This window comes from Fulmarus glacialis, unplaced genomic scaffold, assembly GCF_000690835.1.
Source record: "Fulmarus glacialis isolate BGI_N327 unplaced genomic scaffold, ASM69083v1 scaffold25678, whole genome shotgun sequence".
Classification (NCBI taxonomy): Eukaryota; Metazoa; Chordata; class Aves; order Procellariiformes; family Procellariidae; genus Fulmarus; species Fulmarus glacialis.
The window spans coordinates 5,345-66,865 of record NW_009230509.1 but is presented as its reverse complement, the minus strand read 5'-3'; the positions used below and the strand labels follow the sequence as shown (position 1 = coordinate 66,865).

At 38.7% G+C, this 61,521-nt stretch overlaps 2 protein-coding genes across 3 annotated transcripts; both read left to right on the top strand.

Annotated features, from left to right (window-relative positions):
- Positions 1 to 10,964: 10,964 nt before the first annotated feature.
- Positions 10,965 to 45,442, top strand: ATP13A3 (ATPase type 13A3). 2 transcript variants are annotated; one of them, XM_009584267.1, is made up of 32 exons: positions 10,965 to 10,975; positions 11,701 to 11,794; positions 13,566 to 13,739; positions 14,543 to 14,713; positions 15,025 to 15,095; positions 18,769 to 18,849; positions 20,662 to 20,731; positions 21,603 to 21,737; positions 22,534 to 22,606; positions 23,362 to 23,493; positions 24,521 to 24,700; positions 27,197 to 27,354; positions 28,005 to 28,193; positions 29,051 to 29,112; positions 29,698 to 29,848; positions 30,322 to 30,438; positions 31,471 to 31,488; positions 31,580 to 31,733; positions 31,820 to 31,940; positions 33,122 to 33,246; positions 34,178 to 34,356; positions 34,826 to 34,948; positions 35,032 to 35,111; positions 35,769 to 35,811; positions 35,909 to 36,018; positions 36,860 to 36,956; positions 37,871 to 37,943; positions 38,770 to 38,947; positions 39,621 to 39,808; positions 40,259 to 40,347; positions 40,541 to 40,621; positions 45,245 to 45,442. In XM_009584267.1, the coding sequence occupies exons 1-32, from the start codon at positions 10,965 to 10,967 to the stop codon at positions 45,440 to 45,442; spliced, it is 3,726 nt and encodes a 1,241-aa protein (XP_009582562.1). The 2 variants fall into 2 exon arrangements, with proteins under 2 accessions (XP_009582562.1, XP_009582563.1); XM_009584268.1 differs by lacking the exon at positions 10,965 to 10,975 and having other exon boundaries at positions 11,744 to 11,794; positions 14,974 to 15,095.
- Positions 45,443 to 50,398: 4,956 nt separating this feature from the next.
- On the top strand, positions 50,399 to 55,554 carry GP5 (glycoprotein V (platelet)). The gene is made up of 2 exons (XM_009584266.1): positions 50,399 to 50,408; positions 53,603 to 55,554. Exon 2 carries the CDS (start codon positions 53,629 to 53,631, stop codon positions 55,552 to 55,554), a length of 1,926 nt encoding a protein of 641 aa, XP_009582561.1. The 5' UTR covers positions 50,399 to 50,408; positions 53,603 to 53,628.
- Positions 55,555 to 61,521: the final 5,967 nt, after the last annotated feature.

Here is a 61,521-nt window from a genome sequence, read left to right as displayed (position 1 = left end):
GAGTGCTCCTTTATACATTTGACGTACTTACTTACAACATTTCAGTCTTGGTTTTAAGAAAACTAATTTTCTCCTTACAGCAGAGAAGACGGATACAGTTACATCTCTTAGTACTGTTATAAAAAAGTTTATAGGCTAGGAAAGAAAAAAAAAATTTAAAAAAGGTAGCTCTGATGCGGATGTAAATATTGCTCTAGACACGATACCTAAAAGGAGACATTCTGCTTTAATGTAAGTTTGCAGGATAAACGTTAACTATAAATGGAGTGATAATCAAAAGCTATTGCATACTGGAAGAAGCAAGTCTGAAGACCTTTACTGACTGTCATCATTAGTGCTGAGAAGATTGCAGCAGTTGAAGGGAGATCATGTGTCAGATTTTTGCAGAGTCTGTTTCCATTCTACAAAAGATGTCTCCCACTGCTGATGCTGTGGAAATCACTCCCAAGAGGTACATGAGTGCTGCAAGGTATCATTTAGACTGAGCTATTTAAGGCAATGATGAAATGTATTGTAGTAGGCTGCTGTGAGTTCATTTAATTTCATGGATTGTAGAAGTTGTCTCTGTTTACTAAATTACCTACAATTTACTAAATTGTAGGACTGTTCTGAATGACTGGGACATAGTAGCTAGATGGACTTGGACCAAAGTTTACACTACAGGCATGGAGGAATTGGGTTAAAAGTTAGTCCTGTACTCTCTTGTTAGTCTGTTCTCTTCTTGTCTTTATCAAACTTCAGTTCATGGAGATAGAGAGTGTAACTTTTCCCCCTCGGTTTTCTCATCTTACCTCATATGGTAATTCTGAGAGTAAATTAATAATTTTCAGGAGCTAAGCTGTCAGGTTGTATAAATTCCTGTGCGTAAGAAAATCGTCTTCTACAGCAGTCTAATCTCTGAATGGACTTGTTTGCAGATTTTTCTGTTACTTATTTCAGCTATTAAAATTTGATCAAGGCAAATAAATTGTCCTGCTTGACATCTTAAGTTGTGTTAAATTCTTTGATACAACCTTTTAACTTTAATTTTTAGTGTTGTTATATGATATTTAGAGTTTTAGCGATTTCTGTCATGGATAGCATTTCTATTGATTGGCGGGTTGGTTGCACGCAAGAAGAGCTCTTTCCTTGAAGTGTTTTTGATCTAAGTAAATGAATGTGCTACATACTTAAGGCTTTGTAGCAATTTATTGTGACTGTTTAAAAAAATTATACTTTCAGTAAACGTTAGAAATCCCAGGTTTAAGTGCTGAAGTTCAACCTGTTTGCATGTATAGATCTTACAGAATAAATTTTTAGAAGTGAGTACAATTTGATGCTATTTCTGTTAATCTGGAAGATACTCTGTGTGCATTTAGCGGTCACATAGTTGAACTTCAAGAATCTTTAAGGTTTACATCACGACTTCAGGGAAGTGTGAAGAAATACTGCTTTGTCTCAGAATGCTCGGCTGAAAGCAGTGAAAGGTACTAAGTCATACTTACGATGGGAAAGAAAAGACGCTAAAGCAGATTGCTTGCTTATGATGAGTATGACTGGTTCTCAAACTATGCTGTAGTCATAGCTGTATGCCAACTATATGTGCTTTTGAGGAAACAAAAGTTAAATGTCTAAACTTCAGAGGAAAGTTCATCTCTTGTGATTAGTCTGGTTGTGCTTGACGATCTCCTTGTAGGCAAACAGAAATTTGGTTCAAATGTTCTTATGCTAACCTCAAAAATATTTTCCAAGAATTTAGAGGAAGAGGAAAAAAAGTCATTGCCTCCTTTTACTGAGCATCCATACCACAAAAGCAAATATATCCCAGGAAGCAGATACTCTACATCGCACAATAAGGCGGCAGCCACACAGGAAAGGTTGGGCTCTTGGCACAGCCCCTGAGGGGAAATGCTTCCTTGAAAGGACCCATTGTTGCTGGATCTGGTTCTTCAGACTCCCAATTCTCCGCTAGAATACTTGCGGTTCTCTTGATGCTGGGATGGGGCATCTTTGCCATCTCTGTTATCTGACCATAATAATCTTGGTTATTTAATCAAATAGAAGGACTGAGTAAAGTTTACGCCCCATGCGAGAAAGGAACGTCTTTTTGGAAACAGCTTCAGTGCTCAGCTATTGAAAACTCATGGTGATTATAATGGCGCCATGCCTTACCCAAGGTATTTGAAACAGTTTAACTTTCTCTTCCAAGAATAAGTAAAACATTTCATTGTCCCTGTTGTCAAAGTCTCTGAATTCTAACCCAAATGTCTGATATGCTCTTCCAAGAGACGAAAGAAATAGTAAGTATCTAAAATAAATGGATGCTTTATTGGATTCCCTGACTGTGGAACAGACCTTCTTTCCCTCATGGCAGCCAGGTAGGAGATCCAGAAATCAAAAAAGTAAACAAGGAAAGACTGTACTTCTGTGTGTCTGAGAGTGGGAACAAGCTTTGGGCAATTTTGACTTTTGGTGCTTGATTTATCAGTTGAAAATTTTCATTAATGTAGATAGGTGCTGCTTGAAGTAAGATAAGTGAGATGCCGGGGAGGTTAGGTGGTGAAGTGCTTGACTAGTTGTCGTTGATATGAATGACTGCTTTCCAAATTCTTTTCTAACATGTCTTCAACTTGTGCATGTGCTGTTGCATTAATAGCAAATTTTTAAGTGGTCTGAAAATAATGACCTGAAGACCAGTTAGAAAGTAAGTTTTGAGTATAGTATTGGCTATAGTACTTTGTTATTGTGATGAATTGCAATACTGAGTTTATTGTTAGATGTAGAATTATCTTTCCTTAATGTAGCATGTATTCTATTATAAACATTGCAATTGCTATTGCAGCCTGCAAAAAGTATACTTTACAAAGAATACACTCCACAAATGTAAATACAATTTTGGTTTGGTGATTGTTGGATACAATGGTATTCCTTAAGCCTAAACACAGAAACAAAAGCTTGTATTATAACAGAAAGCCCAAGATGGGAAGTGATAAAATAGGTATTGAGTGGAGGGCTTTGTTAAAATTTAGCTCGTGTACTTGTAAAATTTCCATGTATTCATTAAACTATTATGTCATTCTTATTGTTAGAACTTGGTTAGTTGACTAAAGTGTTAAGCTTTGTTTGTAGTACAAATTATAACATTAACTTCCTTCAAAATATAGCTGGAGGGTTTTTCATTTTCCATAGTCCTTTTAGCGTGTAGGTCTTATCCAGGTATGTATTGTACATTATGTGGATAACTTCGTCTTTAAGGGTTCAGCTGCAAGCTACTGGAGAACTGTAAATTGCAACGACTTCCATTCATGTTAGGTGTATTTCTCAGATTGAAGGTGCCTCTCAAGGAGAGTATCTTTTACATTTGTAGTCTGGACTACAAACTTACAAAAAATATTAATATGTTGAAATAATACTGAAAGCGTTACAAATAAATTTAAATTAACGCATGTAAGCTCATCCTAGTGTATGTTGAAGTAAAATGTGATAACCTTTGTTCTTTATGGTTGTAAAAATGTGATATCCCCAGACTATTGGCTAAGTTGTATAGCCAATATATAGGTGTAGTGATCTGTTCCAGTTTTGAAGTGATCTTTGAGTGATGTGGCTTTTATGTTTTGGGGGCAGGCAAAGACAGGATCTCACGCGTGGTGTCAGGCTTGCCAGGTGGCACGAGAAGTCTCTAGCATTGTGCTGCAGCTCAGATACATGGATCCCTCCGAGTCCAGGGTGTAGCGTAATCCCATCTGCCCCAAATCACGGCTGTGGTCCTGGATGCTAAGTGGAAGTTGTCACTGCGACAGTGGTGCACATCAGAGATGTAAAAATGCTGAGTGCAGGTGCATCTGTGTTCAGAAGTTCCTTGGAGACTGTAAGAATCCATAAAAAGGAACTTTGGAAACTGTTTCCTATGAGGAGGTACCAAGACTGATGAGTGAAGGATGATGAATCCTGATAACAGACTATTTGCAGACAAGATGTCATAATGTGGATTTTAGCAGGGCATTCTTACAGCCTTTAAAATCAACTCCTAGTTTTTGTAATTGCAAATCTGTTTAAAAATGGTCTTTTTTTCATTTTCAGTGGCTGCAGGTTCTGCCAATCTCTTCAAAAGCAGCCAGTGGAGAAATTTTAGGAAATAGTACATTATTTTTATAGAAGTTGAAATAGGATCCCTTATGTAAAGGAGGAGGACTGCAAAGTAAATATGGGACTTATGTCCAAGACACTGTGGGCAGAAGCTTTGGTTTCAGCTCTTGAAAGCTTGAAATGTTCTGTTCAAGTTTGCTTTTTTTTGGTGATTGATTTTTAAAGTGTGCAGCATGTTATGTGATACAGTTTGAGAAGAATGTGCTCCTAAATGTTTTTTTTATCTTTATTTTTTCTGATCCTTACATCTTCTTAGCCTTGTGTCCTTGTCCATTTACTTATTGGTACAGCACACTTTAAATGAAGTCAGTGTTTTAGATTCAGCTTTTCAGGTATTGTATGCGGAATTCATTGGCAGTTGGCATGGGCAGGAGCTGCAAGCCCAAGTAGTAATAGCTGATAAGACTTTTCCTTCTATTTTTATAGCTCCATTTAACAGTGTGGTTTTTCTAGAGTATGGTCTTTTAAGCAATACCTAGAACTTCTTTCCTCAGCTGCTGGCAATTCTGACATCAGATTAAATATTACACGTACATCGAAAGCAATGAATTGACTGCAACTTTGCATGGTCAGTGCTGCCAAGTGTTGTGTAGGCCAGGAGGTCTCCTTAGCAGGATGGCAAAGGAGATCTTGGGTCAAGAACAGGGTTTTTTTTTGTGTTTTTTTGTTGTTGTTGTTGTTTTCTTTCCCGGCTAAGAAATGTTTCCGTGGTCCAGGGGAAAGAGTTCTTAATCTTTTTGGAATAATTTTGAAGAAGCATTTTCATTGGTTTTTTTACTGGATAAGAGGTACTTTTTTTTTATATGTGTATGGACGTATTATAAGGTTCAAATTCTGAAATACACTTCAATATTCAGAGCAACTTTTGGCATTTGGCCTGAGGTACGAGTGCAGAACTGTCTTGCAAAGCTCCATCTCCTTGGTTGTGCCAAGTGCTCCCGTGCAGTGCCTGATAAGCAGCCCTTGGAGGCTGATGTGTAAAGCTGGCTTCCTTGGAAGGGCAAAAGCACGCACTTTTCCTCTTTGTAAAATTAACTGCCATCCTCTTCTGCTAATGGTCAGCTATAGCCCAGGCTGCCTTTCCATCTTTCCTAAGAAATTGAATGTATTTTGAAACTGAATGTGTTCTCAGACGATACATTCAAACTTCTTCCTGGCCTGTTATTGCTGTTCTAGTTTGAGTACTTCTTCAATTTTTAATTCCATAACTGCCAGTATGACAGAGACTGAGCATTAGTTGGTGTTTTGTATCTGTAAAGCAGTGATTTACCTCCTGTAGGTCCGTTGCATGAATGCCAAAAACCTTTACCATAACGTGTGGAAAAAATGGGCTCCGTTTGGTAACTGCTCTGTGTGGGAATCGCGTGTTTCTGGAACAAGAATAAGCCCTGATGGTAAACATTGCCTTTGTAAGGTCTGTTACCTTGCTAGCTTGATTCCTTCTCGTGGTAAAGGGTTGGAAATATGGCTCTAAAGTGCAGAAATGCTTAATTTCTGAAATAATGTTTGGTTTTCTAGTTTCAAGGAAACAGGGTTTTTCTGTGTTTTGACAGCGAGTCAGGATACAGTTGAAGGTGATGTCTGTCTGCTATGCAACAGGCACTGTCCGCAGTTAAGAATGACTGTTCAAGGTATTTTTTTTAATTCACAAATCTGAAAGACTTGTAATGACATCAGACCATTTAGAAAATTAATTTTCAACTCCAGAGCTGTAAGGTGTCTCTTAATGGAGGATATATTTGTCGTGAATAGTTCTTGAAAAGGACTTGAAAAGTCTTTCAGTAGCCCTTAAAGTTACCATAATGGATCCTTTTGGACCCAGGAGAGCCAGGCGGGTCACTTAGTAAGATGCTAGATCAGATTTCAGGAATATGATTCATGTTTGATCTATATCGTGATCTTTTTCTAGACAGGTGAATTGTTCTGTGTTTTTTTTTTTTCGTTTTGTGTTTTTTTTTGTGTGTGTCTTAATTCTCTTCCTGTAGAAATTTATGGTGCTTGGTTTATTTAATGACAGTGATTATGCAGGGAGCTGAGGAAGATTGACATGTATTAATGTCTGCACATAGGTAGTTTTTAAATTTGGCCTCTTTCATGCATGTCTCACTCTTCCTGTCTGCTTTGCTAGATCTTTTCATTTGCCCTTTGTGTTCTTACCAAAGCAGTGCTGGTTGATCCTTGTGTTGTACAGAAAAGTAACTTATTTCTGCAACGTTTGGGTAGTGACCAAGTTACCTGTTTCAGCTTTGTAGCACTTGATCTCTAAAGGTCGTCTGATTTGGTGTATGTGATTCCTTCATTAAGCTCTGTGATAAACTGTAAAATGCTGAGAGTGAGAAATGTGTGTATTTCTTAACTGCCGCCTTTAACATCGATTAGCTCCTCAAAATGAATGTTGTTGTCTTCACTCACAACAGCTGTAAATACAAGGAAGGGTTTGGTCAGAAGCGCATATGCTTTTAGCTGGGCAGATAATATCAGGACTCGTGCATAGACCTGAAGCTGTCTGCGGGCTCCTGGTGAGGCATTTCTGGTTTGAATAGAAGGAGCTGGACCAGGCGGCTGATGCCTGGAAGCGCAGCCTCCGCGCCAGCCCGGCCACAGTCTTGCAATTGTTCAGCCACACTGGAGGGAAGAGGAAAAAAAAAAGGCATTCCAAGCAGTGCCAAATTTTCTTTGATATGTTAATCTTTTGATAACAGTTTGAAAAGCCCTTGGAGACTTTTTTTAGATTTTAGACAAAATAGTTCATTTGTCAGGACTTCCCTTGTAGATAGGGTCTCAGTTATTAAGAACTGCCTCACTAACTCATGATAACAAAAGCAAGTGCAGAGGACAGCTGCTGGACTGCTTGTTGGTAAGAGAAACTCTGGATTTTTACGAATTTCTGAAAAGAATAAAATAGGGAATGTTTAAGATACAAGTTTGTAAGTTTATTTACTTGCATATTTTAAGCAGCCGAATGATGACAGAGCATAAGCATATGTAACAACTTGATAATTTTTTATGCATATCCATACATGGATTTTACTAAAGACTTGAGCTGTCAAAATTCTATTTTCATCTGAGAAACTTGGTTTTTAAATTACCCAGTGACTGCAGGAGATCTCAAAAGTTTCTTCTTTTGTAGCTGTAGTCTTTCCAGACCTTGGAATTTTTCTCTTGAAATTATGAAACTTCCGGTTAAACTGGAAGAATAAACTGATGGCAACGATGTATGTATCCTAAAGCAGAATTAGATTTTAAGGATTATGGATTTGGGACAAATGTTGACGAAGATCTCTTTGCTTCCCATCCCCCAAATCAAACTTGAAGGGTAAAATTTGCACTGAGGTAGTTTGTTAATTATGCCAACTATTAGAAAACTGACTTCAGATAAGCTAGTAGTCCTTTGAAAGTGTGGCTTGCAGAACTTTTTAGGCATACTGATTGAGACTTACTATAGTTCTTTAACAACATTTTCCTTAATAAATGTGCCATGAGTTCACTTGCACCTTTTATACTGTTGCTGCAAATGTTTATTGCCTATAAATATTTTGGTAGAACTGCTTGGTATCCTGGTTGTTTAGTCAGGATAGATCAACAAATAGGTATTGGTGTAGTGATTCAGAAAAGGTGCAACATTTCTTCACTGTGGGGGATGCATGTAGTTTTAAGGTCTGTACACTGCTGTAATTTCTCCGGTGATCCAATTTGTGATCTACTTTAGCTCCAAAATAATACCGACTTAAATCTGAAACTGCAGGTGCTGTCCTACTCATAGGTACATACTCTTCAGGACAGAGACAAATAGCAATTGCAGTTTAACTTTGATATACTTTTTTTTTTTTTACAATGTTGCAGATTTACTGTTTAAGCTTGTGATTCAAATGTATGCTCTTAGAAGTATTTACAGTTCAGACACTGTTCAGCTGATCGTTATACTATTTCTTAATGTTCTAAAATATTGTAAGTGATTTCATTCTCGTAGTCTCAGTGGCAAACAGCGGTTTTTTTACAGACCTTTTTGATACCTCCTACTTTTCTGACTCCAGAATATGCTTAGCTGTACAATAGTAGCTCAAGTGGAGTGACAGTAACTTTCACCATTTCCATTGGTTTTGGCCCCTGTCTTTAAAAGGAATAAATAGTGCTTTTTGGTTGCTATTTGTTAAAGGGGGAAAGGACTTCTCTAGCTATTCACTCCAGGGAACTTGTGCCGGAGAGAGGCTGAGTGGCAGCCCTTGCATCAGAGGCACTTTATATTTGAATATTCCTGAGTCCATGTTGCTTCTTGTGAGTGGATTTCAACCTCACCTCAATTTGAGTACTAGTAAAATGTCGTACTCCCTTGTAGTCTGAAAAGTCCAAGGCTTATATTTAAATATTTAATTAAATATTTGAAGTATTGAAATGTTTAATTTCCCACCATATTATAGAAGGAAGTAAAGATCAAATGCAAACTGCTGAAGTCTCTTTTGAATTGGTGAGATGCTGCTACTTCTTTCTTCAGTCTGACCCAGCAGCCTGAAGTCACCACCGCCTGTGGAGCCCATGGTGGTGGTGGTGAACCCCAACTTTCAGCACGGCAGTGAGAAACAAACCCAAAGCAATTATGCCTTTGAACTCTTGATGATGAGCTTGGACTGATGATGTGCCAAAAGAGATAAGATTGGAGAAAGAGTGCTGTTCTTCATTGCTGTATAGTATGATTTTCATGACCCATCAACTAAGAAAAGATCTAAGTTTAGAGATTTGAATTTGAGTTTAATATGGAAAATTATAGGCAGTATGTGAAATATTGAGAATGTGTGTGTTAGTTCAAGGTTGCTCAGTAAATGAGTCTGTATAAAATAATGCAGATGGAGCTAATGATGTGAGGCAAAAATAGCCTCTTAATGCTCCTCATGTATTCCCAGTGTGATTCCACCCAGCTGTTCAAAGAACTCATTGAATCACAGGAATTATTGCTGGTGCTCTCAGTGCTGAGATTTCCCTTTGTGCTTCTTCAGACCGATGACTTGATGCTCCCTCCTTGCTGTGGAATAGCCCTAAATTAAAGCAATTGCACTTCTCTCTCATGCTGCTGCGGCATCCCATAAAGCGCCTGTTCTGACGTGTTGGCCATATGGAAATCTCAGTTGAGATTTATTGATCTTAAAGCTGTTTGCATTTATTTTGCCGCCTGGTCCTTTCCTGTATCAAGTATAGTTGTTGCTAGATATGTTCATCAAGATTGGAGTATTGCCTGCAGGCACTGCTTTTCACGTTGCAGAACACTATAGTGAGGAAATGCTTGTTTGTTTAAGAGCAAACTAGTTCAAGTATGATAAATCCAATAATTCTCTCATGGAGCTGTGAACTTTATTAGAAATATAATTCTGTAAATACACAAAACTTTTTCTGGCTGCATGACTTCCTGATTGAAAATGTGATTTGTATGGTGTACATAAAGTTGTTTGACGTTATTAATTCAAAGATTGTTCTCGGGAGCTTTCTCAGCAATCCTGTGTAGGTTAGGACAGATTTTAACTCGTTTCATATACATATATCTTTCCCAGAATAAAAAACTGTTTAGTGAAGAAAAGTGGCAATTTAAACAAAAATGAGTTTTAGAACTTGCATGACTTGTGTAACAGATAAGGAAGTATCAGTAGTGCACATCTTTTGGCTTAATTTCCAAATTAATTTGCAGTAAGAAAGGTATTCGTAGTTCAGTATTGGATAGTAATAGAAAATTTTCAGCTTAAAGCAAGGAGCGTGAGCTGTTGTTTCTATCAAAGGAGACAGTTGTTACCAAATTAGCTTCCTTCCATACAGAACAAAATACAAACTGTATCAAGCACTCAATTTATGAAGTGCTGAGTTGTTTTTCACCTGTGACTGAGCTGTGTGTTGTGATGCAGTTCTTTGCTTCGAGTGTGTGTTTCTTCCACTAGGACCTTATTCAGCAGTAGGAATAGATTCCTGAGGAGATCCAGATTGGGGCAGCAAAAGAAACCTTTTCTGTTGGGTTTGTGCTTCATTTGTTGGCTTAATTGGAAAGGAGGTGGTAGCTTGCAGAAAACATGTGAGGGTGTGATGATGTTGATAAACTGCAGGAGTTGGGAGGAAGGACCTTTTGAAGTTGGCATTGCTGCTGAATGTAAGTGCGTGGATCCAGGGGCTGGCTTTGAAGGGGATCTGACTTGGAGTCTGGTGATTTGAAATGTTGGGGAGTTAATGACAGCAAAGAACTTGGTAATGGTTGTGCTTTTATCATAATGCTACCTAATACTAAGTATTTTAAATAGTGGCATCCTAGTCTTCAATGGACAGCTGAGATGAAGTTAAGTAGATGGCTTTCACCTTGATTTCTTTTTTTTTTTGTAACAGCCTTCTGTCTGAAAAATGGCAATTACAATAACTACTTGTGCTATGACAGTGAATCCTTAATACTTGAGGACTCCTTACATGCTGTGGTAGTAAGTGCTGTCTTCTGAGAGATTTATATATGTGCAGTAAATAAAATCAAAGGCTGTATAATGTCAGTGCAGAGAATGATAGTTAATCCATGTCCTGGCAGATGAGCACTGGCTATGCAGTGGTTTTAGCTATGGTAAGTGGTCCTGTGGAAATGCGATATGGGTGCATTAATGATAAACTGTATACAATTAACATGTACAGGGGTGCCCAAGATGCAGTTTTAATTAGATGCAGTTTAGGTTAGATGCAGTTTTAATTTCAAAAATTTAGCTTTTTGACTTGGTATCTTTGATTTTCTTTGTTTATGCGATGTTAAAACTTCTGATGAGCCTCATAGTATGTTGTAGCCTTTTGTTTGTAGTTCTTCCCTATTGGAATAGGGATCTGTGTGCACTATGTTAATCTTGTAGACAGCTTCATATTTTTTTCATGCCTTTCCCTATTCATGAAACTTGTGATCATGATCTATCCTCAAAGCACCCCTCAAGATTTGCAGCTATGAGAGATTTACAATAAGAAGTGAACCCATTGATACAAACTGAATGGTAAAAGAATTGGAAAGAAGGGAAAAGACTAACTGACCATTAAGCATGTCTTGATTTAGAAATATTAAACTGGGGACTAAACTTTTTCTAGCACATATTTATTTTTCTGCTCAGATGAGAAATGCACATCTCGGGGGTACAATGCCTTTCATCTTGAAGGATAGCCTGGCTTCTGAAACCATCTGATTGGAACTGTTACATGTAGAATGGTAGAAATGTGTAATCTTGAGCTACTTTTAAGCTTTTTTTACAGGTTTAATTTACGTCTCCATTGTGAAGTTTGTAGAATGTACCAAAAACTGCTTGCTGCATGTAGAATGTAACCAAGTTAAATTGATAGAAGCTCTTTTCCCTCCTTCAGAGCCTGCTGTTTCTGCAATATTTCACTTTTGTTCATCCAGTTTTACTAGAGCTCCTTGGGTCGTTACTACTGGAAACTAGTAATAGTGCAAATTTAAGATCTATATTAATATGTTGTCAGTGTGTTTTATGTGCATGCACTTGTAGAAAATAACTCAAAACAACCTAATACTTAGGTATAAAATCAGTAATGTTGCTTCAATTTTTAATTCTTTTGTTGTTAAAGGTCTTCCATATCTCAAGTCGAGAAGTTCCATATCATACTAAACATGGAGAAAGAAGAAAAGAAATTTGTCAATAAAGCAGAGGAAGATGAGATGGTAATGAATTCTGTTAGTCCATTTTTATACAGTTGAAAGCCTTTGCAAAGGTGCTAGGTTGGCTACATTGGGGTCAGTAGTCCAATAGGTAAGAGATTTTGGTGCTTAAGAACTTTTTTTTTTAAGAGGAAAATGGAAGCAAAGTGGGTTGTGGGGTTTTTATTTTTTTTCTTCTTCAAATCTTGGAGCTTTTTGCTTGTCAAACAGGTTAATGCTCCATAATCCGACTGTACTCTGCATACTCTTGCCTATTCATATTTATGCAGATAAGACCCACTCCCTAAAGTATGGGAAGCAGTTTTATGGGTATTTGGTAGCACATAAACTTTTGCTTCCTACTGGAGCAATGATAGCTCTTATCGTTTGTCCTGGAAGACACAGCAGTTAGCTTTCACAGGAAAATAGTAATAACTGATCTTTAAATTTCTAGCCCATTCTAGAAACAGCAGAAACTATTTGGGATATATAGGGGTTTTTGTTTTAAAAAATGGTAGATTCCTGTGAATTGTAGTCCTTGTTCTGTCTTTGTGCACGCTGCTAGGAAAAGCTGTTCTTCACTAGACCAGCTCTAATACAGAGAGCAAATACACCTTACAACAAAAAAATGAAACTGAGATCACTAAAATAAATGCTTTTCAGAGGAAGTAATTTTGTTTGCCCCAAAAGAAGCATTAACCTCTCCCACTATCTTTCACCCACCTGTTTTTATTGGTAAGGAGTGAATACTGGCTCCAGTGTTTTGGGGGTAACAGAGAATGGGTTTTGTCTCTGCTTTTTGTCAGCTGAAAAGGCTGCAAAACAAACTTGTTGAAAAGCCTTTTCTTAGAAAAGGAGTTTAAACAATTTCTAATACTGTTTAATGAAAAGTACAAAAAAATTTGCAAAAAGTTGGTGTCAGTGTGAACAATGTGGGTGGGACTCAATGGGAAACTTCATTGCCCTTTTGCAGCAGGAAGTATAATCTAATGATGTAATGTGAAACTCAGGAATGTAACACAGCATCTAGTAAGTCACTGAATTATTTTCTGTTCCTGGCTGTCATCAGGTTAAGTTGGTACTTGCCTTTGACCAAGGCACACTTAATACTTTGTGGGTTTTTTTTTTTTCATGGGAGAAAAGGATTTTTCCAGCTGATGCAAGTTACAGAACCTTTGACAGTGTGGCTTGCATTTTCTAATGGTTCACATTTCTTGTTAAATGGCAGGCAAAGTAAGCCAGTTCCTCTACTAAAAAGTAGTGTTTGATAAATATATTTACAGGCTTGTTTAGAAAGTATGAAATTCAGCTAGCATCAGTAATTTAAAACTATGTATGCTAGCTAATCAAATGCTAAAGTGGTAAAATCAGCATTTGACAAAACCGCATATGCTTTTGCTCTTAAATGCTTAGCTGACTCATGCAGTGTCATGGTCAAAAGTGTGGTTGTTCACTGAGAGTTAAGGCAGGTTGTGCTGCAACCTCAGTCCTTAGGGAGCAGTGCAGAGAGGAGGCGGGTCCTGCGATGAAATAGTTTAAACAATGTGGATGTTCTGCCTTTGTCAAGCTTTTACTGATGTTTGTATTTCTGACTGAGCAAAACAGTGTTCCTTTTTGTTGCCACTCCATCATGTATTAAGTTTTTAAAATCTTTCCTTCCCCCAGAGAAGAAAAAGGAGAAGATGGCCTTTAAATTTGATTCGCTTTAAATACCGCACTTCATGAAAAATTAATGTTGGCTTCCCGAGCCAGAGTAATTAAGACCGTCATTGTTTGTTTCTCTGTTTCCATGCAGGAGATCTATGGCTATGATCTATGTCGCTGGAAGTTGGTGCTAGTTACTGTAGGAGTGATCTGTTCTGGTGGCTTTCTTCTCCTCCTCCTCTACTGGATGCCTCAGTGGCGTGTGAAAGCAACATGCAAAAGGACTGTGCTTAAAGACTGTGAAGTGGTTCTGCTGAGAACAACTGTAAGTCTATAGGAGGATGCACTTCTCTGAGTCTGCAGTTGTTTTATATCCCTCTTGCTGCTTGCTAAAATACACAAATCCTTGCCTGCAATGTAGACATGATTTTGTTTTACGGCACTGCAGAACTGTGCTCCTTGGTACTGTACATAGCTTTGATGCCCGTATGGGAAGACTGACAGCTGTTTGCAGAGGACATAGCAAAAAGAAAGTCTTTGCTTTTGGATTTTAAGAATTAGATACATGAATGCTGTTGTCATCAAAAGTTGCAGAAGAGATACCGTGTTCATACAACCTGATAACATGGTTTTCAGGTTTTCCCTCCCTTGTTCAGCAGAGATACATTTGTTGAATTAAAGTGTAACTGTGGACCCAAGTGTGGTTTGATTTCAAGTGATTTTCTTCCTCCACAATTGCTGTGTACAGACCCTGGTTATGATCTTGTGTAAAGTCCTCAGTCGTTTGAAGTTGCAGGGTGGGTGCAGCTGAATGCATAGGAATCCCATAGTTCCTCCTACTACAGAACAAATATATTAAATTGTGAAGGGCTGAAGGTATCAAAATTCAAGTACCAAGACTCATTGCTTAAAAGAAATACATCTTTCAGTGCAAAAAATATGCTTTTAGAATTGTGGAAAGAAAGTGTATTCTTAAGGTAGCTGATATTAACTTGGGGATATCTTCTGTAGTTATGTGTGGGTTCTGCTAATCTGTCATCTGTTGTTGACACATTTTGCTACAGCTGTTGTAGTAAAATGCTGTTTAAATGCTGTTTCAACCAACTCATTTTTTTCCCTCTTCTTAAGGATGAATTCAAGATATGGTTTTGTGCAAAGGTTCGCATTATGCCTTCTTTGGGAGCCAATCCTTTACAGAATCCTAACCCTATTGTACACAAGGTTTCAAATGGCCATGCTGTTCATTTCTGTGAATCTGCTGCAGAAGAGAATAAAAATGATTTGAAAAAATACTTGCCTGTAAGTAAACCTGCAACACTACACTTCCTAATTTTCAAAGTATCTCAAGTAGTATCTAAACACACACAACACAGTACATGTGAGCTGCTACTTTTGTCTAAAAGGCTAACTCATTCTTTGGGTGGAGCACAAATCTTTTCCTCAATAACCTGTTACTGGAAACTGTGGAATGCTTGAAAGATTGTTTTGAAAGAAAAGTATTCATTTTTTAGTGAAGTTTTTCTAAATTCACTTTCTATTGCTGTTCAGAATGAAGTTAGTCAGAAGAGGTGTTAAGCAGTGCTAGTTTAATATCTATGTTGCCCTTGCAGATTCGTTATTTCACACATCACAGCGTGAAGTATTTCTGGAATGATTCAGTTCAAAGTTTTGATGTTGTACGGTAAGAATACTTTTTTTCTTTTGTGTTGTGCTTCAAACTGCATTTTTTTTAATACAATAGCATGCCTAAGAACATGGTGAAAATTGGTATCATATTCTGACCAGCTGTTTTAGCTCATTGAGTCTTTGTTTAAACCATAGTGAGAGCAGGGAGATGTTTAACTCGGCGTGACTTTGGAAGGAAGGTATTTGTTTAATCTACCTTTATTGAGCATGATTCATATAGGGTGACAGGCTGCATGCCTCTGCAGACTTTTTGCCTGTTCTTGCAGTGTTATTTGAGAATCAGAGCACCTGTTTGTAGGCAGTAGTTCTCCTTCTACAAACTCCTAAAAACTTTCCTTTTGATGGAATAACTTATATTTTTTGCATTGCTGCTGAGCTAGACCCAAAAGGAGTGTCTAGGGAGAGGGGAATTCACCAAGTACCTTGTTGCTCACCTTTGTGTAGGTCTGCTGCTGCTACATTTTAGTCCGTTGAGCTTAATTTGATCCCTCTTTGGTTACTCTCTAGTAACAAAAATAGGTCTCTTGCATTGATAGAAAACATCTTTTAGTGGGCAGTACCAGCTGCGCTCACTGAATGTGATACGCTGTATTTTCTTTTATCCAGCAGCACTGTTGCATGATATTAGGGTTGAAGAAGAAAATTCTTTTTTCTGATGCTACTGATAAGGCCTTCTCATAGTGCTAACATGATAAATGAACACAGGCTTCTGTTTTTGACAACTGCTTGTTAAAATAAGAAGTTCAGATCAGAAATATAACCTCTTTTAAACTTAAATCAATGTTCACTGCATTGAACGATCATGTGGAAAAGTTCAAGCACTGCATATAGAAAAAATTGACCAGTGACTGAAGGAAAGAAAAATAGCCAAAATTTCTGTAAGAAGAAACATACTCTGCAAATGTTTCTTATGTTTTCGAAAAAAGTGTGTGCAAATAGTATGGAAAGTTATCAGCAATGACAATAATTTAAAGAAATTATCATAATACAAGCAGTTACAAAACTGAGCACTCCTCTGGGAGGGTGGAAATGTCTCGGTTCATGTGTAAATAATTAAAAGCTTTGTATGCATTTTTTATGTTAAGCCTCCCATGAATTACAGTGGTGCAGGTAGTGACGCTTGTCATTTTGCATTACAGGGTCCTGTTTTCATGCCTATAGTGTTGCTAATTTAAACTGTTCAAAGGGAATATTTCCCACAGATGAGATTAAAAAAACCTCAAAACTATACTTTTATGCTAAGAACAGGTATGGGAAAAAATCCTACAACTCCACGTGTTTAGAAGAAACTGTTGTTCCTTAGCATTAAAGCAGTGACTTGAAACTTGGCATTTGTTGGCTGTTTGACTGTGCCTTTTGATGTTCTTGTGATAACTCGGTCAATTTATAACCCCCAGAAAAATGTCAGATATGCCTGTGAAGTTATGTGAGTATTTATTCAATCACATTCTTGCTGATATGCCAAACTTTCATTTGTTTGATGTATTAGCAATGACTGAGCCCGACCACTTGTTTAGTCAGGTACTGTAGCTGAGCTGGACACCATTATTTAGCAATTGGATAATAAAGAGGAGAAACAGCTGGATCTGAGACATAACCGATACTGGTAGAGTACTAAGTCACTTTTGCACAAGGTCAAATAAGAATGAGAGTTTGCTATAATTTTTCTCTAAAGTGAATTAGGTGTGATCATGTAGTGAAGCACTAGATACCACCTGCAAAATAATAGCTGAACTTATGAATGATAAATATTCTGAAAAGAAGTCTTAAAAATTTGTCCTTCATCAAGATACTTTTTCTTAATCTGCTCTTCAGTTTATGTAAAAAACAGAAATCGGTATTACCTAATAACGTGGTTGAGAATCGAGTTAATATTTGTAAAGAGACAGTATATGAGACTGAGGGCTTTATAGTAAAATCCATAAGGCACGCAACGCAGTTGTAGTTGTGATTGAAGCACAATACTGCATCATGAAGATATATTCACTCTGCAGTTAATTATGCAAGTATCCAGAGACAGAACAGTTTTATCACATAATTAAAGACTTAGCACAATGGAGAAGGGAGGCAAATTAAGATTTCTTGGGCAACTAATTTGGTTATGAGAGCTTGAGTTTCATATCATTGTTCTTTTTATAATAATGTAATATTAAGATCACTGTTTTAAACACAGGAAATGCAAGTGTAATTGTTCTTAAACTAAATCAGACTTGGTCACATAGCCAAAGAGTATGCAACTTTGACCTTGTATGTCTGTTTTGTTTTAGCTAGTGTCAACCGAATCTCTGAGTGAGTAGATGAGTGCTTTGTGTAATAAACTGTGTGCACACAGGGATTTTTTTAAATGCCCTGGGAATTCAGTACTGTAACAGTACTGTAAAAAGCAGGTAACATCCTGCTAGAAGCTTTGTCTTTGCATGGACGTTACACACATGAGGTATGCATATTTGCATATAAAGCACTTAGTTTTAGGTACCCTTCTTAAACACACTGTTACATTCCTTTTTGTGCAGGAAAAGAAAAACTGAATCATTTAGGATAGAATGGGAGAAAAGGCACCTTATTAGCAGAGAATTGTATATTTATTAATCTAAAAGTCGTAATTTTAAAATCCTTGAACTTGAAAAATTTTAGGGAAACCTCATAAACCTGTGGCCAGATTAACACATCAACATTTTCATCTTCTGTTCTTTTACGAGAAGTTGGCAGAAACATGGTCCTAGCCTTTGCAATAGTGAGGATGTTTAAAGCTTTCCCTGTGTTCTAGAGAATGGAAATAATTGTTATTGTATATGCACAACAAAGAGTTTTTTCTTCACTGGGACAACTCTGAATCCTTTTTAGTAGATAACTTAATAGATATCCAATATAAAAAAGACTTGTGTTGAATAGTGCTGGTTTTGTCATGTCATCTGTGAAAGCCTTTTGGAAGGTAATGATATTTTCCTGTGCATCCAAAGTGTGTCCACTAGAAAATGCCTGGATATTGAGCATGATATGTCCGATTTACTGAGTTTGGTAGTTGAAATGATCCCATAGCTGTAAACATAATGATGTTTCGGGTGTGCTTGCTTATCTGCAGATCTTCTAAATTATAGCATTTGCTTTCACAGCATGTAGACAAGTCCTGTCAAGATGAGTCTTCCAGTGATAAGGAAGTACTTAAAATGTAGAATGTACTTTACCTAGTCATGGATAAAATTTTGATAGCAAGATGCTGCAAAATAGCTTCAATATATATTTATTTAATAAATTGACTAATAATTGTTTCTAAGATGCTTCCATTACTACTTAGAGAAAAATGAAGATAATTGTAAGAAATATTAATCCATATTGATTTCATATAATGTTTTATAAAACTTGCTCACTTTTTCTTTTTAGAGGCCTTTGAATACTAGTTAGATACATTTTTAAGTGTATCTCCGTTTTGATTGAAATAGATATGACTATCCTACAGAGTAAGATGTGTCAACAAGAGGACTGCTTTTAACATCTGATTGGTATCTGCAGTTGTGACAAAAATAGCTAGAAAAACATTAATCCATAGACATTGTTCTTTTATAATACAGCGTAACTCTTGGCAAAGATCTAGCTATTCTGAGTTACTGAATACTTCATTTTAAATATCAAGTTTCTTAAATAACTCATTGACTCTTTCCTTTACTTAGAGGTCTAGATGAATCTACATTCTGTTCTTCAATTCATAACAAACACAGCACAGGACTGACAAAGGGAATGCATGATTACAGGTAATATTACAGTATTTAAGTGAAGAATTGTTTTCATTCCATTACCTGTGCTCAAAGTGTTAACAAACCTAGAAGACAATTGAGGGATTAGTGTTTACAGACAGGCTCTTATACTTCCTTCAAAGAAGGCTGTTAGATATATGAAGTTCTTGTTTATCTTACCTATACGTTGTGTAGGAACTAGACTCTGATATTGTGTTGACTTAATTTTCTTGCACTACACTGACCATGGCAGTTGGAACTATTGCTTAAAGTAATTCAGAATATACTTCTGAAATTGTATTTACTACTTTACATTTTGAAATAAAATGAACATACAGAAAGAATAGAATGTTTTCAACCACATTGGCAGGTATACAGTGAAATCTGGCAGTTGATGTAAAACAAAGTAGTTATTTTTTCCACATAACGCGCCTTTAAGTGACATAAATGTTACCATAACATATTGTCATTGTTGAAGGGTGTGTAGGGCAAAAAGACTGATTCCTAGTGGAAAAGTCCATCAGGAGTTCTTTAGCTGGAAAGATGCTCGTTTGTCTCAAGCTGCAGATTGTTGAAGGCTTGAAGGGAACGCTGAGGGAGATCACTCTGCTGCTTCTTGTTTTCTTTCCCATCCTTGGCTAGTGGTCATTGTGAGAGAGAGGATAGTGTGCTAGATGGCTAATAAGGAATGTTGGATGCCAGGAAGCAGGAAACCTGGCTTAAACTGTAACTAATTTCTTATTTTAGGAGGATCAGGCTGGAACTTCCCAGGTCTCAGGACTTCGGCTTTAATTTTAAAAGCTTAGTTAGTATCACAGGTGTGTCCCATAGCTTGCATGGATCTGTCTCTGGTTGGTTGGGGCTAAATGCATTCCCCACTTTTTCTTTTAATTCTGGTTGGCAAGAAATAACTGGGAGAAAAAAATACTAATGTTTTAACATGCTCTTTTAGACTAATGGTGTAAATACGCCTGTCAAGGGACACGGCTGAAGTGCATAGGTAGAGAAGAACTTAGTCTAGAAAAAAAACCTTTAAAATGTAACTTTAATGGTACATAGTTCAGGGATTTCTTAGTTCTCAAATGTGAACAGCAGGCTGGAATATATATTGTGAAAATGTAGATATGTACTTAATTATTGGTGTTCTAATTTATTGATAGACTACCCAAACTACAATAGTTCGGGTTCTGTTGCAATCCTGGCTGTTTTTTTTTCAGATGAAACCTTCTTAGAGTTTAAAATATGGAAGCATCTGCTTGCTTATCGTTCCATTTTCTGTCAATTTGTGTCTTTTCATACAACAAAAGCCTTTTCCTTAAGAACATCCTCTAAGGGCTTCTTCATGTCAATGTCATTTAACTAGCTCAGATCCCATCAGAGGGTAGTTTCTTGCCCCCCCTTTCATGATTTGCCTTTCTTCATGCTAAGAATAAAACTAAGATACAGAACCATGAAAACAGTGTCTTACTGCAGGGTAAGAGTTAACACTTGTTTGAGCTTAAGTTAATGAGAACCCCATATTGGCTTTCAGAATGACATGTTTAATAACATCGGACCTATACACAGTTTACAGGGGAATCTTATTATGAAAGAACCTAAAAATAAGTTACAGTTTAAATTGAAGTATAAAATAATTATCTTTGTATTGGAACATCTCACTGGGTAAATGTTTTCTGATAAACACCTTTTGAAACAATATGATAAATAAAAGGGGCCACAGATTAAATAATATTTTATACTTTGTCATATTAACGGAATTACTTTGAAGTGAATAAGATTTCTAATAAAAATTTTAACTGTCTTTTGATATTTTTCCTTTTTTTAATGCAGAAAAGCATTCTATGGAGTAAATGAAATTGCTGTGAAAGTGCCTTCCATTTTTAAGCTTCTGATTAAGGAGGTAAGATCTTTTCTTTAACAAATTAAAAAGAGTGTATCATTAAAAGTTACTTTAAGTACAATGACTATTGGACTGGTCTTTAAATAATAGTGTAAGACAGAAACCTTCCCCCAGAGCCCAGCACTATAAAGCAAAATGATGTGGACCTTTATTTTTGAGCTCTCAAAACTTAAGAGGCCTTAGATGTAAGCTCTTCAGAGTTCACAACCTGGTGTCTTAGCAAGGACGTTAGAAAGTGTGTCAGAATTCTTTGAGAGGGTATGCATCTTATTTATTTTTTGTTGTTAATTTCAAACATAAAATGACTGATTGTGTTCTCCGTTATCAGCCCAGGGATTATACATTACAGCATACAGTATCAAATCAAATGTGTTCTTGCATATATAGTTTTGTTGGATTTGTTCCATTTTTCTTGTATCAGGTGGATTTGAATAATTGACTTGTTATCCATGTGCTATAATAATGCATGATAGAAACTTTTGAACAAAGAAACTCTCCGACCTGAACTAACGGAGTAAGAACTTGAGGTGTCAGTTTATTAATAAGAAATAGATAGTAACATCCAAATTAATTTATGAATTGTAACTTAAGGTGCATCAGATGTTCCTATCCTTTTGCTTTGAGGTGTAGGGGAAAATGCACGCCGTCTTAAAAGTATGTATTTGTGTATTATTTTAGTGAGAACTGTGCTTTTGAGGGGTTGAGGAAGTAGTGAAAAAGAGGGATCAGTTTGGCAAAACAGACAAAAATCACGTATCAAGAAGTGAAAGGTTTATCTCCTCCGTGGAGGAGGAGGATGATTCTGACTCTCTTCTGATGGAGAATGCATGTGACCTTTTGGTGTAACTTTAATGTTCTGTCACTCTTCTAGGTTCTCAACCCTTTTTACATTTTTCAGTTGTTCAGTGTGATATTGTGGATCACTGATGAATATCACTACTATGCATTAGCAATTGTGATCATGTCTGTAATATCCATTGCTAGCTCACTCTACACCATTAGAAAGGTAAGTTCAAAGAAAACAGATACATCTTTTCAGCTTTATGCTGATTGGTTTATTTTGATGTGAAATTGCCTACAAATCTTTAAGAATTTTTCAGAGATATACAGGTAGAATATTGTTATGGATTTTCCCTCTTTGAGCTGAAAGAATTTGGATTTACAGTTCTCTTTGAGACCCTTCTCTGCTGACTTCCATGACAACCATGAGGTTGACCTCATAACAGAAACACTACCTTACTTAAATAAAACCTGGACACAAGTTTAGGTACCAAGTTGTATTGACAGTAGTGATTCTGTCTTGCGTTGTTTCCTTCTGTTTGAGAAAGTCCAATGGAATTGAGCACCAGCCAGATGTGTGGATTGTTAAATTGGTGATGCATTTGTCTCTGTAGACTTAGGTGTATCTGATGGAAATCAAAATAGTAATTATCCTTAAATTGCAATCTCTGAATTTGGACCAGAGACAAAAAACCCCTCTTACCTTAATCCAACTTCATACAACTACTGCAGTTTTTCCTTATGTATGTTAATGACCAAACGTTTTTATGACATTTTGTGTAGCAATGTATATTTGCTTCCAGAATGCTGTTAAAAGTAGGAACCTGTACAGATTGATGCACTCAAACTTTACTTGCCCGTAAGTTTCCTAAACTATGTTCAAGAGAATGTTTTGAGTAACATTTTGTTGTAAAAGAATGTTAGTAAAGAATCTCATCACTTCTACTTGTAGAGATAGAACATGCATTTAGAAGAAAACAAGCTGTGCTTTTAAATAATGAACTGTTTTCTCCCCTTTGCAGCAATATGTTATGTTACATGACATGGTAGCAGCTCACAGCATTGTCAGAGTTTCTGTCTGCAGAGGAAACCAAGGTAAATTTCACAGGCGGTTTGGAATGTTGAGTTTAAATTGTTCATTAAGTGTGAGTGTAAAGTTGGTGTGCATCTGTGCTTTCTTTGATCAGCTTGAAATGCTTGCATTTCTTAGCAAAATTGCATGGGAAAAGGAGAATTGCAAAGTGGAATTTAGATAGGATAATTACCTATTCAGGATCATCCTTCTAGATGGTATTTTTAGCGAGTATCACGTTTGTTCTAAGTTAGGTGCTTGTCCTATTCCTGTTTCTCATTATCTACCACTCCACATGTGTAATTGTCATTGTAGTTTCTTTCTTGGCTTAAAGACGTGCATGCGAGGGGTTTCCATTACAGTTTATTACCCAGCAGGGGCTGCAAATTGATTTCTGGACTTTTGCTCATTTGGATACCACAGTAGTTGAAGATGGTTAGGTTGTGGTGTGTGATATTGTTTTGTAAGACATGTATTTGTGTTGGACTTGTGTTTTTATACTGAAGTTACTCTTTAGTTAATTGTTAATATCTTTTGTAAAAGCTTGATTCCTTTCATTTGTTATGATGAACTATATCCATGTGGTCTAGAGTTTAATCTGTGATGGAACTGGGTTTATCAATGTTTTTTTCTGAATCTTTTAAAAAACTTTTCATAATGCCATTAATAAAATGGAGTATAATCTTGTCACCACCTGGATCTTAGCTGTGAGGATCTTTATCAGGTTTTGTAGATGGTGGCTATTTTCAGGTAAACTTGTTTGTGTTTTAACACTCAGAAATAGAAGAAATCCTTTCCACTGACCTTGTGCCTGGAGATATCATGTTGATTCCATCTAATGGGACAATTATGCCCTGTGATGCAGTACTTCTCAGTGGTACTTGCATTGTAAATGAAAGTATGTTAACAGGTAAAGTAAACTTGAAAGAGTTTTGCGTGGCTAAAGGTATTAGTTTATACCTGCGTGCATGCTTAACTTACAGTATGCTCTAGCAGAAGCAGATACGTTTATTTTGCTTGAAATGTGTATGTTCTTGCAATTATATATGCTCCTAAGTACTTATGTACTTGTGTTCTGCTTATCTTCAACTGTTACCTGGTACTGCTTGGCAACTCCAAAAATGAGTGATGTTTTCTTGTTGAAAAGCTTTCGTCTTGATAGTTTGTCTTCCTGCCTCTTTACTTGGTGTTCTCAGTGCAGATTGAGTTCTGCAGTATGTTTCTTCAGAAAAATTTTGCCCAAACTTTTTAGTTGCTTCCAAGAATGAAGGTAGTGAGTAGAATGTTCTGCTGTATTTAAAAACAGAAATTATGATCTCAGGTTGTACCCACATTCTCTGATAGAAGGGACCTGATGTATTTGAAGGATCGTTTCAGTGAATAGGATGGACTTTTTGTTATTCCTAGGATAACCTGTCCAAACTGGCAGCATTTAGAAAATTGTAGTTCAGAGATTGTGTTTTATCATGTTCAATTCTTTGACTATACTTGAGCCTCCTGCTGCTGCTAGCGACTGATAAAAATTGGTTGTAGCCCTTTCTTGAGTGTACTCAGTCACCAAAGGAGCTGAGAATAATTTTCTTCAGCTTCTAGTTTTTCTGAGTAAAGATGGGGTGATGCCTTGCAGCAGGAGAAGGAAGCTTGTCCTGTTTTCTTTCAATGAACTGTATTTTACACCTATCTGATTTGAAGAAAGAGGCATAAAAGCTGTATTGGTGAATAACGAATAGAGTTAAGTAGGATTTGGATAAGGAATCTGGTGAGCTGAGGCTAATAGGTGAGAGACTACCTAATAATGTGCTGAAAGGAAGATTACTTTTTCCATAAGTCCTGCTTCTGTGCTGATGAAGTGAGATTGTATTGTTCTACTTGAAGTTGTGAAGGAAAAAATGTCTATTCTTATTTGATCTTGCTTAGAGGCTCTTTTTCTATTTAAGGTGAAAGTGTTCCTGTCACAAAGATTAATCTACCAAATCCTTCAGAATATCCGAAAGCAGTGGGAGATGAAATATACAGTCCAGAAGTGCATAAACGGCATACTTTGTTCTGTGGAACCAATGTCATTCAAACCCGTTTTTATACTGGAGAACTGGTCAAAGCTCTAGTAGTGAGAACAGGTATTGATTGTTAAGTTTATCACTTGTTAACATATACTCACTTTTGTAGGTGTATGTCAGCTGATACTTTGGAATATTGTGTTGAATGTTGCTGGGCTTGGATAAATGAGTATACCCCAAATAATTTGATAAATGTCTTACAACAATAGTAGAACTAGATAATGGCCTAGAGAGTATCAATTGGCAAGCAACAAAGTGAATCAGTCTTTAGCATCAATTTAAAACTTATCTGAATGCATTTGCAAGTCCTTTAGATGTCTCTTATGGTGTGTTGATTGAACTACATATGCCTCTTTGAAAAGGTTTGGCATACCATTGGATTGGGTGGGTAGCGGGGAACTGCTTATATTAGTGGAGTCATTGGCAATGTCAAATATTTTTCTTTGCCCAGAGTTTTGTCAAAGTACATAACATTTGCTTAAAAAATGTGTTTGATCTAGCCCTTTCTACAGAAGTGCTTATTCATACTAGTATGATAAAGGTTTGGTTTTAAATAATACAGATGTTCTATTAAAATTGCACAGACTAATGTAGTTGTGGGATTCAGCTTTACAAAGATGATTTTAAGAAAACCACCACAAAATAGATGAATGTAAGCTAAATCCAAGCTACAATAGAATTGGATAGAATAAATTTGACTACAGTGACTAGAATACTACTTAAGTCAAGTTTTCCAACAAGTAACTTCATCCTACTTAGCCTGTTCTTTCTCTGGTGTCTTCTCTTCACCTTCTGTTAGTCTGTTTTAGCAGTAAATGTTCTGATTATTTTAGTAAATTCATTAAATTCATTAATTTCTTTCTAGAGGCTTTTATTAGTCTTTTTTTCAAAGAAAAATATTTCCCTTCCCTTGAACACATCTTCCCTTTAATACTATCCATCTCAACTTCTTTAGTTTCTTAAATAAGAAATTTTATGTGCCCAGCCTGACGCGTATATACAGATAGGTGGTCCAAAACAGGAACAGAACTGAGCTGCTGAAGACTTACTTCTACTCTGCAGGAAGGATAATGCTTTTTTTTGAAGTCTGAAACCATGGTCTAGAACTTTTACAAGGAGGATTGTAATTGCTTCCAACACAGAGTCTTACTGCCCTGACATCTGAAGTAATTTTTTTTTAATCTGCTCTTTGCCCGTGGCATGTCAGAGTTAGCTCCTGTGTTGAAAACAGGATGAATTTAGCTCTGTGGACCTTGTTCAGATTTTACATATGGACAAGTGCAGTTTTCCTTTTTTTGCTCCTGAAACTCGTTTCATGGATATGTTAGTGTGCATGTCATTGTGGCTCCTATTGTAACTGTAAGAAATTCAAAACTGGAAATTTTTTTTAGAGAACAGAAATGTTCACTGAAGCTATCTGTATGTTGAGTGTGTTGTCAAGACACCACATGAGGTTTTCATTTATTGTTTTACCCTGGCGTGTTCTAGCCTATGTGGCTACAGAACCTTCTGCAAAACCATTACAAAAAAAATCAAAAGTAGTTCTGATGGGTTTTTTGACTGCTGTGTTGAATTACAAAGCATTCATGACTAAATACTCAAGTACATACTGACATGCTGAACTTCTCTGAACAGGCTCATGGTTTGTATTCTGCAGTAGCAAATTCAAAGCCTGGAGGCTTCACGCCTTATTCCTTTTGTGATGAACTTATCCTCTTTAAGACTGATGCAATAGCTGCTTCGTGATGGTGGAATCTTCTATGCCACATATCAGCGTGGAGGGCTTAGCCTTTGCTGGGAGGGCTTGCAGACTGAGAAGCTGTCAAGGAGCTGTCACTAATGCCAGCAGACCTGACATTGATATTGAGGTTGTAGTAATAGACTTTGAAGTCTAAGCAGATACAAAATGTTTTGGGCGTACAAAATTGGGCACTGGTGTTGGCCTCTTCACCTGTTGAGGCAAAGGTTCAAGGAGGATCTCAGGGTGTCTATTGGTTGTCTGAGTCTAAGACCCTTAGAAGTCTAGTCTCCTAGTTTAGGTTCAAAATGTGATCAAGAGGTGGGTTTCTCCAAAAGATGTCTCTGTGCACTGCAGTTTTTTTCTGAATCTTTCTTTCTGGCTAGCAAGGGAGCTTACAGAGACTTGCCATTTAAGTACTTAAGGTTGGACTCTCTGAATAACTTCATTTTGTTTTTGCAAGGACTGGCTTAACTAGACAACTAATAAATATACCCACTAGCTCTGCACTGTGAGGGACAAAATACAGTACAACAAACTCTTCCAGGCCAAACCATTTGAGGGTTTACTGCTGCTGTAGAAGAGGGGTTCATTTGCATCAGCTGCATGTCCTTGCTATAGGAGAGAAGCACTTAATATGATGTGCACGTGCATTTTTGAAGCACCTTAATTACAGTATTGCGAAACATCTGTTACTGTATATTGAGAAACAGTCGTAATGAAATGAGTAGCTTAAGGGTTTCATTGAGGTTTTTAATATATTTGAATAACTTTGCTCTTGTTTATACTTTTAATAACTTACTCCTTTTTATTTCTAGGCTTTAGTACTGCTAAAGGACAACTTGTTCGTTCCATACTATATCCAAAGCCAACTGATTTTAAACTCTACAGAGATGCCTATTTGTTTCTCCTGTCTCTGGTAGTGGTGGCAGGCATTGGGTTTCTTTACACGGTTGTCAATAGCATCTTAAATGAGGTATGTTTTCATTTCTGGTCCAGAACTGCCTTATTTTAGAAGAGGGTTGATCATGATTTCCAACACACTTCAGACGATGAGAAACAATTCGATTTTAAGTGAAAATTTCTTTGCTTTATTTTGTATCAGTGGAATGAGAAAGACAAACTTACTGAGAACAAAATTCAGCAGAGAAGCAGAATTTGAATATATGAGTTTACCTCAATTTCCACTGACCCAATTCCTAGACTTTTATCTTTATTATATGTAAGATTACCATCTGCCTGATACTCAGTTGGAAGAAATAGGATACAGCACATCTAAAGCATGCTGCAGGCAAAAAAATCCTTACCAAGAAATTGATAAGTGATAACCTGATAACTGTAATTTTTTTTCTCTCCAAAAATTTTGCATTATTCAGTTACTGTTTTAAAGTAATATATTTGCAGGGGAAAAAATGAAATCTTGAAGTTTCGGGTTGTGGATAATTTCGGACATGCGTGCTAATGGTGGGTGAAGATTGTGCTAGGCTTCTGGGCAATCCAGAACATGCTGTACTGGGGAAAGCAATGTGTGGATTTTGCTCTTGGTAACAGTGATGTAACGCTTCAGTGGGATAGTGAATCTTTAAGTAGTGAGTTCTTGTTCATTAACTTTGACCTTTGTTGCAGGTTCCAGCTCATACCATTGTCATTGAGTCTCTTGACATTATCACTATCACGGTGCCTCCAGCGCTCCCTGCAGCCATGACTGCTGGCATCGTTTATGCACAAAGAAGGTTGAAAAAAATTGGCATCTTCTGCATCAGCCCACAAAGGATAAATATTTGTGGCCAGCTGAATCTTGTGTGTTTTGATAAGGTTAGGTGAATTTTGAAACTTTGCGTTGCCACCTGGAGAGGCATTGTATTATAAATGGGAATTCGTATAGACTAGCAACTACAGGAAAATTCATTACTTTCGTATGTTAGATCATTTTTGTCCTATTAGCTTCCAGGTATTCAGTGTTTACCACTTGTTAAGTCACTTGATTTAGTCTGTTCTAAAAAGCTGCTTTCTTATCTCAAGACTCCCAAGTCCTAACTTACTACTGGCACCCCAGAAATGTGAGAGTTTGGGTCTATTAAGAGTTTTATTTAGTACATAGACTTCTGGAAAATTGAAGTGTGAGGTCAGACTTGTTTCTCATTTTCATTTATTTTAATGAAGAGCCAAACCAGCATATTTTGTTATTATTCCGTAACAGTAATGCCACTAGCCAGAATCCTTTGCCTTTTGCTAATTCTTAGATAAAATTTGTTTTCCTCCTTAGATTATTATCTAAAATCTTAAGTACCCACACTAAATTTGTTATTTCCCTTGTAAATATATTCCAGTTACTGTTTTAGCTATGTAAGAGTCCCCAACCCCTGAATATAGAGGTGTTGAGCTATCATCTTTGGCTTTTAAGAGTCTGTTTCATTTGTCTTGTCTCTAAGGCAGGGCATGATTGCTTTGAATGTTTAAGTTATTTAATAGAGTTGAAACTTAGTTACTAGCAAAAAGCAAGGGAGATACTGTATTTCCTGTCCTGAAGTCTTGATTTTTAAGTGAAAACAAAATAAAATATATTGTTCAGGTGTAACTTGATTAATTAGCTGTTAATTTTTGCTTTACCTGAGGATAACTTGTTTCTGAAGGCTTTTTCTTCTTGCCATGCCCCTTGGTTTATTTTGCAGACTGGCACACTTACTGAGGACGGCTTGGATCTTTGGGGAATTCAACGGGTGGAAAATGCTCGGTGAGGATAAGCTTAGAGCTGATAGCAAATATGATACTTGGTTGTGCGCTAACAGCTTCAGCAGAATAGAATAGAATAGAAAATTCAATGTGAGCTCATATATGTTTGCATTTCTGTAATGAGCGGTAAGAATGCAACTGAAAATATGGTTTAGGTGTAATGAAAGTTATAACTCTCTTACGAGGCTGGGGTGGAATTTAATTTGTTGAAGTCTGAGATCTCGTTAGGTTCATACTGCAGAAATAATGCAGTTAAAGTAGAGCATGTTTCCTTAATCCTGTCCTCCTAAGTGATGACTTTTTGGGCTGCTAAAATGAATTAGCTTAGTTAATTGAGTTAAGTACAAAGTGATAAGAGGCCTCTGTATGAGGAATCAAACTAGACAGTGAATTAACATAGAGTTTTTGAATGAGACAGAAGTTGTGACTGTTTCTGAAGATTCCAGCCCAGAGTCTTAATCTGTTTTCTGTGATGTGTGAAGAGACTAGTGCAGTCAATTTTCTTTTGTTAATCTAAACAAACTTTTTGAATTGGCTCGTAATAAATAATTACAGTGCTAAGTATATTCTAACTTCATTGTTTTAGTTTCCTTTTGCCGGAAGAGAGGGCTTGCAGTGAGAGCTTGCTGAAGTCTGAGTTTGTTGCTTGCATGGCAACTTGTCATTCCCTTACAAAAATTGAAGGGGTACTTTCTGGGGATCCGCTTGATTTGAAGATGTTTGAAGCAATAGGATGGGTAAGTGTCTGCTTGTTTCAAGAGAAGCAACGTTTTTAAGATCAGTAATCTGAAATTTCCTACGCTGTTTGTTATATAGAAGATAAGCATTATATGCTGTTTCAAGCTGTAACTGTGAAATGGTGGGCTTTTGACAATGCCTGTGTGTCAAAGCAAGTCTTAATATGAAAATGTTCCTAAATGTGTTCTGTGCAACAATTCATAGAACTGAAAGAATCTGAAGGGCTAATTTACTGCTTTCTGATGTTGTGTGTGGCAAGGTTTCAATGCATATAATAAGACCCACTGAGCTATTTTACATGTTTAAGTTAACTGCTAAAGTAAGACACTTAATTCTCACAGGAAGTCTTGTTTAGAAAGATCATTGCACCTTGGGCTGACTTCCAAGGCTGTTTTTTTTTTTTTCTGAAAATTACATTATGAGAAAATCAAGGTTAATGAATGTGTAAATTAGTTGATTATTTTTAATACAGATTTTAGAAGAAGCAACTGAAGAGGAAACAGCTCTTCATAATCGAATCATGCCGACAGTGGTTCGACCTTCAAAACAACTTTTCCCAGAATCCAAGCAAGCAGCAAATCAAGAAATGGTATAAAAATTCAAAGCAATTCTTTGAGTTTAAAGTAATCCTTCATGTTAAACAAATACATTTTACCGTATGCTGTGGTTCTGGCTGATATAATGCAAACAGGATCAAAACTGTGTGGTTTTTGATGGCAAAGATAGAGAAGACATGTTTAAACTGTTGTTGAAGGTAGTGGTTCGGTATATGCTACTTTCAAGGTGAGCAGACTGATTGCCAGCATTATTACCCTTACAGACTGGTTATAAAGTGCTGTACTTTATACAGCCTATGCATTTTAATATTTGTATCATTACCAAATTCTTATTGTGCTAATGAAGTGCTTAGGTGTGCTCACCTTGCAGTTTCAGTTAAAACAATCATTAGTTAATGTCACTGCACGGTACGGAATTCTTGCCACCGTTGTACCTTAGAAATGTATGTTTTAATTAAGTGCCCAGTTAAAAATAAAATGTCCTTGCCAGATATAAAATTTTCTTCTCTCTGCATTTTGAAGTATTTTTTTAAACAGGAGGGAAAATGTGACTGTATATCCAGATTATTACAGAGCAGGGTAGCGGGAGGGTATAGCAGGTTGGTTCCTCTGTATGAATCTTATTTGAAGTGGATAGAAGCATCTTTTTTTGTTCAGAACTCAGTGTACGTGCGCAGCAGTAATTATTATGCAGTAGTTGACATGTGAACATTCTTGAAACTTATTACATTTTTTGGGGGGGGATATACTTAATAACCATGGACTTACTCTGAAATACCATAGTACTTTAATCATTTACATAGGCTAAATAGACACAGCTTGGACTTGCAAATTCTAATCAAGAAATCAAGCTCTAAAATTCTACTATGTCTCACTTAAAGTAAAGGATACTAAACATGCGGTATACTCATATTCAGCTTTCATGAAATCCATTGCATACGCAGTGTTACTTTATATAGAGAATGCTGTGTAGATTCATTTACTGATTTATGTTGAAATAGTTTGTAGCTGAAAAAATACTTAAAAATTAATATTTACAGTAAATATATTTTTTCTTTTTTTAGGAATTGTTTGAGCTTTCGGTAAGTATGCTTTTTCAGTTAAACATCTACCTCTTTTTTCAGAATGTATGTGGATATAACCCTTTTATTCCTTCCTTCCTGTATGACACAGACCAGTTATGAGATTGGAATTGTGCGCCAGTTTCCATTTTCTTCAGTTTTGCAACGTATGTGTGTAATAGCGAGAGTTCTAGGGGAGAAGAGAATGGATGCTTACATGAAAGGTGCCCCTGAAGTGATTGCCAGCTTGTGTAAGCAGGAAACAGGTAAAAGAACAAACTATTTTTATTTCTTGTGTAGCTCATCTGTAATATGCATAATTTTAATAACTCTAAACTTGACCTTTTTAAAGTTCCTGTTGACTTTGAGTGTGTCCTGGAAGAATACACTAAGCAGGGCTTCCGAGTTATTGCTCTTGCTCACAGAAAATTGGAGTCTAAGCTTACATGGCACAAAGTCCAGACTATTAATAGGTAAGAGTGACTTCACTTTTTTAATAAGTAACAGGCTTTAAAAGCTGCATGCTTTGAATTAATTATGTAATATTTATTTTTGTTTAAATCAATTACTACTCTTCTTTAGCTCTCATCTGTCTTGACATAGGTAGTTCTGTGCATTCTTTATTTGTACCCTGCAAAATACGTAAAAATTTAAGATAAGGAAGTTTTTCTGCAATAATGTGAATTCTGAGGAACATGTTTAAGCTTGAAATGAACTTGTAATAATCATTCTTCATGAGGTTTAATTTGTGCTAGTGTGGCAGAAAACCTCATCTGATTTCTTTGTTACTTGAACATACTTGTATCATCTGTGTCTATTGAAGATTATGGCATGTAGTGGAAAACCTCCTGTGCGTGTTTGATTTAGTTTCTTCATCTGCTATAGGCAGCATGTCCATTTTCTCATTGCAAAGCCTGCCAGAAGGGTTTGGAAGGTAAAAAGGTTTCTTCCTTCAAAGAGTAGGATTTCCTGTTAATTAATTCTCAGCTGGTCCTAGTTTTCTGGATAATGCTATCTTTTCCATAGTGTTTTGAAAGTGTAGCATCACTATGAAAATGCCAACTTTGACTCTGTTCTTTTGTATTAGCCGCAAAAGAGTACGAAGCAGAGAAATGGGTTTTCCAGTTTCAGGTGTGAAAATCTACGGTAGCAGTCTACCCAAGACCTGTAAATACACCGACTTCCATGTAAAACAAAGTTAATTAGTTGCTTTACTTAATTAGCTAATGTCTATTAATCTTACTAGCCTTGGTAACATAGCTTTGTATGTTAAGGTTCAGCTAATTTGGAAATTAGGGATCTGCATTCTAAACAAATCTTAAAATTTGGCTGTCAATGCAATTAGTTTCAGAGCATTTTTTCTAGCAATAACCTTTCTTTTTGAGAATGTAATTTTTTTAGAAAGAATTCTCGTGGAAGAAACTAAACTGCGCTTGAGAAACAACATTTTCTCCTACTGATTTTAAATTAAAACAAGGGAAATAAGTATAAATGAATGTTAATGATGGTATCTCTCAGATCACTTTTTATAAAGCAAATTCTTCACACTTCTAATGGTTAAAAATAAACATTTCCTTTTACTTTGATAAACAGAAAATCAGGCTCTTTAAGCTACATCTAATAATTGTTCTTTTCCTTGCCTCCTTTTCTACAGAGATGCTATTGAAAGCAACATGGATTTTATGGGGTTAATTATAATGCAAAACAAGCTAAAGCAAGAAACCCCTGCTGTACTTGAAGATTTGCATAAAGCCAACATTCGCACTGTCATGGTTACAGGTTAGCATGTAAACATTCATACTCAAAAAGATAAAAATCCATCTGGTTTTGGTGGTGTTCTAATTGTCGTGTATGAAGTAAAATTTTAGTGTCAATAGGCTGAGATTACACTGTATTTATAGCAAGAGGGAAGTTTAAAAACTATTGTGAGAATATTCAGACACCAATCTGTTTCTTATTGGGTGAAAGCTGCTTTGGTAAGTCAGAGATCAGAAACCAGCATGGGGGTTGATTCTACTTCATAGCTTCCTCTCCCTAGCTCCATGCACAAGTTACTTTATATTGAATTGAAGGGTGAAAAACCTTGGAGGTTTTCCAAATCAGATGAGGTAAAAGTCCTGGTCTAATCTTATAACTGACCCTGCTTTGAGAAGGAGGTTGGACTAGATGACCTTCTGAGGGTCCTTACCATTTTTAATTATATTATAAGTCACTTTGTAATGGATTTTTTTTTTGTAAGAATGACTTCTTATGTTCTCCTAAGTGGGCTAGGTATATGTACTCAGTGTTTTGCATGCGGTATGTGTGTGTGTTTTTTAAATCACAGGTATTGCAACTTTAGAGTAGTGTTTTGATAGGCTAGCAATACGGCTGGGTGTTTGTCTTGCATGATCTGTGACCATGTTTAAAAATCAGTACTTTAAATGGCTCCATATTTTCTGCCTGATTTTAGATTTGGTCAATAAGAGATCTTTGTGGCTGAAAGAAGCATACAAAGTTTTTAGTGATGCTAGTCCAGGGGAGGGGTTTAACAGGCTAGACTTTGAATTTTGTCTGTAGACTTGGTTGCCCTAAGGTTATCACTGGTACGTTAGGCAGTTCTCCTCCTAGTTTAAAACTGCCTTTGTTAGCTTTTCTCTTATGTGGAATAGCAGTGTATGCTATTGATCCTTTTCTAACTCAAACCTTTTAACATGCAATTGTTTAACAGGGGATAACATGTTAACTGCTATCTCTGTGGCCAGAGACTGTGGAATGATTCTACCTCAGGATAAGGTTATTATTGCTGAAGCACTACCTCCAAAGGATGGGCAGGCTGCCAGGATCAACTGGCATTATGCAGATACCCTCGCAAAATGCACTAGTTCATCACCAGCCATAAACTCAGAGGTAATATGAGCATTATTATGCCGTTAGAGTGTAAGCAGTTAATTTTACTGCTGAGTTTCTTTCTTTTTATCTTATTCCGTTAAGTAGCAAATCTGCTGTTAAGTGTCAAATCAAAATTGATGTACTAGTTAACCTTCAGATCTTAAAATACCAAAGAGTAGTAAAACAGCTGGGGGAGCTAGTTTTTCAACTGTGGTCCTACATTTGACACTTTAGTTCTGCGGGAGACAGTTTTTTCCATATTTCAATCTGTTAAGACTGCTCTAGCTGCTTGTAGTTGAAACATTAAACCACATTTTCTTATTACTAAATAAGTGTTTTCATTGTATGAGGTTTTCTTTCAAGTAACATTCTTAGAAACCTTCTCTAGTGTAAGATCTCTAGGAATACCCTTCTGAGTATTAGCTTGAAATTACAAGGTGTCTGTGTAAATACATTACAGCTAGGGTATTAAACTACTTTTTGGTAGGATATTCCAGTTAAATTGGTCCATGAAAGCCTTGAGGATCTCCAGATGACCAAATACCATTTTGCAATGAATGGAAAGTCATTTGCAGTGATTTTGGAGCATTTTCAGGACCTGGTACCCAAGGTGAGCATTTTACTTGAGTATGGGCACTTTTGATGGTGAGCAGACTTTGCCCTGTGAGCATTAAGAAATCTTCTGTCTTCCAGCTTGTGTTACATGGCACTGTGTTTGCTCGCATGGCGCCTGATCAGAAAACTCAGTTGGTGGAAGCTTTGCAAAATGTAGAGTAAGTATTTGCTTAAGCATAGAAAGTGGGAGGGTTGACAGTGTTTGGTGTGGTAGGAGGAAAAAATAATGTATGCTGCTAGCTGTTTTGCCAAATGAAAAAGGCTGGGCTAATATAACTTGCTTGAGTTTGTAAATCATTTGAATGAGAGTAGTACCATCTGCTGGCTAGTTGTGAAAGTTTCAGACTTTTCATGAAGTTATAAATGATGAATTACTAAACTGACTAAGATACTTTATAAATCTGGTTGCTTGGCTTAATAAACAAACCCATCAAATGTCTTCTAATTAAAGAAGTATTAGCGAGGTGACTTCTGTTCAAATATGCTCAGTATACTGTCTGTTGGTGTCAGGCCTTGCAGCTATTAAAAATACTACAGAAGTCTTTTTGCCTAGAGCAAAGGTGCTTTAGACCACCCAGGAATGATAGAGGGCTGATAACCATATTGGTCTGATTAACCTGGCTAAGTCATGTTATTTTTCTGTCTACTTCCTTATATGTATAATGGGAACAGTAATTGCTTTCAGCATTAATGATCACTCATTATTATGCAAACCCTGAATAAGTCAAATAATATAGACATATTTAATGAAATGAACTGAACAGACTATGATTAGGGAATGGTCCAGAATGCTGACATCTGTTTGGTTTTTATAGTTACTATGTGGGCATGTGTGGAGATGGAGCAAATGACTGTGGCGTAAGTACATTTTTATTTTCCATACAGAACTGTTCAGTTAAATTTTGCAGCTGAAAGCAAGTTTTAAAATGTTCTCTATTTCAATCTTAACTGGCAGGCACTGAAGAGGGCACATGGTGGTATATCTTTGTCTGAACTTGAGGCTTCTGTGGCATCACCATTCACTTCCAGGACACCTAGTATTTCCTGCGTGCCAAAGCTAATCAGGTAATGCCACTTACTGTGAACTTAAATGTGTCTGGGTAACTCATTTTGCATACCCTATGTTAGTATATGTTTGATGCTGTAGGAGGCCAGTTTGAATTAAAGAACAAGCCATACATTTTTAGTACTTCTGTTTCTTTACTGAAGGTACTCTGAGCAAAGGCTTGCCATAGCATGATTTAGTACTTTGTTATAAACTCTTTTGTCCATGTAAAGTTAATTTTTTAGAGTGTGAGTGAGTTTCTACATGTTAGTATTTGATTTGATGTCCTCGTGACTATGTTAGTTTCCATAAAGGCTGTGTGTAATTGCAAGCAGTAAAATTCTTCAGATAATTGCTCAGCACCAGACAAAGTAGAAAACAAATTTTCTAAATAGAGTTTGACCAATTTTTGATTCTAGAATTGGAAGTTAGGTAATAATTTTGAATAAAGGTCAGGCAGAGAAGATTAGTTAAATCTGTGTGGAACTGATGAAGTAATGTGTAATCAGAAACATTTCTGAAGTCAGCAACTCTGTGGCTGACTGCATGTTCATTCAATCCGTGTAGTAAACTAGTGCTTCATAGATGCTTCTACAAGCAGACCTTCATTTTAAAACTTCTGTTGGAAAACCACATAGAGAACACCAAAGTAGGGTGGTGGCTCAGTTCAGAAGGCATACTCACAACTTTGATGTACTTGAAAGTGTACCATTCTGACCCCTTTTTCTCCATAGGTCTTCAGCCTAATGTCCCTCAAAGGATTTGCTGATATGTTTAATTGCAGCTAACGTTTTGCTAAGCGTAGTTTAAGTGCTTTGCACAGAAAGCTTTCTAGTTACACGATCGCATTTGTTTTGACAGGGAAGGCCGTGCTGCTTTAATAACTTCCTTCTGTGTATTTAAGTTCATGGCATTATACAGCATTATCCAGTACATCAGTGTTACTCTGCTATATTCTGTAAGTATTTAATTGTGGTTAAGCAGTGTCAATGTAATTCAGAGATCTGAAAATTGATAGATATTTAATATAAATTGTTGCAAGTCTTTCTGAGTACACAACACCCACATTCTAAAAACTGTCTTTGGACTAGAAGTATTGTTAGTATTTTTTGCCTTTTTTTTTAATATTAACTGTATGAAAAACATGGTAGTATCTATTTAAAAAAGGCAATAACTAATGCCTTTGAATAGAAAGTCTCTACAGTGGGTAGTCCAAATAAGCATATAAATTGAACAAAAATACAATTTTCCATTATTTAAAAACTGTCAGCATTTTAAAATAGCCTAACTTTATTTAAGCGCAATGCATTCCTTTTATATAAGAGTTAAAAGAGAGCAGCTGCAAGTATTGAGTTAGGAGTGGGGGGAAAAAGCGGAGTGGAGTATTTCCTGTTAATATGATTGGATTCACAATATGGCATGTGGTAGAAATCCTGTATTTTAATTTGTATTCTGAGTAAGTTAAACATGCAAAGTATTAAAGGACCTTTGAGGTGGAAATTTTGACAACTGGATGACTGCATAGTAAGGTTATGGTGTTTAGAGAATAGAACAGAATCATAGAACTGTGGGCCTAAGCTATTATTTCATTGGTTTGTAAGATTCTGTAATATAAGTTTGATTACAAACAAATTTCAATTAAAAATAGCTTATGCATCTTGAAACTGAAATTGTTTCATACCTTGATACTTCAGGAATTGATCTGTGAATTGTAGAGTACTCAAGACTCCTGCAGATAAAGGAAGCCAGTTTGATAAGAGACTGTCTTGTTTATAGAGTGAAATTTAAAGAATTAATGCCATAGGAGTGTCACTGTAAGAGGTTTCTTGGTGTGAAGAAATTACCAATGTTTCAGTTGTGATTTCTGTCTAGATCCTGAGCAATTTGGGAGATTTCCAGTTTCTCTTCATTGATTTGGCAATCATTTTGGTGGTTGTCTTCACTAGTAAGTATTGTGCTGAATTACCCGTGCTGGCTTTTTATAAAGCAGTTTTTGCTTGGTCAAATTTTCTTTAATATTGAGTATTTTGGAGTAAGCACTGTGACATACAGTTAAGATGTTACGACTACTACAGTGTATGCATTAAAAAAACCAAACCATGGCGTACTGAGTTAGATTCATCTGAAGTTTGTGAAATGTCCTCATACAAAAAGCAGGTCGTGGGCATGATCTTAGGAAAGTAGTTCTTCATAGTACAGAAAGTCATAAATCTCTACTGACATGAGGAAACTGTTTTTGGAATCAAACCAGGAGTTGTTCCAACATCATCTCCCTCAAATGTTTTGATTTCTTGCATTTTTAGTTGAACTTCTGTCCACAAAATGTTATACTCAAAAACTATTATCTAGTGAAATATTTGATTCTACATATGAACCTGTCAGTTTACTGGCTAACAGTAGAATTCCATTTGCAAGTCTAATAGAAACTTCTGCTTTGAAGCAATGGCAGACCAAAACTGAGGAGATGAGCTGTAAGTCCTTGTGCCAGACAAAGGGAATTTGGCCAGACACTACTAATTCCTTAAGTGTCATGGCTTCTATTATTGTCCCCTGCTATTCTGTGCTGCTGGGGGTAACCAGCCTGTAGAAGGCACTGTGGCATTATTCTAGTGAGGTATAATCTTTTCAAGGTGGTTTCACACTTGCAGTTCTGGACTAATTTTTAAAGTGATGTCATGAGCAAGCCATTCTAATTCCACAGAATGTGAACAGGGTAACTCTTGAAAACCATAATGATGTAATGTGTAATTTATTTTTTGTTCTCTTTGCAGTGAGTCTGAACCCTGCTTGGAAGGAGCTTGTTGCGCGAAGGCCTCCATCAGGTCTTATCTCAGGTCCACTTCTGTGTTCCGTTTTGTCTCAGATCATCATCTGCCTTGCTTTCCAAACCTTCGGGTTTTTTTGGGTCAAACAGCAGTCCTGGTATGAGCCTTGGACAACGGAATCTGAGTAAGTGTTTCAGTGGCTCCATGCAGGATACAGTAATGATCGGAAAGCTATAGGCAATAATTGCTCTCTTCTATATTGACCCCCTTTAGGGACTTTATAAATAAAGCTTCTGTATGGCAGCTTGCTAGTCTGCTGAATTTTTTGTGAAAAGCATACTGATGTGTAGGAGTTACCCAATGGCTGAATTGCAAAATTGGGTCAGAGCCAGACTGCAGGGTCTGAAGACTCCTCAACTTTGGGATGGTTGAGATTGAAATTTGAAATTAATGGTTCAGACCTATTTTAACTCTCTACATTATAAAGTTTTGTTTTCCTGTTAGAGGTCCAGTAAATCAAATTCCTATTTCTGAAAATGAAGAGGTGTTTTCATGGTTTTTTAGGTTACACTTTAAAGACAGGTAAGAAAATATTGCATCTACAATGATAGTTTCTAAACAGTTCATGTAGTGAACTAACAAGCTGGAAGCAGAAAAGAATTCAAAGCTCAGAATTCACAAAAATTGCTATGTCCTTGATGCAGTTTTGAGTTCTTTCTTACTACCTGTAGTAGATTTTCAAGGATAAGCTTTTTTAACTACTGTAGCAATTTGTTCTGTCATTACTTTTGTTAATAAGTAGGCCTTGTTTGCATCTTCTCCTTAACTCAGTGTTAAATGTTTTTTTTATGTTGTAGTGCATGTAATGTATTGGATGCCACAAACACCAGCTTTGCACACCGTGGGAATGAGACTCTTCATGATGAACATTACATTAAAAATTATGAAAACACAACTTTGTTTTTTATATCCAGCTTTCAGTACCTCATAGTGGCAATTGTCTTTTCTAAAGGAAAGCCCTTTAGACAGCCGTGCTACAAAAATTGTAAGTCCTTTCTTACTATATACAGTTCCAAGTAAAACTCCAAGTGACTCTGCACTTATGCATCCATGGCTTGCTTACAATTCTCTTGTGCCACTTCAGCAGTCGTAGCGTTGCTAGGAGAACACAGTACAATTATCCTCTGATAATCAGAGATAGAAATAGGGAAGTATTAAACTGTATGGAGAAATTTGTGTTAATAGTTGCTTTGTTTGTAGAAGTATATGTGTATATATATTCCAGCTCCACAAGTGAGCCAGTAAGAAATTGAGTCTGGCCTCTGTCTCTATGGCTATCAGCACAACTTGTATTGCCAAAATCCACCTGGATGGAGATTAGAGGGAGAAAAGAGGTTATTTCTGGGGAGTAATGAACCCATGATACATGGAAAAACTGTCTAAAACTTCGATTGTGAGATGGTCTGATTTAAAATATTTTTTTCTTCTTTTACAGTTCTGTTTGTTATATCTGTGATAGTTCTTTATGTCTTCATATTCTTCATCATGTTGCATCCTGTTGAATCTGTTGACACATTTCTTGAGGTAAGATTCAGCAGATATGCAGGCATCTGTACTTCCTGGGATAACTGGTTGGCTGCCTTTTGGGCAAGGCTGACCCCTTTAGAGCTTTAACTTCGCATCTCTGGGGGAGAAGGGAGAATTTATTCACGCACTGTTTTGAATGTCTGTTTACTTCATATGTGTGTTGCTAACCTCTGGCAACTTCTTCTCACAGCTCGTGTGTGTGCCATATGAGTGGCGCCTAAGAATTCTCATCATTGTTATTCTCAATGCAATTGTATCCGTGCTGACAGAGGTAAGAAATTGAAATGGAAAAAAATGCTTGTCTGTTAAGTGGGGTTTTTTTTCGGGGTACATGTTTGTCTTTTGTTTAGAAGGTCTCTCTTCACAGAATACCAATGTAAGTGGCCACTGTTTTCTTGTTAAGTTTGTATTCCTAAGTTTGTAGTCCTTATAGGCTAGATTTAAGGTATCAAGGTTTTATGTGTTAGAAGTGTAATTTTAAAACCTTTCTTATTAATTAAAAAAAAAAGGGGGAAAAATTGAAAGACTTATAAATTATTTCAACTATTTCATAGGACAATACTTTCCATATTTATTTGCTGTGTTAATTCAGTTCAGACTAACATAACATAGTAAAGAACTATATAAAATCCTAAAGATCCTGTGCCTTTCTTATGTTGTCCTATATTTACTCTAACCCTGCCTGTGATGGAGTTTTCCTTTATGCCCTTTAATTCTTTCATTTTTTTGTACTACTAAACTCTGAATAGTTTTCTTTTTTTGCCTCCTTTTTTATTTGTTAAAAGTTAAATTTTATGTATATTGCTGTCTTTGCTACTGAATCAAAATAGTTAAGCTGCAGAATCGTGGCTTTTTTGTCTTCTAAGTTTAAAACAAACCTCCTAGATAGACATATCTTTTTCCTGTTACTTTTTCTAGTCAGTTTTGATGTTTTTATTACCATGTCTGGGAAATCAGCTTTCTTGAAGCACTAAGATTATTCCTTGGAATTGAGCTTTGTGTTGATACATGGAATGTAAATAGGTGGTGGTTACAATTTTCATTCCAGTGATAAATTTTACTGAGAGAAATAAATTAAACTTAGCTTCTGCTGAAAAATTACTTTGTTCTGCAGATTATCTTTCTAACTTTTATACAACCTTGTGATGTTTCTGTTCTGGAAGCGTAAGGGCTCTAGAAGAAAGTCTGTACCGTGTGTCAATCCACATATCAGCACGTGTCTCTCAAGGACAAGTGGTTCTCTGGTTTAAACGTTCATAAGGTTCCACTCCTGGACCTTGTTGGTTGCCACATCAATTTGTAAACTTCTGCGTTTCTAGTAAGCATAACCTAAACAATATAAACTGCAAAGCATTTGCTTTCACACAGTATTTCAAACCCCATCTCTTTCCTATGCAGGTGTGAATTAGCATCTTTCAACACTTTAGTCACTTAACTGTCATTACCAAAACTGGTAGGATGATTTGTCACATTCCTTTTAACCAGACTTTCCTATTTATCTTGTTGCCCATACGTTAGTAGTGGAGTAGAAGTAATATAGAATTTAGCATTCTTGACACCAATTGTTTGGGATGTTCTGCTTTGACTTAAAACCTATGTCTTCCATTTTCACTTAGTAGAATGCTTTATTTAGACAGAGAGGTATGTTATGTTACTGTACGGCAGGTGTCCAACAGAAGCATTGTCTAGTGATCCTCAAATCCCAAACCTTTTTTTACGATACACGCTTTACCTTTCATAACTTCAACCTGCTTTTGTCCCACCTTTTGAACTGTATTTGTCCAACTCCAGCAGTATTACTCTAGGCTCCCTGAAGCTTTTTCATGTGGTGCCAACTCATTGGGTCCAATGTGTTGTATAGAAATCGCAGGCTATTTCATTCCTTCTCTTCCAGTATAGCTCATTGCCCTTCTGTCCTTGTGTGCCTGGCTGGATTTTCTGCTCACTACACCTTTCACTACAGAGTTACTGGGTACCACAGGTCACCTGCTGAATACCTAGGAAAATCTGCTGGTGGCATCTCCTTATTTCTTTTAACAAGATACTCTGTAGGTATATCGCCTATAGTTTGTTCTGCTGAGACTAATCTCTCCGTAATTGCCTCTTTAAGTGTCTCATAATAATGAGATACATGAGGGATTGGATCTGTCCTCTTTTGTCACACTTGCCACACAGTTTGACACTTTTGTGTCACACTACAATCAGAGGTAGTTTCTTAATTGCTTCTACAACAGGAATGATTTCTGACTGGTTATCCCAAACATGTTTTCTGAAATGCTGTGTAAAGCTTTTGCTCCTACCATGTGGGTGCCAGACTAGGTTCACAAAGCACACATACTCTTTCTACCAGATCATAGAAAATATTGCACAATGAAGGCAGATCCTAGCAGATGTTCCTCCTTACTCTGATGCCTGGTATAGACATACTTAAACCAGACTGGCTTCAAAAATGAACATCTAACAAGCTGAAGATTTGTTGGCAAATGTTTTATAAAAGCTCTATAAAATTCCGGTGTGTTATAAAATCACAAGCATTACAAAATCTGTTACAAAAGTCTGGCTAATCAGATCCCCTTTCTCAATGGCAGAGGTTAGTCAGATGTGAGAAGTGGAATCTGTCCAAAGAGCAGAGTTGTAGGCTCAAGGCGATGGAAGATACAGGTTCACACCTGTGTTGCCGGATTTGTTCAAGGCTCTTGAGTCTGCCCACACAGCTGTATGAGAATAACCAGATGTACTGAACATACTGTTCAACTTCTGCCCACTCTTCCAAAATCTGGAACGGCTCCTACAGAATTCCTTCAGACTTCCTGCTGGTCGCTCAGCTTTGCCACCCCACTGAAGCTTTTCCGGGGACGTCACTGGTTTAAAACAAACTACGAACAAAGTGTAGCTACAGCGTGAAGTACACTATAATGTTAAAGATGGTTTGAGGGGAAACTGCTTTAAGCACTCATGTCTGTGATGCTTCACAGGTTTTTTTTAGAGTATTGAAACATCTTAAGAATGTGTATTTATGATTTTTACCTGTATCGATGGATGCAGCTTTGGTCATTGTTGCTATTGATTTAAAGTACATGTTCATATTCTTAAATCTCATGTGAGCACTTTAAGAATGACAATGTTTATCGCTTAAGTACTGACAAGTAATATAAACTCTCCATTTTGCCTGGCACTGAATTAGTTATGCCTAACACACTATTTCAGGTTTTATTTGTAATGTGCACACTAACAACAAATGATCATTAGTTTCTTTAATTCTTCCCGCTCACTGCAATGTCTCACAGAATGTCCTCCTTGATATGATCCTTTGGAAGGTTGTGTTCAATCGAGACAAACAAGGAGAATATCGCCTCACCATACCCCAGCCGCCTCAGGTTGGAGACTAGTATTTTGCTGTCATCATTTGAGTGCATGCAGATTAATTCAGTTTTGTCTTTTTTATGATCTATAAGTGTCTGTTGCGTTATCTTAAGCTTAAGACTGTTTAAATTAGATTTCTGTAACTTGAATATTAAAAGGAAAGGCTTCTGGTTTTATATTTTTCTCCTTGTTGACACTTAAAAAATTTAGCTCTGTATACAAGAACTGCTAAGCAAACCCGGAGGATTGCTTTTAAGACTTTTCTCACTTTATCTTCAGTTTGCACATTAGCAAATTTTACTTCCATTTTCACAAGGTAGCATGCTAGGACTGGAGGACGTCTTGATTTGCTTGGAAGCAGAATTGCTGATGCTGGGTCTAATCCAGTTCTTTTTTAAATTAATTTTGGTTAGGATTTTAGAACATTGTCTCGTGAGAGCAGTAATTTATAGCACGTACAAATGAAATGAAACAAAACGGCAAATGAAAGTATGTTATAACTACTTCAGATGGTTTAGAGACTGAAAGATTTAGCTTCTGCTTTTCAGGTGACCATGAATCTTGGCCTGGTCTGCCCGTCTGTCATTAATACATGAAGGAAACCTATGTGAATTCCGTAAAAAATAGCTTTTTCTTTTTTAAGCCTGTTGGCTTATTACTATTAGCTGGTTGTACATTTGTTCTTGTTAAAATGACAATGGTTTATTTCTCAGCACTAAATTCTATTAAATGTATTCACTTCAGACTTACATTTGTCTTTCTGAGGCTGTTCAAGAAAAAAATTGCTTTGTGTTCACTGAAGAATGGAAGTTGTGCTTAAGTCTCATGTTTAGTTCAGTTCACCAATTGATAGAAATTCAGAGCGTGAGGAAAACTATAGAATATATAGCCATTAAAATGTCAGCCCTGCAGACTACAGGTGCTCTCTGGGACACGAGAGGGATCAAGTCTTGAGAATGAGGAATGGTGTTTCTCTTTTCCAGCTAGTTAAGTTACATACATTTAGGACTGGGAGAGGAAAAATAGGAAGGAAGACTTAAGTTCAATAATTTGTGTTTGTATTGGATTTAAGTTTCACAGTATCAGCAAGTTAAATTCTGCCACTTCTGGCTGGCTGGCTGCCTTCAGTTAAACAATTCATTGCTTAAAAAGTGTTTTGAGGCTCTGGGAATTTGGCTGCTTTTTCTAGCTTTTTATTCTTCAATAGTAACATCATTTAAGGTGCCTGTTATACCTGTGTTTATTGAAACTGCTATAAAATATGCATAAAAGCTGTTGGTGACCTTAGATGTCACGATAATGCAGAATACTTATTTTTTCTTAATGTTTTTTAAATGTCATTGCTACCATAGTATAGAAGAGATGATACAACAGAAGAGTTTCTGTACTACACTTCCTAGGTCCAATGTGACAATGAAATAGTAAATTAGAAACTAAAATAATAGTTTTTCTTCTAGCGATTCACTGTATTGTTAGTTGTATTAATTTTTTCTTATGGTAATCCAATTTTCAAATCTGTTCACTTCTGCAGGAGGCTGTGGATCGCCGTGGAGTCTGTTTCCTTTCTTCCCTGTTCGGTTGTAGAGAGAAGACACCAAAAGCCAAGTATATGCATCTAGCTCAGGAACTGCTGGTGGATCCAGAATGGCCACCAAAACCCAGAACAACAACAGAAGCGAAAGTACCATCCCAAGAAAATGGTTCATATCAAATCATCACTGTAACATAACAGTGGATCTTGGTGGCATGTGTCTTTAGTAGTATTCAGAAGAATGTAATTTTAAGGCTTTATTTGAAATTCCAGTATACTAAATGTCAAATTCTAATGCAGGTATTTCCAACTCTTGTCTCTCTGAATACAAAGTTCAGAGCCAGACATCTTATGGCTATAAATTTTAAAAATGTAGGTTACCTTAGGCAGAACAAAAATGATTGTGTTTCCTTCCACATTCTTTCAAATTTCATTATTCCTAAATGAGATGTATTTGAAGGTTTAAACTGCAGGGCAGTTAAAACGGGTTCATTTTATTTGCCTGGAGTATCTTAATCATTGTTCTAACCTGCTTATCCGGGCACGTGTTCATGTAAACCTTATGATGTAATGGTTTCATGGTAGTACTAGAGGCACATAATAACCTTCTCATGCCTTTTTTTTTTTTTTGATATTCACTGTTGAAAAGCTTTGTGCCTCAGAACGGTTCTAAAGTTTTGGTGTGTGTACCTCTAAGTTTGTCTCTACTAGTAAGGAGTGTTTCCAGGTGTAAGGTTTGGATTTTAAGTTTTAATTCTTTAGTCTGCTAGGAATTGGGAATGCTATAGAAGCAATATGCTCTGTCCTTAAGAAGAAAGCACATTGCTTTCAAGTGGGTTCTTAGCTTCTTTTCTAGCTAACCCCAAGGAAAGGCTTAGGTGGCCTCCAGAGGCGGAGGCATTTGGCTACACTCTAAAGTTTTTGGAGAAGGAAGGCTGGAGAATCTTAACACTTCCGTCTGTCTCATGTTTATTACATTTAGCTATGCATTTCTCCACAGACCTTGCTTTTTCTAGCAGAAGGGTTGGATTATTCCTTTGTGGACCATGTTTTATTTGTAAATCTTAAGATAATTTTCCTATATACCTTGAAGTAGTAAGGCCAGAGTTACTGCTGCAAGGGAATTGGGGGTGGGAGGGAGGAATATTTTCACATGCCCACGCTTGAGATTTGTGCATGTTAAGAACATATGCATTTCAAAGAGTCTGCTGGTGTCTTAAGCATTATATGTAGCTGTATGAAACAAAATTAAGAGAAAATAGATGAGCTAATATCTGTCTTGCTGCAGATCTATAAGGCTTATGTGGATTTTATTAAAAAAAAAAAAAAAAAAGGAAAAAAGAAAAGCTTGTGTCACCAATAATGCTGCTTAAGCTCTTGGGGTAGCGATACATCATTTTGCCATTAGGCGGTATCAAAACACAAGACCACTAGAAAAATACATCTGCAAAGATATAGAGGCAGGCAACTGTCTTCACGTGCAAAGCTTAAAATGTCTTTTTTTTTTTTTTTTTTAAAACCACAAATTACTTTGCTCCAAACCATCTTCAACTTGCTAAACTTTCAGAAAAGTCTTCTTTGGTGTCTTTGGGAAGATGATAAAAATACTGAAAATACTGACTCTTGATCAGTCTGTTTTGACTGGTTCAGACACCTCCAAGCTTTGGGAGGGGATGTGGAGAAGTCATGATTCTTTAGAGATCCTTTAGAGAAGGAAGTCAGGTCCTTTAGAGTAGTTGTGGAAGGAGGGCCCCAAACTCCCTGGCCAGCTGGGATCTGTTTGAATTGTCTGTGTTCTGATGATGGAATTTGAGGTTTTGTTTGGGTTTGTTTTTTTTTTTTTTAAATTCCTGTGGATACAATTCCATTCCAGCATTGTTTTAATAAGGCGAAATTTTCAGGTCAGGCCTAATTCCCTTGTGCTGTTCTGTAAGGCAGTATGGACAATGTCCCCCACTGCTCATGTTATGGTTTCTGCAGTGTTGAACATACTGTGCCAATGGGGAATTTAAAAGTGGTGCTAAATGGTTTGGAAGACGTTTTCCTAGAACTTGGGTGTTTAAGTTATTAGCACTTGCTCCTCATAAATAGTATGCATATAGTGTACTATCCTCTAGCCCAGCTGTCAACTCTTTTCCTGATTTTTTTTGTTGTTGTTTGTTTTTGAGGCATGGAGCAGGAGGAAGGGGGAAGTGGTTTTCTTAGCATTCATTCAACAGAGCAATGTAAAAGTCTTATTATCTTGGCTTCTTAGGGTCATAAACATCGAACGACATTGGTAGCTTTTAAGGGGTCTGCAATTGTGGACTTGGATAAATTTATTAATCATGAACTTGAGTCAGTTGGCTAATTTCTGTCAATGTTGATTTTACAAAATCTTTGTAGCATGGAATAATTGATGAAGAATAATTCTTAGGTGCGTAAGTAATATTCAAATTTAAAGAAAAATAATATTTTAGTTGAAAAATGTTGTGAAGCTATGCATCTTGGACCTGGGAGCTGTGACTTATCCTTAAACGCATAAGCTTTTGCTTTCCATTTCATTGACCATTTTAGCTTGGTTGTTCCATCAGAAGTGAAAGAAAATATAGGCGTCTTTCCCTTTTATATGCTTTTGCTTAATGCTTTCTCTAAACTGGTAATTTCTCTTGGCTTGTTTGGTTTCTGAAGCTAGTCTTTCAATCTTATTCTAGTTTATTAGACTTACGTAGAAGTGAGGAGGAAACAGCTTATTAAGGTCGGCTTGTCTTTGGAGAACATTTTAGGGAACTCTTACTAAAACTGATATTGCCCAGTGTCTCCACTTGATTGAGTGACTAATGGGTCATGAGCCTATTTAAACTTGAATATTTTGCAAATGGGAGCTAGTTTCCTCAAGGTATGCGTTCAGAGTTAGTAAATGTTCTTGAGGTTGCATGCTTGAGCTCTGACCTATTTGCTTCTGACGTTTAGTCAAGAATAAAAAATCAGCTTTTCTGAGAATCCTTCTTGTTGTTCAGCCACAAAATAAGCTTTTGCATCTTCTGCAATCATTGGGATTTATGCCTTCCTACCCAAGAGCTGAGTTTGGCCACTTATAATTTTTCTCATTTTGAGCAGTTTAGTTTTTCTGGTTTTCAGAAATGCAGCAAACTACATCTGCACTAGCGTATTCGGTTTCTGCTTTGAAGTAAGATGAAATTCAGTTTGTAGCGAAAAGAATCTCTTCTAATGTTCATCTTGGAAGTCTAAATTCAGGTGAACAGACCAATTTAGTGATCTCCACTAGATACTTGGTAGACATTTTCTTTCTGCTGTATATTTTGGCCTTATGTTGAGGAGTTTGATTTATTATTAAATTATTTGTGTATGCAGACTTTAATCTGTATGTATTTTACTTTGATGTATTAGGATTTGTAAATATTACTGATTTTTAAATATTATTTATGCACATACTTAAAGGACTGGTCTACCCAGAAAAGCAACTGCTAAATAATAAATGTTACTTTTTAGAAATAAATTGCAAGATCATTAAATTGTATATCCCTCAGGGTTATTTTTAAGGTTTTTTTTTTTTCTCCTCTTCCCTTCAGATTCAATTAGCAGTAACTCCAGTTTCATGTACTATAGAACTAAATCTACTGTAAAGAAAATGCTGCGAATAATGCTTGTGTAGAAGCGGCTAAAACACCCACAGAACTGACTGTCCATATTCATCATAACATTAAATTGGAAACTCTTACTGTTGCACTTTTAAAAAGTTGTTGGATTTTTAATTATATTTATTTTTTTCTTTCTTCATGAAGGTTGTGCTGAACAGTCATCCCAAATTGGGTAAATAATTCTGTACTGTATATGTGTATACAGTATAATACTAAGCAGATGTGGAGTCCTTTTTATGCTGCAAATTTTTAATGCTTATGTTGGTCATCACAACAAGAGAGCTAAAGTTCTGTAAGATTTCTCCCATGAAATTCTGAATTGTAAACTTAGGCTTTTGTATGTCTAAGGGAAAGCTGTGGGTTTTTGACAATTTTTAGAGTCTTGAATATGTTGATTTTATACAGTAAAGCTTCAGGTTTTTAAAGCTATTTTCAACAAACTGCAGCTTGTTTGATAATTATGTGAACCAGAAACTACTCAGTTTGTCATGAATTCCTCAAGGCTAACACAGATTAAAAGGCTTGTCATTACAGCGCTCTCTAGAAGCTCAGCTTCCTTTTTATTTTTAAATCTGAAATGATACTACATCTTTGTATTTAAAATATGTATTGCTGCTCTAGAATGGTACCCTGTTGTCAAGAGGCATACATAAATAACTGTACAATAGAATTGTAAATAGACTTGTAAATCATTTTTGTGACTGAAGCTCTTTGAAAATAAAATTAAAATGAACAGATATTTTAACTCTTTTCATTAGTTTCATGAAATTGTTTTTAATTATTCTTGATACAGTTAGATCCAAAGCTTGTTGAAGAATACAGACTTGCTCCCACTGATGTCATGGGTACCTTGTTTAGTGCCTCTGTATTTCTGAAGATGGGGGTGGAGAAGTATGCATGCCATGTGTTATCAGTGCATATGGTATCACTGCTGTTCTGCAGTAGGATAATACTGACCGTAGTTTTATCTGGTGGCTTGTGAGAGCCATTTTAAAGCCGGACCTTGTACATGTGATAGCAACTTGTTTCCATCTTCTGTTATCCAGGTGTTCCTTCCGTTCTTTGACGCGTGGGAGGCATTATCTTGAAAAGACTCTTGGGCAAATGTTCCTGCTTGTGAGCTGGCACTGTTGTCGCAGTCACCTTCAGAAAAATCACGCAGAAATAAAGACATCTTTTCCATCCTGTGACTCACCTTTTGTTTAAACATTCATTAACAGAGCACATTATTTTAAACTTGAAGATAAGATGTTTGAAATACCCGGTTACTTCATTACAAAAACTTAATCTTTTAATTTCAAGCCAATATTTTGAAAACTTAAAGCTTTTCTTTCTGCAGAATCCTTCAGGCTTTAGGTTTTGTTGGCCTCTGACTACAGAAGACTTGGAGGAAAAACAGAAGCCAAATGGGTCAACCCTGGACTGCTTAGCCAAAGGATTAAGTAGAAAACTCTTCATTCCTTACTCAAATTGCTTTGACTCCAATCCTGCAGGAAAGTAAAAGTTAGAGCAGCCTTGTGAAGGTACATATCAATCACTTAGTTGTTTAAAGTAGATGTGTCTACTCCTTCAAAAGCTAACGCACCTGTGTAGCAGACCACAGTGAAACTAAGTGTCTTAACAAATCTGAAATTTCTTTATGATCATAATTCATGTTGAAACATAGATTTCTGACTCCAGACAGATTTACATTGGGTTGGTTGAAGCACATACTCTAATATCACTGTCAAAGAATCTACAAGTGGTTTTTGTGCTGTTGCATGTGTGACTTCAAACTTTCTTCTGTTTCGTGAGTGGTCTCAAGTTCTACTTTTGGAGTTGTATACAATCTATGGAAGCTGGTTGCTTACACAACTCAATGTAGGCAAAATCTGCTCTGAAGCTTAAAATATTCTTTGGCCTTTCACAGTAGTTACGCAAATATGGGTGAAAGTGTTATCTAGAGGATGCGTTTTGCTGTTTTACTTCCCATTTAAAGTGCAGAATCATGGTGAAGCCTGATTGCCTGCTATGTTCCGAGTAAGTTCCTCTAAAAAGCAGATAATTTTCTAAGGTACAGTTCAAAATTCCTTTTTCATGCTTATGTGACTTTAGAAACTTGCAAAAAAGTAAAAAAGTTAAGCACCATAGTAAATCATATGTGTGCTCAGTATTTATGAAACTAAGTTCAAAACTGATTTGTGATTTTTTTAATATACTAACAGTATTAATGTATTGCTTCTGGCATTCTTTCATAGTCTTGAGAAACATTAAGGGGGTGGTAGAAAGCGAAAGAGGCTGTAGACCAGCAAATGGTAAATGACCAGCCAGGCTGGTGTCCTTTCTGGAATGGCAGGTGTCTCACGTGAGGGTTTAAGAAAATTTTAATACACGGGAATGTATAAGTATGACCTTTACGTGGATCTTACTGTATTCTCTACTACTAAAATCTTCAGTTGTGGAAGTTCAATTTTTTCTTCAAAAAATACCATTAGCAGCTCTAGATATTTGAGATCCATAGGATTATCCAGTTCCTCTGCCAGTCATATGCTTGTGGCCTTAATCTCTTGCAAAGAATTTCTACCATTCCATTGTTTGTGAAAATGTATGTCTTCTAGCACTTCTGAGCGTCTAACCCTGTCTCGTTGAATACTCTCTTACCTTTTGTTACAAGACCAGGAAAACGGTCTACAGACTGGTGTTAGCCTATTTCTTATTTTACAAACTTTGGCTTGCAGTCGTGCCCTGTGAGGAACCTGCTTTTGCAGTCTGTAGCATAACAATTTGGGTTTTTTTATTTCCCCATTTGGTTCTCTGGATCTTTATTTCTCTCATCTCACTGAATCCTGTAGTTCTGCTGTGGTCTTGGGTTGAGTTGGTGCAGGTTGAGATGCCAGTCAGGGCTTGAAACAGAAATTCCTTGGTGCGTTTCTGCCCCATGTGGAGGGTTGTGCTCTCCCACCACCCAGAAGCAGCTCACCGCTGCCTGCTCTGCGTGCTGTGGGCTGTAGGCTGAGGTGCTTGCCCTGGGTGCATGGGGATGTGCTCCTCATCAGTGTGCTGAGGTGGGGATAGGTAGGATCAGGGACAGGCTGGCTTACAAGTTTCTCTGTCGAGGTGAAGGCATCACTGGTTTATGTGAGATGGTCAGTTTTGAAGTGGGATTTGGGGGGCAACGGCTAGGAGAGCGAGATTCTCTGAAACATTCTTTTTTTGACATGGAAGAGTCCTTTGGAAGGGTGAGATCTCAAGGCCTTTTTTTGGTGACCTTTGGTCTCATTTGAAGAGTTATAGAAAGTTATAGAAAGGCCAGTAAGAGCTTGCTTTGCAGCACCATGTTGCTGGTAGTTGATACCGCTTAGGTGCCGTGTCCTTCCCAAGGAAGGGATGCAGATTTTACCAGTCTTCAGTACTCTGAAACTAACCAAGAATATTTTTTTAAGTCCTCTTTTGGTTTTTTTTTGATGCAGCAGCTGTTCTTGCTCCATGGCGGTATGTCCTTGTCAGCAGTTCAGGCATGTGAGAAGCTCTGCTCTGATACCTGACTTACTCCTTTTTAAGTGATTGTGTTTGTACTCATGTCTGTTTGTGGGATTGGTATGGGACAGCTTCATCCTTGCCCCTACAAAAGGGTATGTTGGGATGGAGGTCCCCTCTCCCCCAGTGTTCTCGGTGCTGAAGACTGGCATGGTGTCAGCTATTCCACTTAGGCCTGCAGAACTTGCCCAGCTATTCCAGCAGTCCCAGCTGCTGCTTCTCCTACTGATGGCCAGGTGCTTGACTTCCAGGTTTCTGATACACTTGGACTTGTTGATTTCACTAAGGAAGTATTTCTAAACTGTGGAGGATTTCTGTTTGACTCGGTCTTTTAAATATTATCATTATAGCTACAACGTTTGCTTTCCTGTTCCTTTTCTTGTTTGGAAATCTATACAACTTTCCAACCTTGTGGTATGTTTCATGCAGATCTACCTTTATTGGTACAGCTTTCTAGCAAACCTCACGGCATTTCTTTCCTCTCATTTAATTGTATTTTTCATACCACTGATAACTTAATGTTGTGTTAAGCCGTTGAAATGAGACTTGTTGGTTATCAGAGTCCCACTACCATCCTGTGCTGCATGAGCTCTGGTGTGTTATTTCAGGCTGTGTCAAAAATAGCCTGTTGCTTCTTGTGTGTTCTTGGGCTGTTCCAAGAAGCGATCACTTGCAAATGCTGAGAGAGGATTTAACAGAACTGTGTGCTGTTTTGCTTTTGGCCACTTAAAATATAGGACACCCTTTTTACCTCCATTATCTGTTTTTGCAGGCTAAACTTTATTTTTAAACCTCAGGTAACCTACAATAAAAAAATACTGTGAGTGCAGGAGCTTTTGATAATGTTTTTTTTTTTAAAAGACTTTCTGTGTGTAACAGTATAATGCTTTTCTGTTCAAACAAATATATGCCTTATGACTACTTAAAGTTTCATCATGATTTTTGTATGCTTTTATTGTACTTGACTAATACAAATATAAACAAGGAATACTTGATTTACAAAAGAGGTTTATCTGTGTAAGCTGAGCACCTTAGAAATATTTGCAGTCAACAGTAACAGAGATTTTGAAGTTTGCTTTCAAGCCAAGAGAAATTTTGCACACATCTGCAGGTTTTATGATACATTCACACAACTTCGTCGGCTGCTAAATTATTAACTACCTGTGATCAAATCCTGACTGTCTCTTATCTCTTGTAACAGCTAATGTTTCTGGCACTTCAACAAGGATGTTGGTGTTTCGTTTGTCAGTGATGATCAAGCTTTTCTTCCAGTTGGATGCATCTATTTGTCCTGAAAAATGCGACTGCTCTTCAGAAAATGCAATTCATTGCTCTGGTCCCCACATAAAAGACCTGGAATCCTTAAATCTGCCTTGCAACATGACAGAAATTCACATAACGGACACTAATGTAACATACTTGCAGGATGTTTTTTCTAGGATGGTGGAACTGCAACATCTCATCTTGTCTTCAAACAACATCTCTCTGATTTCACCAATGGCTTTTAAAGGCTTGAGAAGGCTAAAAGCCCTCAAGCTGCTAGATAATAAGCTGGTCGAACTTCCCCCAGAAGTGTTTGATGACATGGTACAGCTTCAGCAATTGATCATTGAAAATAACAGGTTGAAATCCATCGAAGAAAATCTGTTTGACGAACTAGCTAGTTTGGAGGAGCTTTTCTTGAACAAGAATCAACTAACAGAACTTCCTAGTGGCGTGCTGAAGAAACTTGCCAAACTCAAAGTACTGAACTTGTCGAGAAATTATTTGGCAGCACTGCCTAGAAATATATTTAGTGCGTTAACCAGGCTTGAGAAGCTGATGCTGTATTTTAACAGGCTGTCTGCAATAGAGTCTGGTATGTTTGATAGCCTGAAGGAGCTGCTGGAACTCTTCCTGCATTCCAATAACATCCAGTCCATCGCCCCTGATGCATTTCATTGTCTTCATAAACTGAGAAGCCTAACGCTCTCCAGAAACAAGCTTGAGGTTTTGCCTCTTGGGCTTTTTCTGCATTTGCATAACCTGTCTAAATTGACCTTGTACAGGAATCCCCTGAAGTCTCTTCCAGAAGTATTGTTTGGAGAAATGAGGCATCTTGGTAGCCTGTGGCTGTATCACACAAAGCTCTCAACAATACCAGATTTTGTGTTCAGTAACTTGACAAATTTAGAGCTTCTTGTGCTGAGTTTTAATCCAGAGCTTAGTGTTCTTCCTAAGAATGTATTCAGTGGTCTGAATGAACTGCGGGGCCTTTCTCTGCATACAAATAATATTTCCAGTCTGCCAGAGGGCATCTTCCTGAGCCTTCAGAAACTGCAGAACATTTCCCTTTTTGATTCAAGGCTTGAGGCTCTTCCTAGAAACCTCTTTCATAATCTCAAGCACCTTCAGAAAGTTTACCTCAATAGTACTAAGCTGCAGTCTCTTCCTGGAGATTTCTTTACCGCTTTACCTGAGCTGCAAGAAGTCTTCCTTGACGACAACCCTTGGAAATGCGATTGCCAAATTCTTGCCTTCCAAAAGTGGCTCCAGAAGAGCATGGAGATAGTTAAAAATGTGCCATCTCTAATGTGTGACAGCCCGCTGGCACTACAGAATATTTCTCTTGTGGCTCTAACAAATCATCACCTGCAGTGCCTGCCAACCACAGCCATTACATACCAGATGTTCAGCTCAACTTATTCCCAGGCTTTGACTTCTCTTGTGACGGAGCACTTGACATCATCTTGGGAGACTACTGTAACAGTGGTGTCCGACATGGATACCAGCACACCCACATCAATTCCTGTTGCAACTCCAGGCTTTACCTACTCACATGTTCGAGATGTTGGACGGCCTAGGTTTCATTTCTCAGATGTTCCAACCCAAGCTTCTGCCAGCATTACAGTAGAAACCAACAATGTCAGAGGAACAGATTTAACTACTCTTGCTTGGTGGGATGAGCTGCCAGCCCGCAGGAGTCCTAAGCCCTATTTTAATACCAGAATTGCTTATTGTCAGTTATTATTGTGCCTTTACACTTTGATTTTAGCACTCCAGACTGTAACCATTGTGCTCAGTCTGTATGTGATGGGTAAAACCAGGCAGCTCTTGTACTCCAGAAATACTCCTGCTCAGCCTGTAGTTCTGATAAAATTTTTAAGAAGATAGAGAATACCAGCCAAAGAGAGGATTAGAAGCACTGTTTTGGATGCATTTTGAGCATTTGGGCAGTTCACACTTGATTCAGATACGGATTACAAATCTTCATAGCAAGAACCATAACGACCTTGTTTTTACAGCATAATGAAAATGCGCTTTTATGTACCTTAGTGTTCGCCAAAAGTGATTGTAATCGCTGTACGTTGCTACAGCACTTGGTGCATGAGCCCAGAGGGAGAGCTGAAAGAAAATCTGTGGTCGCCTCTACGTGTGTGCTACTAGTTTCCTGCTTTGGACTGCAGCCCTGTCCCTGCCAGACACCATTGCCTGCTGTCGTGCTCACGCTGCTCAGATGGAAGTGGCATCAATGTAGGAAAGCCTACATAGGAACACGGCTTTAACCGTGCTTTAAAGGTTGCTTGTAGTACTCCAAATGCTGTTATGCCTTATGCTGCCTGCAGTGTTTTGTCTCCTTATTGAGAAAAGAAATCGTATTTTTGGGAGGAGATGCTGGAAAAGACCTTTTAAAAATGGAGGTGGGGGCAGAATGATATGGTGCAAATGTCTTAGTTTTTGCTTTCTGTCCTCAGCCCCTTCCCAGGACATGGCAGGAGGAAGGGGTACTATTTAAAGCTAACAGTGCTTTCCTCTAGCTTCACCAGAGGAAGATAAGTAAGATGCTGGGCTAGGAGGTATAATCTTGATGTATTTTGTTGTTTTGTTTGTTTGTTGGAAACTTTGTAACATTACTACAAATCTGAATTTTAAGTAAATGCTTTCATCTTTGAACTTTGACCAGTGGTCTGAAAAGCAAGGTGTTACTCGCTGCGTGATGCAGTGAGTCTTGAAACAGGAGGGCCAGGCAGATGCCCAGGGCTGAGGCTTGGCTCCAGAGAAGCGTAGTTGGTTTGAGAGCTGGTCTTAACTGAGCTGGGAGAGAAGGGGATGGTCTCTCCTGGGCTTGGCTAGCAAAACATGGGCGTGCAGCAAAGTAGCAAGGAGCCTGCCTGATCTACCTTTTTTGAAGATGGCTGTGGAACATATGCATCTCCATCAAATTGCAGTATGCAGTAGCATATTCAGTCATATTCAGTCTCTGTACTTTTTACTTTTCCTTATTGCATGGTATTACTCCCTGACTTCCAGCCCTTTCAAGTGTTGATAATGCAAAGGCAACTACGAGGCAATAGTGTGGGCTTTGGTCTTCATACTGAAATGTTTTTTAATATTTTGAAAGATAGGAGTATCTTAGTTGGTAAGTAGACTGGTAGCTGTCAGACTGCATGCGCTTTGGTAGCTCTTGGATTTAACTATTAGCTTTTATCTTAATTATGTGACTTAGCTTGTTCTTAAAAGCTCTGACGTGCTCAACAGCTAGGGCTGGATGAAAGAGCCTCTGGATGTGGTTCCCTGCTCCTTGGGCGGGAGACCCTGTACTCTAGGAGTCCTTTCGTGGCCTTACTGACTTTCTAACTATTGAGGTTGTTCCTGACTTTCTAACTATTGAGGTTGTTCCTGGATGGCCTTGAAATGGCACTTTACAAGCCTGAGCTGAAAAGAGCTTGCATTTGCTGCAAGTTTGTGGCTTGTCCCCTGCAGTGTGCTACTCTAGGCAATGAGAATAAACTACGGACTGCTTTGTTTCAGGGTGCTCTGCTGCTGAACTTGAATTCCGCTTCTAGGCTGTGAAAAGAGGCAGTGTGCTTCTATGGTGTTAAATAACCATCGTCTTGCTGGTGAGGTTTCACAATATTTAGCAAGCCTGGCTAAATGGTAGGTAGAGCCATCTCTAAAGGAGGAGAAATGCAAGTCACTACAGCTCATGCGAAGCAAACTGGGACCGGATTCATAAACAGAAGCACCAGAATATTTATTGCAATATATTTAAGAGAAGCACAAAGCCAACATGAAGCTTTCTTGGTGGTGGTTCTGGGTTGTTACATGCTAGTGCTTAGAAGGAGGCAGTTGTTACAAATTTAGGTTCTTGGTTGGGCAGCTGTAATGACCACTTTGTGTTGTTCCGGCTCCAGCGCCGTCGTACCGGTGCCACGCAAGCATCTGCTCGCAGCAGGCAGGAGATAAGTATAATCTGGACTAACGAGGAAATTGTTTTACAAACCATGCTGGTTGTTGTTTGCCTCGGTGAGGCACTGAAGAAGTGTGCTCGTGGCTACAGGCACTCGGATGCACATTGTCTCATTTCTAAGAAAAAGCCACGGTTCGGTTGCCATATGGGCGTACGACATCCTAATGCCCGACCTCTGGAAGAGCAGCGGGTTAGCAGCATCTGCCATCTTTTTGAACCCTCCTTTGGCCGTCCCAGCCCTGCAGTGGGGCCAGCTGGGCCTCCGTGCTGCTCCTTTGGCTCCCGTTCCGCAGTCGCTGAGCTCTGGCACGTGGGGGCTTTGGCACGCGGCTGCGTACAGTGAAGTGCTCAGAGGAGGATGATTCGTCTTTACATGCTGTCATCGGGCTTTCCCCACGCTTGAGCCAGACGGGGAAGTGAAGTCAGCAGACAACAAAAGGCTGGAGCAATAAGGGCCTGGGGTGTTTTACTAACTCTTCCTCTGAGGTGTCCTGTTTTGAGCTGCCTCTGATTCATTGCGTGTTGCCCAGCAGAGCTCAGCCCTTCCTGCAAAACTCCCTGGCCTGGGAAATCCAAGGACACGCTTGTTTATATCCCATCTCCGTTTTCCCTGGAGAAGGGACGGTCTTCCAGGTCAGCGTGATGGCGGCTGTGGCAGGGAGGCCTCCTCAGGAACAGTGCAGCTGCACCTCGGAGCCTTTCTCTGGACAGCATTGCCTTGCTGCCCTCTTGAGACACCGATGGCTTGCCACCGCCAGTGTATTGGCAAGGTTTTTCCCGGTCCCTACAGCCTCCATGATCTACTGCCCAGCCTCTGCCACCAGGCTGGGCTTGAGGGGACAGTGGGCTGGAAAAGGTTGAAGGTATCTAATCTCTGGTCTGGGGGGGGCCTGCTGCTGGGGAGAGGGTGGACGCAATGCACATCTGCACTCAGTGGCTGAGGGGATCGGCTCCACACCCTTGGCTCCTGTACAGGATGCAGAGTCATGGTTTGCATGTTCACCAGACCTCCGAGTCCAGGAGCTGCCTCCGGGACCGCATCCTAGTCGGGAGTGCTTGGGGTACGTCACCAACACAGCCTAGCCAAGGGTCTTCTGTAACTCGCTCGATTCTCTCAAACGCTTGTTTCTGTGGCGGTTGCTCCTGCTCTCTCCGCTTTAGGAAGTCCTGGAGCGGTGGGAGCTCTGACCCCCTGTGCTGGGCCATGGGAGTACGCGGCGTGTTTCCAGCCCGATGTCACTGCAGGTGCCGTTCTCCTTTGCTTGTTGGGACTTGAATGCACAGGGTCCCCGAAGAGCAGGGTGGCGAGGAGGGAATTAACTGCTGCCGTAAGTGCTGGCAGCTCTCTGCCTGTTTCCCAGCTGCTGCAGGACCCTTCCAAGCCACCAGCACCCGTGTGCTGCGCTCGTGTCCCTGGCATCCCTGCCCTTTCCGTGTCACCTCTGCCATGTGAGGCCAGTAGCTGCTGGAGGGCCTCTGTTGCTTGCAGAGGGGAGCGAGCTCAGGTGGGTGCCTACTAAATGCAGCTCAGCCCCAGCATGTAGCAGCAAGATTGGAGCCTGCACCTTGAATCCTCCCTCTCCTTGTGGCAAAAAGAAGCTGAGTGATGGCAGGTGTGCTTGGAGAAGACACCCAGGAATGTGTGAGACTGCTGGCTGCGAGGCAGGAGCTCTGGGAGCCTCTGGCTGATGATAGGGAGCGTTGGCCTGTCTCCTCCAGGCCTCCGACCAGCACATGTCGCCTGGGGAAGCTGATTCAGCAGCTGTGATATCGGAGCACAGATTTCCTAGGGATGACAGAATAGCTGGGAGGAGATGCAGCCAAAGGCACGTACCCACGGGACAAGGCGGGGGTTGCATTTACAGACTCTCAAAGTGATCAGGAGGCCTGAAGCTCCTGCTTTGCCCCTTCCATGTCCAGAGATGGGCAAACTATGGAGGTGTTATGCCTCCATTTTCCTAGCTGGAGTCTGTGTTCAAATCCCCTTCCCTCCTGGGTGTTTATGGGCAGATGAGCCCTGGCAAAGCCTCTGGCCTGGCAGGAGGCCTGAAGCTCCTGCTTTGCCCCTTCCATGTCCAGAGATGGGCAAACTATGGAGGTGTTATGCCTCCATTTTCCTAGCTGGAGTCTGTGTTCAAATCCCCTTCCCTCCTGGGTGTTTATGGGCAGATGAGCCCTGGCAAAGCCTCTGGCCGGATGGGGGTCTGCTGCTCCAGCAGTACCTGGGGGCATTCTGCCACCAGGCTCAGCCCCTCTTGTGCAATCGCTGCTGTAGGACTGTTGTGTTTCTCTGTGCCAGGCTTCCAGCTGTGCCTTTGTGTCTCTCTAGATGAAAAAAGCCCAGGGCAGGGAGCCAGCGGACGGCTGGCAGTGGCTCAGCAGCCTGCTGTGCACTCCTCTGCCCGCCTCCCCTGGGCACTGGGAGAGGTGGGGCCCCTTCCCCCTTGGGGTGGTGGGAGGGGGTCCCTGAGGTACTCCCTGGCGCCAGGGATGGCTTTACGGAGATGGAGAACAGGGCACCTCGCAGTGCCTGAGCAGGCACAGTCCCCCACCATCGCCTCCTGCTCCAGCCAGTCCTTCCCCCCCTCTCGCAGCGCCCATCGGACAAGCTCTTTCCGCTTCGGATTATCTCTCCGGGCGGACTTGGCTGTGAGCCCCACATTCCTTCCAGCCTAGCGCTGCCCTGAGCCTGCGCCAAGCCTTGTGTGCTGATGCTATCGCTCAGGGCTCAGGCCAGGGCCGAGCCTGGAGGAGATGGTCCTGCTGGCCAGGCGAGCCCGGCTGGCGCTTAAGATCCTAAATGCCATTTTCCGTGAGCTCCAGGAAGGTTTTGGTGGGTCTCGTGCAGGTGCCTGGATGGAGGTTGGCCTGATGACCATCCCTGCTGCCCATCCTGGAGGGAACAGGGCTGCTGCTCCTTCCCAAAGCTCCCACCCTGCACATGCGCTTCCTCAGGGAAGGCAGGACATGTCCCCATGCCTTGGGGCAGATGCACATGGGGCATCCTGTAGCCATGAGCAGTGAGGCAGCCCTGGCCCTGCATTCCTCAAGCAGGGAGCTGAAAATGCTGTGGGGGCTGGATCGCTGGCCCTATGGAGGAGCTCTCTGGTTTGGGTGTGTGGTGGGGAAGGGGCTGCTGGGGCCCCAGCACCAGTCCTTGAGGGACTAATGCACCTTCCTTCACCCCTCAGCTGTGGCTCGAGCCTACGTGTCCTGCTGCACGGCTCAGGCCCGGAGGTGTCCCCCTGTGCTGGAGCACTGAGGGGACCCCTTCCACTGGCCCCTAGCCCAGCCCCCCGCCCTCCTCCTCCGCTTCAGCAGAGCAGAGTTTGGCCTGATGCCCTGGGCCAGCCGGTCTCTGCGAGCACCGGGGGCCACCGTGGGGGTTTCTCATAGCGGGGTGGGCAGCTTTCAGCAGTGCAAAATAACTGGGGGGGTCCCAGCCCTGCGCTGCAGGGAGCGGCGGGGCCTAGGGACGTCCCGTGCCTCTCAATTCAGGCAGGAGCTGGAGGTGTGCGAGGAGCAGGGGCCAGGGGGAGCCGAGGCTGCTGGGCTGCGCAGCCCTGCGGCGTGGGTGAGCATGCTCAGCTGTTTGGCAGATGAGCAATGTGCTTTCCTGACCAAGCCCACAAGCTGCTAATTTTAGCGATTACATGAATTTTTCCAAGCGGTCTCGAGTCCCTTGGTGATTCAGAGCCACTTGGCTTTGCTGCGCTCATCACCCCGGCCGTGACGAGGTGTGCCAGCACCGACGGACCCGGGACTGTCCCGCTGTCCAGGAGCGAGGCCCACCTCCCCAAAAATGGGTGACGCTGCTGCTCTGGGGCTCCTGGGCCCCCCCTGGCTGGTGGCGTTTCGGGGCTGAGCTCAGCGTGCGGCGCACCCGGGAT

Excerpts from the sequence above, each read along its gene's own strand:
- GP5 (XM_009584266.1), top strand. The coding sequence starts at position 53,629 with ATGTTGGTGTTTCGTTTGTCAGTGATGATCAAGCTTTTCTTCCAGTTG.
- ATP13A3 (XM_009584267.1), top strand. Across the intron at positions 31,734-31,819 it reads CTTGTGTAAGCAGGAAACAG|TTCCTGTTGACTTTGAGTGT; the intron begins GTAAAAGAACAA and ends ACCTTTTTAAAG. Across the intron at positions 35,812-35,908 it reads ATGGAGCAAATGACTGTGGC|GCACTGAAGAGGGCACATGG; the intron begins GTAAGTACATTT and ends CTTAACTGGCAG.